General features: G+C 40.6%; 3 protein-coding genes across 6 annotated transcripts; all 3 read right to left on the bottom strand.

Moving 5' to 3' along the window:
- Window positions 1–25,783: 25,783 nt before the first annotated feature.
- On the bottom strand, window positions 25,784–27,988 carry LOC126630691 (uncharacterized). Its single transcript, XM_050300842.1, is given in 7 exon segments — window positions 25,784–26,109; window positions 26,237–26,288; window positions 26,611–26,679; window positions 26,911–27,023; window positions 27,332–27,391; window positions 27,467–27,642; window positions 27,645–27,988. Coding segments are annotated over 7 exon segments (639 nt in total). The 5' UTR covers window positions 27,676–27,988; the 3' UTR covers window positions 25,784–25,971.
- Window positions 27,989–29,027: 1,039 nt separating this feature from the next.
- On the bottom strand, window positions 29,028–33,050 carry LOC126629606 (uncharacterized). Its single transcript, XM_050299683.1, has 2 exons — window positions 32,366–33,050; window positions 29,028–30,621 (listed from the first exon to the last, which is right to left on the bottom strand). The coding sequence occupies exons 1-2, from the start codon at window positions 32,846–32,848 to the stop codon at window positions 29,191–29,193; spliced, it is 1,914 nt and encodes a 637-aa protein (XP_050155640.1). The 5' UTR covers window positions 32,849–33,050; the 3' UTR covers window positions 29,028–29,190.
- A 4,838-nt stretch (window positions 33,051–37,888) lies between these two features.
- Window positions 37,889–51,983, bottom strand: LOC126628834 (protein transport protein SEC16B homolog). 4 transcript variants are annotated; one of them, XM_050298683.1, is made up of 15 exons: window positions 51,819–51,983; window positions 50,732–51,611; window positions 49,131–50,461; window positions 48,677–49,000; window positions 47,727–47,837; window positions 47,512–47,634; window positions 41,912–42,088; window positions 41,554–41,679; window positions 41,322–41,456; window positions 40,803–40,930; window positions 40,574–40,682; window positions 39,963–40,484; window positions 39,378–39,503; window positions 38,977–39,275; window positions 37,889–38,857 (listed from the first exon to the last, which is right to left on the bottom strand). In XM_050298683.1, the coding sequence occupies exons 2-15, from the start codon at window positions 51,447–51,449 to the stop codon at window positions 38,326–38,328; spliced, it is 4,761 nt and encodes a 1,586-aa protein (XP_050154640.1). In that variant the 5' UTR covers window positions 51,450–51,611; window positions 51,819–51,983; the 3' UTR covers window positions 37,889–38,325. The 4 variants fall into 4 exon arrangements, with proteins under 4 accessions (XP_050154640.1, XP_050154637.1, XP_050154639.1 ...); XM_050298680.1 differs by having other exon boundaries at window positions 49,131–51,611; XM_050298682.1 differs by having other exon boundaries at window positions 49,131–51,577; window positions 51,819–51,982.
- Window positions 51,984–72,089: the final 20,106 nt, after the last annotated feature.

The following is a 72,089-nucleotide window of genomic DNA, read 5'->3' as shown; positions in this document are numbered from 1 at the left end:
ATTCACAACGAAGGAAATACCGGGTCTAGTGCATTAAGCCAGGCACAATAAAGCACCAATTGCACTTAGGTATGGAACTATCAACCATAGGAGTACTCGAAGGCTTCGCTTTATCCTCATTAAAACATTGCTTAGAAGGTGTTGCAACGTTCCAAGGCCAGGGCAGTATGCTCGATTGTGCAGGAACGTTAGCGTGCTTATCTCCCCCTAATAACGGGAAGACCGTCTCATCGAAGTGACAATCCACAAAACGTGCAATAAAGAGATCTCTTATCAAAAGCTCTAAGTAACGAATAATTGATGGAAAATCATAGTGGCGGCACCATTAGCACATAGACTGTGCACCCAAACACACGTAAATACAAGACATTAGGCTTATATCCAGTAACCAACTGTAACAGTGATTGAGGTTAGATAGCGATGAGCCTTAGGCGAACCAACATGGCTAAATGCAATATTGCGATATTACAATATCGCATAACAGAAGTCTAAGTTATCAATTGAAGACGCTTTATGAAAGCTTATACTAGGCCGTTTTGGGTATGAACATGGGGTACATGATGTTCAACTTCAATCCTAATAGACATGCAATAATCATCAAAGAATTGTGACGTAAACTCTCAAGCATTATCCAGTTGAATCGACTTAATCGGATAATCAGGGTGGTGAGCCCTAAACTTAATGATTTAAGCTAGGTGTTTTGCAAAGGCAACATTACGTGTGGACAGTAAGCAGACATGTGACCAACATGTCGATGCATCAATAAACACCATAAAATATCTAAATGGTCAGCATGTTGGTTGGATTAATCCAAAAATGTCCCCTTGAATATTCTGAAGAAACTTAGGTGGGTTGTGAATAATCTTTGTAGCTGAGGATTGAGTATTTAACTTCCCCAAGTAGCATGCTTTACAAGATGGTGTTCTAGAAAAGAGGTTAAATGATGTCGGTGTGATACTTTAAGGATACAATGCATTATATCTCGTCCAGGATGTCCTATACAGTCATGCCAAAGCAACAAAGTGCTCTGGAACCCAGGCTCAGGGCCAGCCACGTGGTGGATCTTAATGGCTTGAATGGTTGTGATGTACAACCCACTCGAGAGACATTCCAACTTCTTGTGAATACACTTCTGGCCATATTCATAAGAAGTGATACAAAAAAAATCAAGAACCATTCTCTTTAGTAGTTTCAATATGATATTTATTATCTTGAATACCTCTAAAGCTCAGCAACGTTCTTTTGGTACGAGGTGAATAGCGGGTCTCTTTAATGGTTAATTCGGTACCATTAGACAATATTATACGGGCCTTTCCGTATCCTTCAATCGTATTGGATGAACCTTTGTCGGAGGTGCAGTTTTATGTACGAAGTTAGTAAAATATTGTCACTCACGCCAGATAGTGGGCGCGGTAGCACTATCAGCCAGACAACTAACTTCCCCACTAGTCATACCTAGAAATAAATTAATTGAATTGATCACATGCGTAAATATAATTCCATTCATTCAATTAATCAGTCGAGAAATAATATTCATAAAATAATTATCCATAATTCAAAACAAACCAAACAAAACAATTATTCCAAAGACTTAGAAAAATTGTCTAAAAAATTAAACCATAAACCTAAAAAATAAGATAAAGAGGTTCGGCCACTCCTAGTGGGTTCAACCAATAGGGGTAAAAACCTCTCAAACATATCTAGAAAAATAAACTTATTCATCCATAGGAGTGGATGCCTCATGAAAATCTGAAATCTCCATAGTTATGATAATATCTTCGGGATTTTGCACATGTATGTAGTTAGACTCACGACGGGAATGATACTTGGCAATGGCCTCATGATTAGCTCAGCGTAAGCATGACTAATGTTCCTTTAATTCATAGCAACAACAGATTTTCAATTCAGTGGAATCCAATTGAACGGTAGCTTTTCCTTTGTTATTGAAGTTAGGGGTATGAGCGAATGGGCCTTAGAAGTGAGGGAATTGCACTTCTGGGTCAAATTTCCTCCCTTAGAAAGGACTTTGCTCTGTTGCCCTTGGGCCCGTGGTTGGGATTGCTTCCCATTTCCTTGGCCACAATGGTTCTTCTGTCGTTTGTGGCTACTAGAATTGGTCGCATGCGCTTTAAACGTAGTGTTTGCCAGTGGGTTGACCTTGATGATTTTTCATCAAAAGGTGATTATGTTTTTCAGTGAAAAGTGAAACAGAGATCAAATCCAAAAATTTTGTGAACTTTTGTACCTATATTGTTGTTGCAGGACAATATTAGTAACATTAAAGGTCGAATAGGTCTTCTCTAGGAGATCATGTTAGGTCAAGTCCTCGTTACAGAACTTGAGCACTGATTAGATTCTACAAATTTCAGAGTTGTATTCATTCACAAACTTAAAGTCTTGGAAGCATAAATGCTGCCAATTGTGTATTGCTTCAAGCAAGTAGATGTCTTTTTGGTGATCAAAGCAATCGACTAGTGCAAGGCAGAGGGTGCGTGGATCCTCTTCAATGAGGTACTCGATTTGCAGTGCATCATGAATGTGTTTTTGGATGAAGATCATGGCGATAGCTTTGTTAGCTTCATCAACTAGAATGTCCATAGCCTCTTCGATGGTGGCTTGAAGACTTTTAGCGATGAAATGGAGCTTCGCGTCCTGAACCTACTTCAGGTAGTTTCTTCCAGATACTTCCAAAATGGTGAAGTCAAGATTGTTCAAGTTCAACATGTCCCTTAAACAGAGGGTACAAGAATGTGGTTAGTCATTGTTGACCCTAAAAACTACCAAGCCTACGTGGCGCGCATGCCGAGTAATCTATGAGCTAACTACGTCCTTCGGCTGAATGCGGGGCGTGCCAACTCGTCGGTCGAGCTCGGTCGAGGAGTAAAATTTGTTGATGTTGCGTTAGGTGTGTGGATGACTTCTGCGTCTCGCGATTGCAACTGAGGAAAGAACATGTCTCGGCCTCTTGGGTTCTCGAACCTAAAGACAAGGCTACTATTCTTATGAAGTTCACAAATCATCGTCGTTGGATTCGGTCACAGTGATGGTATTCGTCAGAAACTCACGCCGAATCGACACCAAAGTGTAAGGGCATAAATACTCAAAACGGATATATGTTTTAACAATAAACGTGGTTCGACCGTCAAAATGCTAAACTCTAAATCCCACTTGAGAGTATCCAATCATAAACTAACTCGGTGTGCGATGTGCCGAGCTTAATAAACTGTAACATCTCACTTCGCCAAGAAGGCTAATGAGATGACCTCGACCAATAAGGATTCAGAAATCCTTTTCGACCGAGACTTGGATAGATAACCAGTCACCCTCGACGCAGTGCTATCTATGCTGACTGAAGATGCTGCGAGACCGGTTGGTTCTACGGTGACATTGTTATCTATACCGACTGAAGATATCACCGGTTACCTTTACAGTGCTGTTTATCCAAACTGAAGGTGTGTTGACGAAAAAAGAAAAGGAAAAAGTCTCAAGGTTGTTGAGAGAATTTGCACAGGGCAGTTGTGTGTTGAATTGAATGGGGCTTGAACGATGCACAGCCTCCTCTATTTATAGCACCAGGTACTTTCTAGATCGAGTTAAAACCCTACTCAGATTAGGATTTCTTCTTCTAATCAAACATCATCTCAACCAGTCTTATTTTCACTATGACTTTGAACCCAGTCTTTTATCAAGCCGGATTCACTTCTGGGTTATCAATATCCATATCTTGCCGAGACTCCTTATTACGCCAGGATTCAATTACTTGTCTCGCAACATGACTTGACCGACCCAGGTTAGGAAGCCCATGAACTAAACGATCCATGGTAACCTTTTCGTAAGGTATTCTTGGCCCAAACCAATATTTTGGGCCCAAACATTGCCCCCTCGCTTCTGATGACTTTTTCAGCCTAAAGTATCTAGCCGAGCCCTGACCTTGAAGAAGCGACACCAGGCTCTGTCTCCCGATGAGCATTTATGAAGCACGATTGCACGATCTTGAACTCGTTAGATATCTCGCCAAATGTCCTATTCTCAGCATGACTTGAAGTGTCCTTTCATCATTACCCCCTTGATCCGCGAGATTTTTGAATTCCTCAAGATGTGCGGATATCCAAACGTCCTCAAATCAATATACCTGTCGTCGCATGCCATCATACAATCTCGATTTGTGAATCTTTCGGTACCCTCGAGATCGTGCAGACACTAAAACGTCATTTCTTCATAAAAAGACGCTGTCACGATATCATCATGACCCCTTAATCTACGAGTTTTTTGGTTCTTTCTCCTGGGTCTGTTAATATTCCCCATCACTCTATAATTATTAGCGATCTTCCCGATCACTCTCCCCGTTTGGTCTTCCATTCCACAAGTCTATAAATACCCGGCCTTCTATCATTCATTCTTTACGCTTTCAAATTTTCCAAACTCTATCTTGTTCAAAGATTAAAAGAAACCCTCTGACTTTCTCCCAGAAACCCTTCGAAACCATTTCCAATGGCCTCCTTCATTTCCAAGCTCTCTAAGGAATTCGACAAATGTGGGACAATCATCGATCAGTGCTCAATTAAGACTTTGCGCTTTGAGAGCAATATGAGCAGCCCCCACCAAATCCTTGGTCCACTTTTTAAGGATGCAGTGCCACCAGCCATCACCGAACTCTTCAAGGATCAATGCCTAACACCCCTACTATCAGGGTTTGAATGGTCGAGGTAGGATTTGGCAAAACCCCAAGGCTCCTGGCCCTCGACCATTATGACCTGGGCAGCCTAGGTTGCATGGATGGAAAAGATCTTCAACGAGCAATGGAAAGCTCTTGGCATTTACGATGCCATTCGTCTTTCATTTATGGAACTCATCGTGGACAAGAAGCTTCTCATGGCAGCTTCAAGCCTCTGGTGCTCAGCTACTAACACTATGGTCCTTCCCCTCGGCCTCATGGGCCCTACTATCTTTGATATCACCGTGATCTTAGGGACTTCCCCATTCGGCATCCTAGTTGACGCTACCCTCTCTAGGTACCCATCAACCATCGACCTGAAGGCTCTTTTCAATGATCGAGCCATCAAAACGCTGAGTGGAGAGGGTCAAGAACCCTCAAAAGAGGAAGTTCAGAAACTTTATAAGAACTTCCTCAACTACAACACTCTTTAACTCCACTTTGCTGGCCGATGAGAGGAGAACCTACGGCGGGGGGAACACGAAGCCTTTTTCTTCTACTGGTATAACAAATTTATTTGTTGTACCAAGTCCAACAAATGCTTGGTCAAAAACATGCCGATGGCCAAAACCCTGGCTAGCGGACATACCCTGGTGCTTAGTCCAGCCATTCTTGCCCATTTCCTACACTATTTGGCCGAGATGACCCTTCACAAGATTGACCCACACCAGAGTGGCCCCCTTTGGGTATTCCAACTCTGGCTGCAGGTTTATTTCATCACCCTTCGGCCAGAGCTTGCCAGTTTCTCACCTACTGAAGCGATCGGCCTTCAGGTGGCTTCTCGACCAGTACCTCATCACCAAGCTGAAGACATATTCAGATACTTCTTTAGCCTTGATGCCCTTTCCAACGATGAACTCTTGATCTGTCGTCGTCGAGAATATCCTTTGTCGATCAAACTCCCCACATCAGCATGGAGTGCATATGATGATGCTGATCTCCATTAATCCTGGGGGTCGTTTGTGCTTACCCGCGACCTTCATCTTGGGTGTGATGCGCACCGAGCAAGTTAGGAAGTATATCACCCCCAATTCACTACTCGGCAACTCGGCTATCTTCAGGGTTGCCCGGTGTCTCTTCTTACCTCTCGCTCCCTGCTGAGCCGAGGACGCCTAACTGGCTCTTCAGAAAAAGAGTGCAAGGATGCCAAAAAGGAGTTTCAAGAACGGTGCCAAAAATTCCGCCTTCGACCCACCGTTCCAGAATCCCTTAGCACTGACACTTTCGGTAATTGGTGGGAAGAGTATACCTAAAACGTTTTTGGTACTCCGGTCGAAAACGTCCTGAACAAGATCTTTGGCGGTCGACTTAATAAAGCTTCTGCCCCCCAATCTCAAGGTAACGGTCTATTTCTACCTTCTTCTTTCGACTTTGAACTCTACTGATTTGCTTTTGCTTTCTCAGGTAGTCCGTCACTGAAAAAGGCAGAAGTGGTCGCTGCGGCTATGGCCGGGAAAAAGTCGACCATCTTCAAAAAGGCTAAGACTACCGCGCAGGCCTTGCTGAGTAAACGGCCTCGTCAAGAGGCCGAGACGGCCATCGACCCCCCTCAACCAGTAAAACAGGTCAAGAAGCTAGCGAGGAAAGGAGAACGGGAGATTCATGTTATCTCCAGTCAAACTACGGGAGCGATGACTCCTAGTGTTTCCCTTTTACCCCTGTTGTCTAAGCTTCGACAAAGAAACAGCTAATTTTGGCCAAAGAAACAGCCCATGTACAGCCTGTTTCTCAAGTTGTTGGACCAATTGTTACTCCACTGGTCAAGGCGTTTGCAACTTCGGGGCCAACTGTTGCGCCCATCTTGGAAGGGGAGGTCCCCTTGGTTGAGAAAAATCTTCCCGAAAATCCAAAACACATGGCAGTAGTTCTAGAAGAGAGCTACGTGAGCGATGAGATTCCACTGACGAGTCACCTTCAACCATGCAATCCACATCCCCCTGTGTCCGAGGCGGTTGTCCAAGTCGGCCCCTTCTGCAGCCGATCGTGGCAAACGACCTACCGTAGAGCCAGAAGCGATGATAGAAACACCCGTTCATTCGTAGGACCAGGACCTCAACAATCCACCCCAAGAAGCCACTTCGGCATTCGTAAGTACCCCTACCTCTTTTCTTTGGTTACTTTTCTACCTTAGAACTCTAAACCAGGAAGATACTGAATGTTAGGTGCCTACCCATTCTTTTCATCGAAAATTCTAAGCACCAAATAGCATTATCTATATTTCTTGGCCGCCTCAGTGGCCATCGAACGTAGATAACCTCCATCGGCTACGTGAACTAAGAAGCAGTCTAAGACACTGGGCTCGGCCATTAAGTTCTTTAGGTTCGAGCAACGAACTCGAAGATATGGCTGAAGTCTCATCTCGGTAGGTTTAAAACAAAAACCTTCTTGCTATATTCTTTCGTAATTTCCTTGGGCTTAAAATGATTTTTGTATGCAGCCTTCATGGGAAGTCGAGTTTAATGCTCTTTTGTCAAGCACTTCTGGAGCGGCTGGTCCTTCGACCGCTACGACTACACCTTCTAATTCAGTTGCTCTGGTTCGGCTACAAGAAGCTTGGAGCAGATGGTCAAATGACCTTGGAGCAGATGGTCAAATGAGCGCCGAAGCTGTCGTTGAGGCGTTGTCCTCTTTGGAGCGGGTTCGGGAATCCTTCAATATTTTCGAGAACGCTCTTCAGGCTAATAATGACTTGAAAACTGCACTGGCTGTTCAAGACACTCTTCGTCCGAAGATTGATGCTTTAAAGGCGAAAGGGGAAGCCTTGGCTGACCTCGACCGTCAAATGGCTGAACTGGCAAAACGAAGGTCGGCCATTGCTTCTGAGCTTACGAAGGACTTTGAGTCGGGCGGTAAATCTTGTTTAACCGAATTCGCGGCAAGCGCGAAGCGAGTCGAGCAGCTGAAGTTGGACAAGAAAAACTGGCAGGCTGAGGTCATAATGGGCGAAGTGAGGTGGCTGGAGCTGAAGGCACTTCTTGGAACTCTTCTTCCTTCATCGCCTTAGAATATTTTGTTTGTAAATCATCTTATTAATGAAATGAAACAAGCTTTTACTCTTGCATCTCCCATGTGACTGGGTAGTATTTTTTTAAGAACTTTCCATTAATTGGTAATTTGTGAATAATACCGGTTCGATCTCTAAGATGGTATGCCCCCTTACCGAGAATTTTATGGATAACAAACGGTCCTTCCCAATTCGGTGACCATTTACCGAACATGGGGTCTTTAATTCCCAGGGGTAACACAGTTTGCCAAACTACCTCTCCTTCGTCGAACATTTTTTACGCTCGCTCAGCAATTTTCTTTTGTGCCACTAGAAGATTGTAAGCGTCAAGCCGATCTTCTTCGAAATCTTCTAGCTCTTGTAACATGGCCTGGTTGTATTCGGCGTTGGACAAACTACTCTGCTCGATCACGCGTAAAGAATTTACACTTAGCTCGATTGGTAACATCGCGTCATGTCCATAGGTTAACGCATATGGGGTGGTCCCCGTTGCCAACCGGGGTGAAGTCCGGTATGCCCATAAGGCTTCATTGAATTTTAAATGCCACATGCCAGGTCTTTCTTTTATCATTTTTTCAAGAATACCGATCAAAACCTTATTACTTGCTTCAGCTTGTCCATTCGCTTGTGGATAATATGGTGTGGACTGCTCGAGCCGAATTTTTAAGCTCGCAGTATACTCTTTGAACCTTTCGACCGTGAAGATTGTACCGTTATCAGTTATGATCATTCGTGGTAAGCCGAATCTGGTCATAATATGCTCCTCAACAAAATCACAAACTTCCTTAGATGTTAATTCGACGTATGATTTTGCTTCGACCCATTTAGTGAAATAATCAGTTGCGACGAGTATCCATGCATGTTTTGCTGCTCCAGAAGATGGCATAATTTTTCCGATCACGTCCATTGCCCATCCTTTGAACGGCCAAGGTTTGGTGACCGAATGAAGTAATTCAGTCGGAGCTCTTTGGATGGGTCCATGAATTTGACACTGGACGCACCCTCGTGCATACTCAATGCAATCTTTCAATATGCTTGGCCAAAAGCAACCGTGTCGGCGAAGTAGCCAACGCATCTTGCGTCCTAATTGATGGGCTCCGTAAATTCCTTCGTGTACCTCTGTGATTGCTTGGGCGGCTTCTTACGGGCTGAGGCATAACAGTAATAAACCATCCTCGCCTTTTCGATACAACTTATTCTGGTACGAGACGTAGTTTGTGGCGTGGACATTTATCTTTCGGTCATGTTTACCTCTGGGATTATCAAGGTATTGCATAATTGGCCTTCTCCAATCGTTTGGTAGCCTTTCGATCACGTAAACATCTAAAAGATCCTCCCGTTCCAACAACGAAAGTAAGGACATTACTTATGTACGAATGACTAGGTTGCGCTGAAGGACTTGTTGATTAACCAGAGCCGGATACGATTGTTGTAAGATGGGTATCATTGGTCCGCACTTGCCCCCCCAGAAGTTGTGCTCCGGAGGCTGTCTGAGCGAGTTCATCTGCGACGGTGTTCTAACCATGGGAAATATGATTGAACGTGATACCGTCGAATGACTCGGCTAAGTAACCGGTAACCATGTGATAGGGCACCAAAGTGCAACTCATACACCGACAAGTTCCATTGAGTTAGTTGATCACAAGTTCTGAATCGCCAAAAACGAGGACACGATCAACGTGTAAATCATGAAACACGCTAAGGCCGATAACAAGGGCTTCGTACTCGGCCTGATTGTTGGTACAATCGAAATCCAACTTAAGGGAAAAGAACCAACGGTGTTGGTGTGGAGACTGGAGGACGATCCCCACGCCGGCCGATGTCGACATGCTGGAACCATCGAAATACATCGTCCAATAATTGTCACGTGCTTCCATCATTCCGATTTCAACATCATTACCCCCAAACTCATAAGGAGAATGGTGATGGGCTAAGAAATCAACAAGCGTTTGTCATTTGACGGCTTTTTATGGGACGTACTACAAACTAAACTCCGATAGTGCTAGTGTCAATTTCCCGATTTGGCCTTTGACTATTGGCCAAGTAAGAATATATCGAATGACATCTGTCTGGGCAATGACCTGCGTAACGGATGGGAGCATATAGTGTCAAAGTTTGGAGGCGGCGAAGAACAAAGCCAAGCAAAGCTTCTCGACGAGTGAATAATTGATCTCTGGAGTATTGAGGTTTCGGCTGAGATAAAAAATAGCTTGTTCTCGCCCAGTATCGGTATCTTACGTGAGGAGGCAACCGATGGACTCTTTGGCTGCGAAAATGTAAGGGGTTTATCACGTCGAGGCGGTACGAGGATGGGTGGAGTTGCAAAAACAACCTTGATTTGTGTGAAAGTCACTGGATGTTTGTCACACCACTCAAACTTATCTGAGTCCTTAAGTTTTAATAGTGTAGAAAATGTCGTCATTTTACCAGCAGAATTAGCTATGAATCGGCGAAGAAAATTTATTTTCCCGAGCAAGAACTGGAGTTATTTTTTTATCGTCGGTGGTGAGGCGTCAATAATCACACAAGCTTTGTTCACGTCGACCTTGATGCCACGATGGTGGACAAGAAAACCTAAGAAATTACTAGCCGACACACCAAAGGCGCATTTGCCCGGGTTCATCTTAAGGTTATGTCGTCACATGCGAAGGAAAGCTTGCCGAAGATCATCAATATGCATTCAGTGACTTTTCGATTTGACCACGACGTCATCAATATACACTTTTATGGTAGTGCCGATCAGGTCATGAAAAATGGTATTCATCGCGCATTGGTATGTAACACCAGCGTTTTTTAGACCGAATGGCATGACTACCCACTCGTAGGTTCCAAGTGCCCCCGGGCAGCAGAAAGCAGTTTTATGAACATCGGCCTCAGTAATAAATATTTGGTTATAATCAGCATGTCCATCCATGAATGACAGCATGTCATGATTAGCCGAGGCGTCGATTAACAAATCTGAAATTGGCATGGGATATGCATCCTTGGGTGTTGCCAGATTCAAGTTTCAAAAATCAATGCAAATGTGTAGGGCCCCATTTTTCTTGAGCACGGGTACGATATTTGCCAACCACTCGACGTATCGAGCGGTTCAGATAAACTCGGCATTTAACAGTTGAACAATTTCATCTTTTATCCCAAGCTGTACTTCGATCGAGAATCGACGAGGAGGTTATTGAACAAGCTTGCAACTAGGTTTGATACGTAATTCATGTTCGATAAGGGTCTGGTCGAGACCCGGCATTTTATGATAACTCCAAGCAAAACAATCTTTAAAATTGTGAAGCAATTGATGGAGTTCAACTTTCATGGCATGGGGTAATAACGCACTAATAAAGAGCGGCCGAGGATCATCGGCCGTTCCAACATTTATTTCCTCTAGAAGATCCTTAACTTGGGTTCGGCTGTCGTCGAGCTTGGTCGGTGCAGCCTGAACTTTATCCAACGATAGTATCGGGCCGTTATCCTCTTCGACCAAAAATTCAATTAAGTTGATGCCCGAATGCAGGTGCTTGGAAATAGCATACCAATGGGCCAGCAGGCGTTCCATCGTGGATGAAACCGCAGCCCGACGCCTCTTGCTTTTGATGTCAATCTTCAGTGGTATGGAGTAAATTGGCCAAACCGAGTCTCGCCGAATCCTGGTGGACAGTCTCGGTGCCTACCTTGATGGCTTTCTGGATTGAGATCCTGGTCAGCCGTCCATCTTCATTAAAACCCTATAAGGTAATATAGCCGATGTGATCATCATAATAGCGAGCCTGAATCATGTTGGTTTCAAACGACTGAGTGTCGACCGGGTGGACCACAACTAATTTACCATCCCAAAAAACGAGAACTTGATATAAAGAAGAAGGAATGCAATTCGTTTGATGAATCTAATCCCTACCGAGAAAAGCATTATATTCAGTCTTAGAGTCGACGATAAAAAATACGGTCATCTAATTGCGACCTACGATGTTTACCTCTAGAAGGAGTACTCATTTGGTCTGAGACTTGTCACCGACAAAGCTACTCATGGTTATTCCTGAAGGAATGAGTTCGTCGGTGGATCGTCATAATGCTTTCATGACGGATACAGGCATGATATTGACTATTGCTCCGCAATCGATGAAAATCTTGGAGATTAGGTAGCCTTTAATTTGGGCCATGACATACAATGGTTTTAAATGTTGAAGATTAGTCGAGGAAGAATGGGGGAACAAGATGTCCAAGGCTGTTTTAAGTTTATCATCGCCGTTAGTTGACTCGTCTTCAATAGTAGTGACGAAATCAACTTGTGTTGCCTCCTCGATGACCACATCACCGTCCAAGGAACTTGGTTGGTGCGTAGTCAGCTGAAATTCGGTAGGGAGAACATGGACCATACTGATTTCCATATTTTCAAGGACTGAAGGGCCCATTGGATCCTGATCGTCATCTTCCGAAGTGGTAAGGACTATATCATCGTGTGTCAGAGCATTCGCGGCCGGCTCGTTGTGTGTCTCAACATATTCAGGCGCTTGTGCCATGCAATCCGACACTGTATCCGGTTGAATGTTATCTTCGGGCTTGCATGCATCTAGTGTCAGACTCTGCTCCTGCCGTGTTTTGCGAGCTCGTTCATCATAGGCAATCTGGGCATTCCTAGTGTCCAGGTAAGCATCTAGATGAGCCACCCGCTCTATCTCATCGGTTGTTAAAGCGAACAAGGAGACGGCCGAAAAAACTTCGAAGCGATACCGAATATGTTGAAGGTCTTCAAGAGAAAAAGGAAGTTCGGTTGTGTCAATATCCGTGTATGGGTCGACCTCAAAGCCTAGAACCCTAGCCTCTCGAATATGCTGGAATCTGGCTTTCATTGCTGGATCAGTAGTTTTTTTTATGATCTGCTCAGCATCGAGGCAAGTTAATGCCAGGTCAAGAGCTTCTTGGCAGGCCTTCGGCAACCCATACAAGTCGTTGGCAGAATATTTCTTGTGAAATTCTTTCATATATTCCAATGATTCGCCAAGGAATGGAGGGTGCAGATTCCGCCGTACTTTGATTAGTGGTTCTTTCAAAGGTAACGAGGTCAGTTGGCTTTCGGCCTCTTTCCTAAATTGCTCGAAACGAGCTTTCATTTCCCCGGGCCGAAGAATAAGTTAGATGCGCTTCTCGGCTGCTTCAATGGTAGTTTTAAAGTCCCGATTGGTTTCCTTCTACCTTTGTAATTCAGTCATGATTGTTGGGGTTGGCCGATCATCTCTGCTTCCTGCTGTCTCTTTCGACTGCCAATTAGTGGCCGAAACAGGCTGCGTCGCTTGCCGTCTAGCCAAGCAATCTATATGCTGATGTCGAAGCTTCTAAGATTTAGATAGCGCGGTATACATGCCGATGGGAGAATCGTAGCTGTACCAACGTTGGTCACATGATTCAAGTGGCTTGAAGGTTTTTTGATTTGCTGATGAGCTCGAACTACTGGAATTGCAGGAATAATAATCCTCGTTGTAAAATGGTGCGTCAAAATCAAGGCGTCGTCTGACCGATGTAGGACTATCTGTCTGTTTCCTTGGGCCGAGTCTGTCGAATACTTTCTGGCGCTGGCTTTCGCTAGGTTCCTTTGAAGGTTTTGTTGTAATCGCCGGTGTTGTGATGTTGGCATCTGCATCGGTGGTAATTTCCTATTGGGCTCGGTTAATACAACGTGTGCCTTACAATTGCTACATAGAACTATCGGCCCGCCATTTCCATCTTCGCTGAAGTCTGACATGGACTCGACTATGGCAAGTCCTGAGAGTTCGGTGGGTAGTGCATTAGAAAACAAGTCGATCTTGAGTTGAGGTTGGGAACTTTCTTTTAGGTTCTATGGTACTATTAGCCCATCATTTTCTTCGTCGTTGTAGTTTGACATTGGTTCAACTATGGTCGGTCATGAAAGCTCGGTAGATGGTGCATTGGAAAATAGGTCAATCTTGAGTCGAGGCAGGGAGCTTTGCTTTCAGATGTGTTATACTGGGGTAAATTCGACCTTCTCTTTTCCTTTGCTCTTAGTCAAACGGGCATCTACCATGTCGACTGTCGCTGAAAGGAATGGATCTGTATCAACCGTCATGCGTTTTTCAGGAAACTTTAACTTGCCTTTGTCAATCCAGCTCTGGATTTCAGAGTGAAATATGACACAATTGTTTGTTGCATGCTTTGTTGAGTTATGGTATTTACAATGTCTTTCCTTTAAGTTCTTCGACCTTGGGAATATTATGCCCTGGCCGAAGTTTAATGATCTTCGCTGATAGCAATTGATCAAAAATTACTTCGGCCTTTGTGATATCAAAGGTATAAACTTTTGATGTTTTTGCTGTTTCTTCAGTGGCCAAGCGAGTTTTGACCTCTTTGGAATTAATTTGAGTCAATGCCTTGCACACGTATGGTTTATCTATTACTATCTCGGCTGCGTCCACGCTAACGTACTGAGATTCCTCGTATTCGGTCGATGCGTAATTGACCGTAGGGTTTTTGTAAATCATCCCTCAAGATGGGGGTTTCGACATCTTCTCTTCTCGGAGCAAATAGTCATATTGCTCGACATGCTGGGCTAATTCATACATATCCCAAAAGTTTGCCCCCAAAAATTTCTTTTTGTATTCTACATCGAGTCCGTTCAAAGCAAGTCTAACAAACTCGACTTCAGGGAAAGGTACTCGGCACCAATTCCTGGCCGATTTAAATCTGGTAAGATAATCCATTGGTGACTCATCAGATGCTTGAGCCATCCTTGCCAACGAAGAAACTAACATTTCCATCCCTGGCCGATAAAATTGCTCGTGAAATCTCTCGACCAATTCCTCCTAGCTTTGGATGGAATTAAGTGGAAGGTTGATATACCAGGCAAATGCTGAACCTGTCAATGAAATGTTGAACAGCCGCAGCTTGTGAAAATCACTGTTGACATATCCGCATTGCGCGGTGAAACGAGCCACATGTTCTAACGAGGATAAAGACGATTCTCCAGCAAAAAGACTAAAATCTGGAATTTTGAAACCTTTAGGATATTCGAACCGTTCCACGTAAGCTGGATATGGATGGATGAATTTAGGGAACTTCGGCCTCTTTTTCATGGCCGAATCAATCATCCGCTGGCTCTCGGTTATATCGACGGACGTTACTTCTACTCTCTGGTCAGGTCCATCTGTCCTGCTACTCGATCCTCCTTTTTTTTCTAAGTTAATTGGCTTGAGCCGAGTAGGAATTGGCTCGGCCTGTACTACTGGCAACAGATTATTCCTTGGTGGCAATTGCCGGGAAAGATCGAATGACCTATCGTCGCAAACCTTGCTAACCAGTATTTCAAGCAATTTGTTTTGTACCTCACTGTTACTGCGTATCACGTCGTGCAGTTTATCGATTCCTCGACTAAACGTTTGTTCAACCGCCCTAGACTATTCGTCAAGTCGTCTTCGAAAAAACGATCTTGTTGGTGGATCAAAGCCTTCACCACCATCCTCATCACAGTCCTCCACTATCCCTTCATTGAGAACGCAGGTGTTTTTGTTAGGGATTACTAGACTGCTAAGCTGACCGCCAAGACCAATTTCCTTTTCTCGGCGAGTCGTTCTTGTGGACTCAGGTGTCACGGCACTAAGGGGGTTTTGTGCCTGTGATACACTTTGTCCTATGTTCTGAATTGGTAAATCGGTTGTTAATTTTCCCATAGCTGTTTTCTTTTTAACCAATCGTGTTTCAATTGGCATGAACTTCGTAGTTTAGCAATTGGTCCCACTGGGCGTTCCAAAATGTTGACCCCAAAAACTACCAAGCTTACGTAGCGTGCAGGCTGAGTAATCTATAAGCTAACTACGTCATTTGGTTAAATGCAGGGCTTGCCAACTCGTTGGCCGAGCTCGGTTGAGGAGTAAAATTTGTTGATGTTGCATTGGGTGCGCGGATGACTTATGTGTCTCGCAATTACAACCGAGGAAAGAACACGTCTCGGCCTATTGGGTTCTCGAACCTGAAGACAAGGCTACTATTCTTACGAAGTTCACAAATCGTTGTCGTCGGATTCGGTCACTATGATGGTATTCGTCAGAGTAAACTCACGCCGAATCGACACCAAAGTGTAAGGGCACAAATACTCAAAGCGGATATATGTCTTAACAAGAGTATCCAATCATAAACTAACTCAACGTGCGATGTGCCAAGCCTAATAAACCGTAACACCTCACTTCGCTGAGAAGGCTAATGAGATGACCTCGACCAATAAGGATTCGGAAATCCCTTTCGACCGAGACTTGGATAGATAAAACCAGTCACCCTCGACGCAGTGCTATCTATGCCGACTGAAGATGCTGCGAGACCGGCTGGTTATACGGTGACAGTGTTATCTATGCCAACTGAAGATATCACCAGTTGCCTTCACAGTACTGTTTATCCAAACTGAAGGTGTGTTGACGAAAAAAGAAAAGGAAAAAGTCTCAAGGTTGTTGAGAGAATTTGTGCAAGGCAATTGTGTGTTAAATTGAAGGGGGCTTGAACGATGCACAACCTCCTCTATTTATAGCACCAGGTACTTTCTAGATCGAGTTAAAACCCTACTCGGATTAGGATTTCTTCTTCTAATCAAACACCAGCTCGACCAGTCCTATTTTCACTATGACTTTGAACCCAGCCATTTATCAAGCCGGATTCACTTCTGAGTTATCAATATCCAAATCTTGCCGAGACTCCTTATTACGTCAGGATTCAATTACTCGTCTCGCAGCATGACTTGACCGACCTAGGTTAGGAAGCCCATGAACTAAACGATCCATGGTAACCTTTTCGTAAAGCCTTCCAGGCCGAGAATACATCTCGGCCCAAACCAATATTTTGGGCCCAAACAGTCATATATATCAAAAGCCATAAACATACAGTTTAGAACATTCGAGTTGTATAGACATTATAGGTTTAATTTAAACATGAAAGATTTGGGTTTCATGGTGTAATTTTTGAATAAAAAATTCAGATTTTAAATGCACTAAATTCAAAACTACATGTTCGATTTAGTTATGAACTTCCGGCTCATAAAAAGAGGTATCTGCTGGAACACATACAACAATATACAACTAAGTGTAGTGAATTTGTGGTTTACTTCAGGAACCCAAGTATGAGTGCTTCGGGACTATGAAAGAAAGTTAACGGTTCAAAGAAAATAAATAATTTATTGAATGGTTAATTAGCCAAAAGTGGACTTCACACTAATAATTTTGGATGTCTTGTCAGATTAGTAGGACTACTAGCTAGTCACTTTAATTAATTCAACATACATAACCATTTAGGTTTGGTTGTGAATGTAAAATAATGACTTTCGAACTACATTAGCTTCGATTGGCTTTGGGCCAAGCAACAATGAAATTATAGCATAGTACGACTTTAACCAAATATGTCCAAAAATACTTAGGTATGGTAAAGAAGCGAGGGATGACAAAATATGGCATTGGGTCGAAAAAAATGCAGCCCAGCTCAATTGGGATGGCTGCAGTGCGGACAAGGCTCTATAGCGGCTTCTTGGGCCACAAGAAAGTTGCAAAAGCAGTCCGGATATGGCTGCAGGCCATGAGCCGTGGTTTAGGACGAAGCCCAGCAATGCATGGCTGATGGTTGTGGGTCTGAGGCACGGGAAACCCAGCCTAAGGCTGTCTTCAGATGTGTGCTGATGCGCGGTGAAGCCCGGCTTGTGCTGGCTTCATCGTGGACTAAAACGAGGCAAGCCCAGCAGCACATGAGCTGCTGCAAGCAAGCCGAGGTGCGGGGACGAGCCCAGCAAGCAACGGGCTTGCTGGAAATGGGCTACAGTGTAGGGGACAAGGCCAGTAAGGCTGCAAGCCTGCTGGATGTATGTTAGGCCTATGTGAAACCCAACCCAGGCGTAGGGCCTGGTTGTATGTGCACGCAGCTAGTCTAAAGGCTTGCTGCCGTGATGATTCAGTCATGAAAACAACGTCGTAAAGGCGGTGGCTCGGCATAGCTGCAGGTTAGCCAACGCGGCTCGAGGCCAACGGCAATGCAGTGTCAAACTACGACTCAGCCGCAAAAAAATCCTAAAATTTAATTTTTTTTTTCTGAATATTTATATTGAAAATATATGAACATATACAATATATATCGGAAGGAAATTGTAAATATAGTGGGTTCATGAATCATGTGAAATGTTTTCATACTTCATGGTCGTTTCAAATATCATAATTTATTTTAAAAGAACCTGATTGGTAAAAAGCAAATGAGTCTTTGAAGTGCAAAAGAACATTCTTCACGAACCTTTAGTTCCTTAGCTTCTAGCAAGAGTGTGCTGATACCATATTGTAAGCCTAATTTACTGAACAATATAAAAGATAGAGAGAGATGGGGTGCAGCGGCAACAAGAGATATGGTATAATCCAATAAGGGTATCCTATATATGATATGATTTACACGATCACATTTATAATCTAATAAGACTGCAACAAATTAAGATATTTGATCATAAATGCACTTATTCTCTTTAGCATCAATATTTTTTAGTACAAATGATATTCTACATTAATCTACCCTATGAAAAGGGAGAAGGGTTTGAATTGGTAAGCAATAAGTTGAAGATGATGGCCATAACCACCAGGATAGTCCACCACTTGCCTCTTAATTTATCATCATTTAAAGATAACTTTAAAAAAAAATATTTAATTTGGAGACCGATCTACTTCAACATGCTTCGTATGATCATGATGAACTAGATTAGCCACAATCTCACATGCAGCTTTGCTGTCACGATACAACTTCATGGCCTTTGTTCAGAACATATTCCATATCCCATATCCCTTAATATATATCCTAACCAAAGCATTTCAATAGTTCCCAAAACAACTCATCTATACTCTGTTTCGACACTTGAGTGAGCAACAACATTTATTTCTTACTTCTCCATGTAACCATATTATCTGTCACAAATGCGAAGTAACATGATATTGATTGTCTGTTAGCAATCGATCCTTCCTAATCGGCATATGTATATTCTTTAACCTCCAAATGAGCATTCTTTGAGAACAAAACCCCTTGACCTGGAGCTGATTTCATATATTTTAAAATTCGCATCAAAGCATCCATATCTTACTTCCTAAGAGCATGTATAAACTAACTTACCACACTTAAAGCATAACCAAGTCTAACCGCATAAGAGCTAGACACATCAATCTTCCTACCAATTGTTGATATCTCTTCTTATCACACAATGGTTGATCCGAATCAAACCATAACTTTAAACCTTCTTCCAATGGCATATGAACCATTTGACAAGTCGACATTCCAGTCTCATGTAATAAATCAAAGGCATATTTCCTAAAAAAGATACCATCTTTGAATTTGCCACTGCAATACCCAAAAAATATTTAGTGGATCAAGGTCTTTCATCTCAAATTTGTATGCCAAATAACTTTGCAATGTTTGCCGCTCCTCAAGGTCATCACTAGTCACCACCATATCACCCACATAGACAATGAGTATAGTAATCTAAACTTTCTTCTTCTTCTTCAAGAACTAAGTATTATCATAATTACTTTGTTTGTAATTGAAGATTGTCATTGACTTTATGAATCGCCTAAACCATGCCCTCTGCGATTGTTTGAGACCATGTAATGATTTTTTTTAATCGACATACTTTATTTGAGGTTTGGTCAGCATGTTTAAACCAAGTGGGAGTTCCATATACACTTCTTCAGTTAGTTTTCCATACAGAAACACATTCTTCACATTAAGTTGGTGCAGGGGCCAATCAAGGTTTGCTTCCAGTGACAAGAGAACTATAACAGTGTTGAGTTCTGCTACTAGAGAAAATGTCTAGTCATAATCAATTACATATGTTTGAGTGTATCCATTTACCACAAGCCTTACTTTGTATCTTTCAATCGATCCATCAGGGTTTACTTCACTATATAAACCCATCGACACCCTACATAGTTTTTACCTTGTGATAATTCAATAATCTCTCATGTGTCATTCTTCTTCAAGGACTTCATCTCTTCCTCCATTGCTGCTTTCCACCTTGGATCGAGAAAAACTTCCTACACATTGTTAGGAATATATACAAAATATAAATGATGCACAAGTATTAAATATGACTGCGATAACCTATGGGTTGACACATAATTACTCATGGAATATTTGACTTTGCTAGTAAAGTTTGGTTCATATGTAGCTCTCAGGATACCTATTGTGCTACGAGGTGGAATGTTCTCTTCGTTGTATAGCATACAACAATTGGTTTAGGAGTTTTATAGACTACTGTGTACTAGGCAAATGAACGATAGAATCTAGTGTAGACATGGTAGGATTGAGTGACAATTCGTGGGTCGTCAGGCGATCAATCGCAGGAATAGTCTGCTTTCGAGTTAGTTCTTCACAAGATTGGACAACCGGTCATAGATCATTGGCGACTTGGTTGCGAGAATACTCTACTTTATGTTCACTTGTCTCGAGTGACAGGTTGATGAACTCTGACATGTCGATGTTGTCTTGGTAACTAGTTCATCCACTTCACTCAATTGACATTCATCATTTCAGTCCAAATTTTCACCACTAGTTCTCTAATCAATAATTGACTTTTGTGAAACCTTGTTTGAGCAAATCCATAATCAAGCGTTTGTACTTCATATCTATTCTCCCCTTGAATTGCAGACTCGCCAACAAAATACATAGTGGATTCATGAAAGACCACATTCATGGCCACATACATCTTTTGTGTGGGGATGATAACACGGGTAATCTTTATGATATGTGGCTTCGTAATTTTTCATCCGCACTCAAGTACTCACCTCCATTATCACTGCGAATCACTTGTCTTTGAGTCTTGTACTGACACTGAATGAACTTATGAAACTGTTAGAACAACTCATTCACTTCAAATGTGGATTTCATAAGATATCCACGTAATTTGGGTACAATCATTGATAAATGTAGCAAACCAGCGAGCACCTCCCAAAGTAGGGTACTTGGAAAAACCACATACAAGCAACATATAACTGTTGGAAATGTGTCCTAAACCAAAATATGAGATGATACTTATGGACATTTCATATATTAAACTAATCTAGTTTAATCTAAGGGCAAAAGTTATACGCTTAAACGATAAGTCAATTGAATATGTAATGTCATCTAAAGACATTAGATTTATGAAGCTTTTCCTTTTTACATACATATCTTATATTCTCCTTCCACTATGGAAGATTAGAGATATCTTGTTATACATTCACATGCCCACATGATTTTGTAACTTAACCACACCAATGTCATGGACATTGTCAATGGAATGCCTTTAACATAGTAAAAAATCAAGAACCTAACTACTAGACAACTGTGATGTCTCAGGTCAAACGACTACTTTGCATTATTGCAACTTATGGGTTAGAACTCTCTTTTAACGTTTTAGGAATGAACATAACAGAAAGTTCTTGTTGATCTAACTTACTTGGATCACTTTTCTCTTAGGTTGAATACATTAATTGGATTCTATTATTGATTAAACACATGATACAATATAGAGTGATTGACAATAAGCTTTTCCCTTCCATTAAACAAATAAGAATTTAACATGATAATTATTCCAAAAGCTATACATCAAATGAGTGGCTTTAAGGGCTATACTTCCAACACTTACCATTATTACTTGTTGTTACTGCTAAAACAGAGGCGTGATATACATTATTCAGAGGTTGTTGGCAGTTTCAAGTGACTGACGACCTAAATGTTTTTTAGGACCCTGCTATAATCCCACCATTCCGGATAGCCCACAATCTCATAGCAATGAAATTTGCAGTGGCAAGGTTTGCCCCAATGAGCACATGTTCGGTGAGGACGGCTTTGAGCTACCTTTGCAACAACATTAGGTTTCGTTTCGACGAATTTCTTCTCATTGCTTAGATCTACGGTAGAGAGTTTTCTCGTGACTTCTAAACTACGCTCGTGATGCCAACTTAGAATTCATGAATTCTTCAACTTTATTCTTCTCACTAGGAGGAAATATATAAGGTAATTTAGCCAAAAGTCAATAAAAACTTTACTATTAAGCCCTATATCGATGACATATTTTTGTTTTGGACTTAATCAATGATATATTTTCATTAATTAGGCATGGGTCAATGATGAATGCCACATTGGCTTTAAGTCATTATAAATAGTTAGAATTTGAGTTTTCTATCTTGCTCTCGCTTTCTCTCTTTATAAATGTCTTATGGCCTTTAAGCTATTATAAATAGGGATTTAGATTCTCCGAATTAATTTTGTGGGGATCCTCTGGACCAACGGATGTCATCTATTAATTCAAATCCAACAGCCAAAATCTCTTCCCTTTCCTCTCTTGCCCTCAACTCCTATCTTTCTCCCTCATTTCAAAGCTCTCAACCTCATACCACCAGCCCCTCAAATTCCAGATTAAATTCAACCCCAACTCAAAATTAGCCCTAACACAACCACAACCCACCTAACCCACAACCCTTAATTGCAAGTCCCTAACTTACCCTCCCCAAAATCAACCCCAGAAACACCACATCCCTCTATTGCAGGTCCCTCAACCCTAAAATCTCATTTGATCTTAACAAAACAACAAAGAGAAGGGTCGTGCAAGCCAATGTCTTTTGGTTGCAAAGATATTTTTCATAACTATGGAAGAATTATATAGAGAAATAAAGTTACAGTAGAGATAAATCTCAAAGATGAAGAAGAAAAAAGAGCAGAAGGGGAAGAGGTTTTGGCCGTTGGATTTCTATTCCCATGGAACTGATCCAGAGAGGATCTGAATCCTATATATAGTTAGAACATGTATATTCTCTCACTCACTCTCTCTCTCTCTCTCTCTCTCTCTCTCTCTCTCTCTCTCTCTCTCTCTCTCTCTCTCTCTCTCTCTCTCTCTCGCCCTTCGTTTAAATAGAGGAGTTTACTCAATTAAAAAAACAGAACTAGGAAATGGACACTACATTGCAGTGTCTAAATCCAAAGTAAAAAACAGAACTAGGAAACAAACACTAGATTACAGTGTCTGAATCCAAATGTAAGAAACAAAGTAGAAAATGGACACTGGTTTACAATGTCTAGATCCAAATGTAAAAAAGTAGACTAAATTTGCAAATTAAATGATGTGCCACAAACAGAAATGAGCACGTTTATCAACGCTTAAATAATAATTCAATCATTAGCTTCCATATTATTTAGTTTACAAAATTTTTCTATGTACAAATTTAGTTTCCCTATCATTATCCATAAACCAATTATCGGCTTTCATGTCCTTTAGTTTCTAAAATTTTGTCTCTAAATTTAGTCTCCCTAGCATTACCATGAAAGAAAACTTGTTTTTGTCTTCTCAATCACAGCATGGAGAAATTTTTAGTAGTGACGGGAACACAGATGATACATCACGTGTTTTTATGTAAGTGGTGGAAAATTTTAATTTTTAAGTTATTAATCTTTTAACACGCATATCCCACCATTTATATAGGAACACGTGTTGTATCACCTCGTGTGATGATCATATTGAAAAATCTCTCCACGGCATGAGGTAGATATATGAATCTAATAATAAGATGGTTTACTTTGATTCAAACATAAAGAACGGGTTTTGGTATTCTGGCATTTCTAACCACTTGGAAATTTCCTCAACGTTGGAGATGATTTTAAATATGTTTGCAATGCCTTGGTAATATTGAACGACTGGATACTCTCCACAAAACCAGACTTTGATTTTAGGTCAATCTAATCTCACAAAGAACAGCCTTACCAATGTCGTCCAAGCCGGAAGACGGTTCTTGTGGTATTGATGATTATGATGCTGACTATGATGGTGCTGAACTACTGTTACGTATTTCAATCTTAGGGTTCAGCCGACTATCCCCTAGTGACCAACGAGAGAAGACGAAAGAAATGCGTAATGAAGTAGTTGAAGATGTTGCTGTGCTTGAGAAGCGAGGAGGGTTTCGGACTCAGAACATTTGCGGAGCTATTTAACAAACTTCCCTTGGCTCAGCAGCATCATTTCGTGGCTGAAGTTATAAAACAGTTGAATCAAGAAATCAAAGACCACATTAACGATCAAAGTTCCGAGTCTTCTGATTGTTTTGCTCAACTTTTCTTGGATTTCTCATTGATTTGGTTCAAGGGACAAGCGGCCCCTGGACAGAGGCATCTGGTTAGAGAACTCTATATGATGAATGGATTTAAAAGGGTTAAAATTGATCATCGGAAAATCCCAGAAGAAAGTGAGAAGGATTTGAACCTCCGAAAATTCAGAGAGCGATTTAAGCAACTAGAGTTTCGTGACCACGTACGTTTTATTTATGATGTGGAAGAGGAACTGCTAGATCAACGAACATCTATTCCGCGCTGGATGTGCCTCCTTGGGCCGCAGCAGGACTCTGCCGGTGCTGCTGAATTACTCTCACGTCTCTCAAATCTTGCATTTGGCTTGCTATCGGCCAACGATCGAAGTGAGACCGTTGGGAAGATGTCCCGTAAATTCCCTGAAGGTACTCTTGTGATAGAAAGACATGCGGAGGAGAGCGAGGAAAATTTCAGAATGCGAACATTCATGGATCTATTTAATAAGGTGCCCGTCTTTAAAAGGTTGCCGTTGTTCCAAGAATGTTTTGACAAGAAATTCTCCGGTGAAAGAAGCTTGTGCGAGTTGCTCTTCTTTTCAGGCAACTCAACTCCAATGATCAACGAGAGGTGATCGATAATATGTTTGATCAGCTCAAGAAGTATTGCCCAAGCGATGATGTCGGGGATTTCATGAACGACAGGAGGTCGGGGGAAAGTGAGGAGGATTTCAGACACAGAACATTTATAAAGCTGTGTAGGCATCGTCTTTCATGTCGGAATGTCTTCAGCCAGCATGAAGCTGAGAGTTATGTTCGAAGACGTCGTGTGAATAAATCTATTGAACATCCCGAATTCAGCAGCATTAAAATTCCAGATGTAGGGGGAGGAGGAGCAACTCAAACAACCAGTCGAGGAGGAGAAGGAGCTCAAGGATCAACAACACAACGAGGACAAGGGACAGGGCACGGCACAAGTCACTCGCTAGTAGGATCGACGTTTGCAACTGTCCCGCTAAGAGATTTTCATAAAATTAATAAAAAATATTTGTACCACGTTTGATTATGGTGTGTCACTATTTGCATGCATATGTCTTTAACTGTTTGATTACTATCATCTTCATTTCAGTTTTATCAAGCAAATTATGTTGCCTTTGCAAAGTTTATATGACAACAATTCTCGATTTGGTTGATAATTACTGCAGGCTAAAACGCGATGTGTGATAGGATAAATTTTTCAATGTGACCGGCACACGAGGTGATACACCATGTGTCACTATACTAACAGTAGGATATGTGTGTTAAAAAGTTAATAACTTCAAAAATATAATTTCCTACCACTTATATAAAAACACGTGATCTACTACTTGTGTTTCCGTCACAATAAAAAATTTCTCATGTAATAGATTTTGAGATACTACCACCTAGGCCATCCCCATTTCATTATATCCCTCTCCGTATTATGATCAAGGTTCTAAAAGACGTTAGGTGCTAGTTGGGCGGTGAACTAGGCCCTAGCGTCTACATGGGATCGGCAGACCAAACGGATTTAAGTATTATATATTGTGTGAATAAGTGTCTATTTATACTTAAAAAGACATATAATTGTATTGTGATATATCAATTGCAAAATATAATGACATACAAATTATAAAGTATTAAAACACATTACAAACATGATAACAAGCATATAGTGAACAAGTATTTAACAATTATGTTACATTTTATTGACAAAATAAAATGCAAAACGGAAGTAATCGATATCCTGTTTAAATAAGAGTTGTGACCTAGGCAGGTGCTTAGGTGGACATCTAAGTGGGCTAGGTGGATACCTAAGCAGGTCTAGGCGCACTTTCTTTTATTTTCAAACGAGGAGGGACTAATCGGGACAGTGATTAGCCGCTTAGCCTACGCGGAGCGTAGGCGGCGCCAGGTAGGAATTTTTAGAACAGTGATTATGATGCAATACAAAGAAAGTAACTGGTAGTAATGCATATCCAAGCTAGAAGAAGAAAATTTGGCTATATGCTAAGAGCATTTGTACTGATTTCTTGCAACCGGAGCATGTACGAGTCACATTTTTCTGTTTTCCCCTTCCGTTCTGTTATCCCATCCCATTGTAATACTGCAATTACAACTTTGAACAATATTCACGTACATACTTTTGGGCATACGTACTGAGTTTCACGGTTAACATTGAATCGTCAATCCTCGTAATCTTCATCGAAAAAATCGGTATCTTTAGGCAGCCCTCTTCGAAGTTTGTCTTGAAGATCCAGATTCCTGGGCAGTACGAGCTCCGCGCCCTCACCTGACATGGAAAAATATCTCTCCAGCACCATCTGCATCCAGAAAATGAAAAAAACATACCTCCAATCATATTCTACAGTGCTCACTTCTTGAATACATGCGCCAAAGATGAGCAAATTCATCAAGCTTATAGCACTTAACTAAGAATGTATTGCATACCATGGCAGCGTAGGCATCGATTTGGCTTTGTCGATCAGACTTGTCGAGTCCCCTGAAAACAGATATGTGAGAAATGACAAAACACCCTACAGTCTCCTAGTGATAAGATGAAGCATACGACTCCTGACATTACTTCTTCAGTTTTGCGTACTGCAGCTTTTTGGACCTAAAGATTAATCTATAACTCAAGTCCCATAAAGAACTATAGAAGTACAATTCCCACTATAACGTGCCATTTAGCGTTCAAAACCAAAAATTATAAGATGCTCGAGAAAGAAAGCACACATTATGATAGTCGATAGCCATCTTAAAACAATGCAAAGAAGTATTCAATCATTGGAAAAAGGTGATTTGGTAGAAGTAGAAAGGATTACACGTTAATCATCCGATCCATGGCTTCCATGGACGTCCCATTTTCATCTTGAAGGTACACTCTCCAACCCCTGAAATTTGAAGTTTCAGTTAACACTTCCCCACTACAAGATATAATCACGATGCTCGTTGTATAGAACAAAGCAAAATTAACGAAACAAAGAATTTGTATGACCAAACACAACGAATCACAAATAGCAAAAACCAGCATCGACCCAACAAATCTTTGATTGTATAAATCCTTGGTGCCAAAAATTGATTAACAAGTAAACAAATGAGTAACATTAGTATTGAGTTAACACCTCTGAGCAGCACTAACAGCAAGCCTTCCAACAACGCTACGAACTTTGTTAGACTGAGGCGTCTCTTTCCCATCACTCGATTTCGGAAGGCCAACTATGAACTCATCTGCCTCCTACATTTTGTTCTTTTTCTTATTAATTAATTAATTAATCCATTTATAAAAACAAAACGAAAAATTGGAGAATTGGTCCGATACTCGTCATAATGTGGATTTTCGGATAACCCCGTTAGAACTTTCAACCTTTATCTGCCCCATACAACACTTCATTTCGGACCTAAGTTCTAACGGTATTAACCAAAAATAGCCATTACTCTATTTTATGATAATTTATCTTTTACAATACTAAATTTACAATTAGGCGAAAATACAAGGAAAAATAATATTGAAAAATAGTTTAAAATATATGATTAATTTTATACCTGCTTCTTTGCGATCTCAAGCAGCTGATCCTCAAGCTTCTGCCCTCTCAAATTCAATACCTGCACAATTAAGAACGAATTAAATTAAATTAAATTAAAGAAATCAAATCAATTTTGTTGTTGGGGGATAATTACGGTGAGAGGACGGACGGTGAAGCCTTTGCTGACGGCAAGGCCGGTGCGTGACAGTCCCAAATCTACCCCTACGCTAAACCCGCCTCTCCATTGCGGGTCTCGCTTCCGGCGGAGGGCATTTGGTGGAATTTCATCTATGGAGACCGCCCTTATACGAGGACCCTTTTTACGGTTTTGGGTGAGAGAGAGTTGAAGGGACGCGGGGACATTTTGGACTTCAGGAACGGTACGTCTCCGGAGCGGAAGGAGTTCGGTTTGTGACGGCGGAGCTCCTACTCGATGACAAAACATTTTTGAGACGGAGGGAGGGAGATTATGAATTAAGTGAGGATTCTGATTCAACGAGTTTGATTTCTGTTGTGGACTCCGGTGGGCATGGCGGTGGAGAGAGAGGAGGGGAGGAGGGGAGGAAGGGAGCGGGGTGGCGGCGCTGTGCTTGGCGCTTTACGGCGGGTGGGTTTCTTTCGGATAACAAAATCAAGGGGTGGGTTTACAGGAGGGTAAGATGCAAGATTTTTGGAATTCTTTTTTTAATATCTTTTTACAATGGTTTGTAGCACTGGAAATTATTTTTCTTAGATTTAAAATTGTAGAAAATAGCTATTTAGTATTACATTTTAGTGTTATTCTTCTTTACTTGTAAGTTAAGATGTCTTAGGTTCAATTCTTACCAAAGGCAAAGTTGAACCACATTATTCTAGCTAGCTCAATGTGAGGCTTAACCCACTTCCCCATTCCTTTAGGCCATCTCCGATGGAGAGTGCTAAACGTCCGAAAATCAAAAAATGACCTGATTTGCACAAAAACTCATCTCTAACTATTGGTTTGGCTATTATTTGGCCAAGGGGAAATTAGGCTAGCCCATTTCATGAGACCCAACTTCTCAATTGCAATAATTGATTCAAATTCAACGGTTAGATTTGAAAACATGCAACGATAATTTAACTAAATTAACCAATAAATTTAAAGTATAAACCTCAAACTAATAAAGTATTGAGAGAAAGATGTTTAGCTCATTCGGTCCGAGAAAGTATATAAGTATAACTTGACACTGTTTATTGAGATGACCTTGGTGTAATACTATCATTTATTAAAAAAAAAATTGTAAAAAGTAAAAGTTATTTAAAATCAAATTTAATGAGTAAAATATTCGTAATACTTGGTGCACTAGAAGATTTAACGGAATGTGACAAAGTGAGACAAGGTTTGGTGAAACCAGTGACAATTTGAGTTCATGATGTGGGACACAAATGCGTTTCAAAAGGTATAGCGAAAATAAAACTAGGGACACTGATAAACAATAAGTATTGTTTTACATAACAATGGTTTGCAGCTTATCATTTCAGTATCCTTATTTTTATTTTAAATACAACTTTCCATTGCCAGTTAGTACTCTGGTCTTAGATTCGATTCTTGCAAAAAGTGAATTTGACCTTATTATTATTAGTCCATTGTGAAACTCAGGCCATCCTGCTCAGCCACTCCCTCATTCTTAGTGTAAATAATATTGTTTGTTAATATATATATATATATATATATATATATTTCCAGAAAACATGGGTAATCCTCAACATCCCACATCAAAAAGTAAATAACCACTGAGTTCAATGTCACATAAAACGTTACTAGGGCTTAAATTAGTGTATCTTATTCGGTCATAAACATATCAAACTGTATCTATTCCGTAGGCTTGGCTCTTACTTTTCGTTGTCGAACTTTGGCTCCTACATTTGGCCTTCGGGTTGTGGCTGAACAAATGAATCTGAGGAGGCGGCAACTTCGCATTCCTTGCTCGATGGTGTTCCAGAAACTTGCTCGCTTGTGCCTGGATTTGTTGGTGCCGCAGCTGTAGTGTTTATAAGACCACTTGCCTTCTTCGCTTCAAACTCTGAAGTTTCATTCCCAGTGTTCACGACTGCAGTCCCGGCCGCTGGGGTTGCAGAGTATGCCTGGACAGATTGCAGCAGACTCTTGATTTGCTCTATAACCACGTTTTGGCTTCCATCTTGACACATCGCTTGTGCTCCTTGAATCAGTGAATCCAGTTGATTCTGGGTTCCCGTGCTTGTTCCTTGAGCTGGTGCTGCTCCTGGAGCTGGTGCTATCCCTTGTGCTTGGGTTTGAGAGAGCACATAATTCATCAACAGTTGTGCCAGGAGGGCCTGAGGATCATTGACAACTTGATGGACAGGGGGGGCAGCTGAAGTTGATGCAGCATTTACATTGGGTGGGTTAAGTGGTTGAAGCCCCGCATCTCCGTACAAAGCACGGTGACCATGAAACCGCTTGAGGGTGGCTATATGCTTTTTACCGTTCACATGACTATCATAAACCACCTGTGACTCACACTTGACATTGCACAATTCACATATAAAAGGAACTTGTTTTGGTTTGGGAGGCTCAACTGGTCTTCTGGATCCGTCATTAGTCCTCACATACTTACCCCCTCGACCCCCTCGACCCCCTCGCATCCTATGCTTAGAACCTCGTCCTCGGCCTGCAAACTGATCGCTGGAGTTGTTCCCAGGTTCTGTGGAAGCTTCAGCATTTGTGCCGGCATCTTTCTGATCTGTTTCATTTCTACGATCATCAGTAACTACTCCAGATGTTATATTTTCTTGTAAGGGTTGTTTTTCCTCAAATCCCTCAACTCTCACAGGGACTTCTGTTTTTAATTCAGTGTTAGGCATTTGAGCATTCTGTTGTCCAGTATTGACTTTGTTGCGTTTCTGCAACTCCTCATGTACCAGCATATTTTTTTTGTGTCGCTTTCCATTTTTATGCTGCTCAAGGATTTCAGGAGTGTTGCAGTCAACCCTACAAAGTTCACACCAAACCATACGAGGAGGTCGCCAGAATGAAGCAGAAGACACTTGTGTTGGTACAGGTAATGGTGCCTGCCCAGGAACCAACGCTGAAGGCGGCTGCGTTAAAGCAGCTACACCTTCAGCAGGAACAGGTATTGAATTTGGATTGGTTGATGCAGCACCATACTGTTGAAAGTGCCTACCACCACCCTGGCCACGTCCCCTACCACGGAATGGGGGTGCTGAGCCATCTGGTCTAGAACCACGGTAAACAAAATGGCCCCGACCACCCCCCCGGAAGGGCCTATTGCCCCTCCTACCTCCACCTCTATATATAGTTTGCCCAATCTGCAGAATAGCATTTAAGGATAAAGCAATGCATGTAATGTTTATTACTAATGCTTCCATGAACAGAAAAAGCAAAAGAAACAATGACAACTTTGAAATAAAATGCACAAAACAAGCACAAATATAGATAAAAATCAACAATGACAATAAGAATTCTTATACTGATACATTCAAAAACACATATATGAAAGAAATGCTAAAATCAATCCGACAGAAAATGTTCTTAAGTAATTTCTGATAAGGGCTATGCCTAGGTTGAAGTAGGCAGAACATGAATAAGGATTCAATTAAAAAACGCAAACCACGTTAACCAATGGAACCTGAATAGAATCTACAAACCAGATGTCTCAGATTCATTAAAGAATTTAGATTGTTGCATCAGTTACTAAATTAAAAACAAAGTCGGATATACTGAATTAGAATCAGAACAGGTAAGGGCCGCTACATACTTTTCCCAAATTGGAAAAAGAATGACAACAAGTCTTCATCAGGCCAAATAATAACACCAGTCATCTTCAAAAAAATTATTCACATGTGCACACCGGGTACAAGTTACATCCATTGTAATGTAACATGTGCTAACATGCTGTAAACAGTACGATAGATTAGCAAAGGGAATCCCACATCAAATGATGATCATCTAAGATTATACCAATTTCAGGTAAATGTATCCAAGATTGAACTTAATATTCCCCAATAACGATAAAACCGTTGTGTGAAGATCCGACAATCTAAAATCAGTTGTAATTATGGAGATATACAATTGCAGATCCTTTTTTTAAAAGCAAAATTTTGAAGACCAAAGTACCACCAAGGCTACTGGTTTTCTGAAAAGCAACCTGAGATGCAATTTGAGAGCAGAAAAGAAAACACTAACATACTCAAAAAGAGATCCTGATACATGCCAATACAGCCTCTTATAGACTTGTTTATTGCCTTGGCATGGAGGACACGCGCACCCACCATGCCAAAAAACAAAAAGAAAAATACAATAATCTTGATGATGAAAACATTAATGTCTTTGAGGAAATGGCATGCTATCAATTGATGTAGAATGCATTTTTTTCAATCAGTTTCTGCGACTCAAGTTCCATCGATATGACCCCAATTCTCTAACCCCTTAATCAACCTGCAAGTCACAAAGGATAGAGAGGGAGAGGGAAGAAAGAGAGAGAGAGAGCAGAGCTCTTGAATTGTTTTTTGGTTTTGTATTTCTGTTTGTAAATTCTCCTCCCCCACAATACTGAGAGCTAGTGCTCTTATACAAGTTACAACTTACCATGCCAGCTGGACAATTATAACAAACTACACTAAAACAGGAATAAGCCTAATAATCCCAAGAATTAAACCCTTAATAGTGATTAAGCTAATCACTACTTACAGATCATATCACTCCTTTTGCTTATCTAGTTACAGTCAAAACTAAATAGCACGAATTTTGTCAAGATATAACCTTCATATCGAAAGCCAAAAGTTCCATAAATTCACCCCCACCCGAATTTCACCATATGAAAGAAGACATTCGAGAAAATATATAACATGTTTTAAAACAAAGTTCACACTCTACAAATCAAATTAAATGCGAAAACATGCCCCGAACTACAAGTAGGTTATACACATCAAATTCATAAGACTGGCCAGATAAAGAGAAAAGGCATCACATTATTATAAGAACAAGAATTCCCAATGCCTAATAACAAAAAATGCTAAATTCAAACCAGAATTAAGAAAACCAACCACTTACCGGGGGTTGAGCAGCCCGCTGGGCCGCCTCGATGTTCCCAGTAAGCTGCGAGAGCTGCGAAAGCGCTGCCACGGCCGCTGGATTCAACCCACCATAGCCCGAGCTCGAATCCACCTGCTGCTTCTGATCCTCCGCAACCCCATGAGGGTAATACGCATTCTGCAAGTGGGTCGGGTCAGGATCCGCCGTTTGTGGCTGTTGGGGCGGAATTGGGACCCCGGGAGGATGAATCGAAATGGGTTCTTGATGGTATTGGTGGTGGTGGGCGGTGGCGTCGTGGGAGGTGGCGTAATCCTGGGTGGTGGTGGTGGGATTGTAGTATTGTTGGTATTGTTGTTGGTGGTCGGATTGTTGGGGGTGATTGTAGGGATAATAGGCCTGGTAGGATTGGTCGTAGGATTGGATTCTTGGGGGATCGAATGATTGCTGCTGCTGGTGTTGTTGATGGTCTTCTTGGTGGGTCTGTGTGTAAGAGTAATCCATGGTGATGGAGTTTCTGTATTTTCTTGTGCTAAGAGAGAGATCTCTGTGCTCCCCACAGTCTACATGCAGAGGAGAGCTTCTATTCCATTACCTAGTTTCTCTGTGCAGGGGATTTGTGTTTTATTTTGGGGAAGGCTTATGTCATCTTCCCTTTTATCTTTCTTTTTTCTATTTTACAGGGAATTTGGGATAATTCACAGAATGGGCTACCTACCTCGGCAACCAAACTTATTTATTCAGGCCATTTTCAATCGGATTGGCTAAATACAAGTTCTTCCAGAATTATATTCTTGTAAAAAAATATTGTTAAATGAATTGCGTCAAATCATTTATATATTATTTCCAACCAAAGAAATTAAGACATAGCCCTTCAATAGTTTATTATTTTTAATTTTGTTATTTAACTTTATTGGTCAATTAAATTAAACTACCATATTAAAATAAGATTATCCAGACGTATCTTGAAAATGAAATAAATAAAACCAATGCCTAGATACGTCAACTGTCATCGGCTATCCATTGCATGCTGATGTCAGGGAGTTAGAGGATGGCAGATGGGCCCCAAGAAATCGGTGTAACAACCTGTCCCTAATTTTACGGTTTTATTAATTTTAAAAAGTGAATTGACCGAAATGCCCCTTGAGGCGAGATTGTTGACTTTTGTTGACCGTCATTTTGTGACGCGTACGAGCTACTATTTTATTGTATTCGTGTAGTACTCGTTACTACAAACGCGTGGGCACAAGCAGAATCGAAATCGGAGTTACAGTCAAAATTTTACTGAACTACAAACATGAGGGTACTTTAGTAATTTTGCATTTTAGAATTTTGGTCCTTGATTATTTTAATAATTTAAGGTTGATATTTTTAATTTTTTTAATAATTTTCTAGCCCTTCGGGCCCATACCCACACCAAAGTCTCCCTCCTCTCTTGCCATGTGTCCTTCTCCCCCTTCATTCAGGAGTCTCTAGCACTCTCTCTGTATCTCTCACTCTAACTCTCTCATCCCTTCGCAACCACTGGTGTCGAGGCTAGCGTCCACCAACTCCCCATTTTCTCCGACGATCTCCACCAAACCAACACTTGGATCCTTTTTTTCTCCTTCTTGTTAGTCCCTCTCTTTCACACTCTCTGCTCATGGTTAGGAAGCCGAGCTTCATCTGAAATCTGAGAGGATTCCAGCAAGACTCTAACGAATCTGACCAAGGAAAGGGTCTGAACCACTTGTTTTGCTTTCCCCGTATCATTTTAACGATCGTTGGCTTCTTATACGCGTGTTTTAGCGACAATTTGGTGTAGAAATTAACTTGGGAAGTCTCCCCAGTTTTTCCAGCTCTGACGCCGCAAGTTGCTGGCCTTTTTCGGACCAATCTCGACCACAACTCAACTTGATTTTGGTATAAAATAATTCTCCTCTCTTTGAGCTTCAAATCCACGAATAATTTGTGGTTGTATTTTGAGCTTGAATCGAGCTCTGGGATTGTTGTCTAGATTTCGGTCGACCCACAACCTGAAAACGGGTCAACCCAACCCATGAACCAAAACTGGATCCATGAGCCGACCTAAACCCGTGACCCGTTAACCCTAATCTAGATCCGACCCGGATCTATTTTAGAATTTGAAAGGAGTTAACTTCCGGTTAATTTTAACAGAATATTTCGTCTGAGGTTGGAATATTTCGTTAAAGTTAACTGTTGATCGTTACTTGACTTTTTTGAAATTTTCTCGGAAACCCTCATAAGCTAATTTTGATGCCCTAAGTACGTTTTTGGTATCTATTTAGTGCAATTTTAAAATTTTAATGTAGTTGATCGGCTCGGCGGCTCAGTTGGTTGACTGCTCACTTTTTACAAAATTTTCTTGGGACTCTTCTTAGCGTATTTCAATACCCCAATTTCAAATCCGCACTCCATTTTCCCAAATTTAATCATTTTAATTGATTTTTACTAATGGATCCCAATATTATGCTTAGGTGCGATTACTATCAGAGACTCCGGCTTCCCTAGTCTGAACGGTTGCGACCTCACAAGTATTTGTGAGTGAGTCTTTTCTTATAATATATATATATATATATATATATATATATATATATTCAGTTTCTATAAATATTAATAATCCATTTTCTATGGGATGCCATAATTACATTAACATTTATAAGAAATGTCGTATTGTTAGGAAATTATGAAATAATCTTACGGGATGCACATGTAAGCGTACAATAATGGAGAATTAGACTTACGGCTATAATAGTATTATGTTGACTAGAATTAGCAAATTAATATGGCATGACCGTATTCACGTTATCTATTCATCGTGTGCTATACTGGTGTTTGTACTCATCGAGGCCAGGGCCAGTCTTCATGTGTATGTTCATATCGCACCATACGTTCACTTTGGATCCATTGTAGGTGTCAGTCCTGTCCTAGATTGCTATAGGCAATCATGACTCGTTTGTGATGTGCATAACGTCAGTCTTCACGTGATTGTAGTACTAGAGCGTAAATTATTTCTTTACACCCAGTCTTGTTCATGTCATAATACCTCTACATGAACTCGTGTGTTAGCATATGTCGATGAGTACTTGATATGACATTCGTTTATGCGAGATATTGTGGTTGCTGAATGTTATGGTTTATTTACGAAATATGGTGAAGTATTTCATTTTCGAGATATTACTGTTTACAGTACATATTTTCATACTATACGTAGTATGCTATGTTTGAAAACTATACTTGTTTTATGGCGAGGGGTTATTACGTTTTCAAAACGGTTTTTACAAAGCTTTATTTTTAGGCCCACTCACCCTTATTTTTCGCCCCTCCAAGTTTTAGTGGCATAGCTTTTGTGTCGACGAGGATTCTTGGCAAATGTTGCTTTAGGAGATTACCTTCGATGGTATATTTCTTATTCTACCTTTGCTGTACTTTACTTATGCTCTGACATTACGTGTGAATGGGGTTCAATCCTGCTCACACGCGCACTCTTGCATTTAGTCACTTTTAGGTTTAAATTTGTTCATATTTTTTTCACATCACTACACTTTATGGCTTCGTCACCTTACGGGTATCAGCCATCATAACTTGATTCGGAGTCCAGATAGACATTCTGGGTTGGGGTGTGACAATCGGGCTTGGAGGGTGGCTAGAAGTAGCCAGCCCGTTAGCATTTTGGCGAACTTTTGGCCTAGCAGGTTCCACGCATATTTAGACCAGCCCTCCATTGGAGATGGGTTTGTTTACCAAAACGGGCTATTGTTTTTGCATATAGCCTTTTAGCCGTCTCCATTAGAGATGGCCTTATATAGCCAAATATAAGACATCTCACCTATAAGCAAAGAAGAATAATAATATTGAAGAAGGGAAGTCAGGCTCCACAAAATGAAATCTTGTAAGTAGATACCAAATTCGTTGTTTAGAATCGAATTTGTGACATTCTATCCACAAGTAGAGGTGGCATATCAACCCATTAGGTTGTTAATGGATACTCATTAAGATCAATTTAGTTTGATTTTACCTTACACCATCATCACTAACAATCTCACTTCCATATTATGGTGATATCAAATTAATGAATATTAACGAGTACTCATTAACAACCTAATAGGTTGATTTGCCACCTTTACCCACAAACAAAGAGGAATACTTAAGTACCATTTATATTGTTGTAATAATGGTTTTTTTTTCTTTGAGCTAACTATGTTTTACACCATTAGGTTTTGAGTGATTTTTAAAATATGTCCCCATGTGTCAATTTCTCATACCACACCTTTGAAGTTTTGAAATTGTATAAATTTATTATGTTTTCTTCTAGTTTGGCTATTTGGTCCTTCATTCAATTGATGATTTGAAAAACGTAGGACTCATTTCTGAGTTGACGTGAAAGTAACACTTTCCCCAAATGGACCAAAATTAGTCATCATGGAGATTCAACTTCCCTCAATGATTCATTTCTAGTCCAAAATAATAACTAATCACAACGTTTGGTCCTAATGGTGCAGCTTCTATTCAACCTAGAAACAATCTCAGATTTGCCAAAATCAACAATATATTAAAATAGGCTTTTTAGCCAAAATGGTTCATGAAATTTCCGTAACTTCTCACTTTGGTCATTGAGATTTGAAATCAATACAAGTGGTCTCTGAGATTGTCTACCATCAATCATTTTTGTCCTTTCGTGAATAGTTATGTTAAATAAATATTAAAATGACAAAACCACCTCAATTTAATAAACAATAGGCCAAAATGATTTGATAAAAATTAAGGGTATTTTTGTCATTTTATCCTTATTTAATGGAGATTTTTCACGGAATGACCAAAATGATTGATGGTGGACAAACTTTGGAACCAATTCTATCGATTTCAAATCTCATGGATCAAAATGAGGATTTATGCATTTTTTAGGGACCATTTTGGATACAAAGCCAGTAAGTATCATACGACCAAATAGATGGCAGCATAAATGATATAATTTCTAAAACTTGTGGTGCATTATGAGAAAATTGAAACTCCATGACCCATTTTAAAAATTACCCAAAATGTGGAGGGTATAAAATGTAGTTCACACCTTTTCCTTCTCGTTTTGATAAAATAGAAGCATATTATGCCACTTTATATTGCGCATGGTGGTAAATCTCTCCACTTATGAGTATGAGGTCTTGGGTTCTAATCCCATAGATTACGAGTTTGAGACTAATTTATTCTTTCACCTAAAATCAGGCAGGAAATTTATAGCTAGCTTAGTTAAAAACATTTACTCTTGCACCTAAAGTCTAATGTTCGTTTTCTACCTCTCCTGCTATCATTTGTTTAAAAATTAATTATAAAAAACAATACAAAGGGGTTAAAAATGTGAACAAAATTTAGCTATTTTTCAAAATTTCCCTTTCTATAATGTGTTATGCAAATCGTAATATGTGAACTTTACTTGGCTTCTTACAATTTTTCTTTACATTTCATTATTTTATTGTTCAACCGGTATTATCGAAACAATGTATTCCCCTTTCCGTCATAATGTTTCATTGTTATCATTATAATTGATGGTTCATCATGAAAATATTAATTGTTATCATAATCTTTAATTGTTTTAACACGTATGGATGGCTAATACAACTTTTTTTTTGAACGAAAAAAAAAAAATTTAACAACGTAGGTTCTCACCTGCAAGGATTATTGATTTGGCAAAATTCTTAATAAAATCCATCAAAGGGAGTAATGGTATATCTAATATACGCAATTACGTTACGCTACGAGACATTCCCTTCGAAAAATTGGTACAACGGCTGCTTACTTTGTGTTTTCCTCAACGCAAACTGATTGCTGGTTTCAGGTATATGTGTAACTTCCTCTAATGGGGGCAAAGGGACTTCACCAAAAACCTGAACTCCCATCTGCGCCATCACCATACGTGCACAAGGATCCGGTGGCAACGCCCCCCCTATAACGCAACGCTCTATAGATTTACAACTATTCCCTACACCTCAGAGTTCAACTTCTTGAAGGCCGTCTCCAAAACTGCCACCACTACTTGGAAACTGCATCGGTGGTTGCGCACCGCTGTGTATGCGTGATGGTGGAGAAATACCGAGCGATTGTCCTAGAGGCTTTATTTCATTCCTCATGGAAGGGTTGCTAGCATGATTAAGGCTTCCACTCCACGATGCTACGCGGCGGGATTCATGGGGCTCATAGCTATTACCATTTCCCATATCTCCGGCTCTCTTTTGTACAATGTTATCCATGCTGGGAAACCGCTGCATAGTCATTGAAGACAATGTTGACGTTTGCGAAGTGGAAAATGCACTCTCAAATGATTTTGGGGGATTGTTGTTGGTCACCGTAGGTTCATGTGTGCTTTCTCCCGGTGTTTGAACTGTCTCTTCATAGGAAGTTACTGGAGCAGGGACGAAAATATTGGGCTTGGGACCACCCCCAGGTTTAGCATATGGAAGAGATGGTGACTGAAATAGGTTTGCTGGCGTCCCGCCGCCCTTGTTGAATGTATCAACATACCTAAGGAAATTTGAACACAACTTAGATTAAGTGACTGTTTGCTCTTTTTAAAAAACTTCTTAAAAATAAATACATAGAAGAGCAATGGGGAAAGACAGAAAGAGAATCCAGGAGTCTACCTTGAGCGAACGCCCGTACGTCCACGTGCAGAGAACTGGTTGGAACTGGGTGGAATGGGTGCTATTCCAGAACTCGGTTCAGGGGACACCAGGCTTGGGATTTGTGGCCCATTAACTGCTGGGAAACTTTTGGTTACCAGTGCATCATTTACATTGTAATCTTGCATTCTATTCGGAAAGGCTGCAGTCGGTGGTGGAGGTGGCAAAACTGCTTCCTTGGCTGGAGGTTCAACACCTTCTTCAACCCATTGCTTAAGTTTCTCATCATAGTAAAATTTATTCTTTTCACCCAATTTAGCCTTCAGAACAACAAAAAACAGGACAACTTGTGAGGTTAAACTGAGAATATATCTCCAAGAAAATCCCATCATTCAAACATAGTAAAAGGAATGTTTAAGTACCTGTCGAGATCTTTTCACAAACCCCAGAGTCTTCTGAAATATGCCAAAACCAAAACGAGATGACCTGGTAGATGTTGATGCATTTTCTTGCGGTTTAGAAGATTCCACTTTCTTGGATGAATCAACCTGATTGAACACAAAATAATGGCTGTAAAATTTATTTCCACCGGTACAACACAGTTCAACTATGGAAATCAAGTCTTTGTTGTTAGTATTGAGGTGAAATGTTACCAAATTGGGAAAATTGGAACTTGCTACACATGAACTATAACGAATATGAACAACTTGCACGATCTATTTGCACGATCTACAAGTTATTGCTTTGATGTGAATTTTACAGTGAACATTTTCAAAATATGGAATACATTATAACAGTGGTTTACTTTATTCCCATCCTTTATCACTTCTCCAATACTGTAACACACACACTGTACACTGAAGTTCAGTGGATTATTCATTTTCCTTTTTGCTTGCACATCCAAACCTCCCATTTACTTGTGAATTCTTGACAAACTCAAGGGATTTATATAATTCGAAACAAGGTCTAATAAAATAAGAGTAGTGCCGGAAAAAATAAACATGTACCTTACTTGGGCTTCTCCCAAAGTCTGGTTCTGATATGCTTCTATTGGGCACATCCAGTTGATTGTTCTCGGCAGTCCATTCGCTTATTGGCTCCATTGATGCTGAAGGCATTAAGGGAGACATAGCCATTGTTGATTGACTATTGGGTACACTTGGTTCTGGTATAAATGAAGACACGGCCATTGTTGATTGACTATTAAGTACACTTGGCCCTGGTACGGCCATTGTTGATTGACTGTTGGGCACACTAGGTCCTGGCGTAAACGAAGACACAACCATTGTTGATTGACTATTGGGTAGACTTGGGCCTGGCATAAACGAAGGCATAGCCATTGTTGATTGATTATTGGATAGACTTGGGCCTCCTGGTTGTTGAGCATGCTCATTACGTTGGGCAATGACTTGTGATGTTGAGGGTGCAGGTGGAGGCAGGCCTCCAACAACACGATGAGCAGTATTATCAAATAATGTAAGCAATTTACCCATCAGTTTGGTCGGAGTTGAATTTGTACTGTAACCACCCTGTACAAAATGTTTTATGTAAGAAAAAAAAAAAAAAAAAAAAAAAAAAGAAAAAAAAAGAGGAAAAAAACTGGATTTTGGAGAAAAACCTGCTGATGGGCTCTTATCCGCTCCTCTAGCAATGACACTAACTGTCTCCATGTGTCCAGTTCGGGTGCTCGACCATATTTCAAAGACTTTAAAATTGCTTGACAGTATCTGACCAAACATATTGTATAATAAGCTAGAGGCAAATAATTTTTTTTTTTTAAAAGCGACCACTTTCAAATTTCTCTCTTAAGAATAAAAGGGGTCTCGATGAACAACAGTTATACTTACTTCAAAGCATCTGCAACTTTTCCAACTTCTGCCAACATGTGGGCATAAACAAGCTTATACGGCTGAAAAGGTAGTAGGAGAAACTGAGAATTTCCGAGAACCCTTGAGTATTCGTATAATTCTGTCCTCTGTCAATATAAAGTTTGGCTTAGTTAAAATCGGCTAAAGTAGTAAAACAAAAATTAATAATAATAAAAATAATAAAAGCAACAATAAAAATAACAGCAGCAACGACAAAAACAATAATAATAATAACAACAATGACGAAATACAGTTAAAACACTTTCTTCTTTCAACGGTGATACATGCTCCATATACAATTTAAAGGGCAAAAATTTTAGGGAGTCCAGAAATCAGTAGAATATAAACTCATTACATGTCAATCATAAGTGCAAGAAATTCCTGCATATGACAATTGGTTTCTGCGTCATTTAGTCTAAAAAGCTCCTAATTTAATTCAAAGTTCAATACAAAAACATATAACAAAAAAATAAAATAAATAAATATAATGCGGATCACCTGGATAGCCTCAGGACTGGCGTATGTTCGTGGATATTTCAAGTGATCTGCACCAATAAGACACAGTCTAGCACTGTCTGAATATGCCTCAAAATTGGCTTCTGCAACCAAATAACATATGTGTGCAGGAGTGTTCTGCAGAATGCTTTCAGTCAGGACAAAACCAAATAATATAACAAGTTTTGTACGTATAAAAATAAGAAGGAACTCAATCCAAGAAACACACAACTACCTGTCCCCTTTCTTTCCATAGGCAATCTCCAAGATGGATGATAACAAGCTCATCATCTTTTGTTCTGTTAGCAGTTAAGATGGCTAAATTCTCTTCCCATTCATCCAACATGGAATTGGCTCCAATCTGTGGTAAGGAATAGTCAAAATTTAGGCAAAAGCACACAAGGAACTTCAATGCATGACTATTCGACACAAAGGCAAGGCTTTCACTTCAGTTTCCTATTCAGTTGCATAACAAAAAAAAAAAAGAATTTAAACGAAGATAGAAAACACACAGGTCAGAGTTTACAACAAAAACCCAGGTCTATGCCTACATGAATAACCCATTTTGTCTGCACCAAATAACCGTAAATCACCTGTGTGTGCTGTTGTGAATCTTGTGATACATTCATAGAATTATGTAGGCTGCTATCTGTAGTGGCATTGGAAAACACGTCTGCAGGCTGCCTAGCAATTAATAAGCACAAAGTCCGCAATGGTGATCCTGCTGCTAACTGGTTTAGCGCCATAAGCTTCACAGTATCGCCATAAAACTGCATGCAACATTGAAACAAAAACAGTTAACATTACCATACAACAACAACAACAACAACAAAGCCTTTTCCCACTAAGTGGGGTCGGCTATATGAATCCTAGAACGCCATTGCGCTCATTTGTGTCATGTCCTCCGTTAGATCCAAGTACTCAAGTCTTTTCTTAGGGTCTCTTCCAAAGTTTTCCTAGGTCTTCCTCTACTCCTTCGGCCCCGAACCTCTGTCCCGTAGTCACATTTTCGAACCGGAGCGTCAGTAGGCCTTCTTTGCACATGTCCAAACCACCGGAACCGATTTTCTCTCATATTTCCTTCAATTTTGGCTACTCCTACTTTACCTCGGATATCCTAATTCCCAATCTTATCCTTTCTCGTGTGCCCATACATCCCACGAAGCATCCTCATCTCCGCTACACCCATTTTGTGTACGTTGATGCTTCACCGCCCAACATTCTGTGCCATACAACATCGCTGGCCTTATTGCCGTCCTATAAAATTTTCCCTTGAGCTTCAGTGGCCTACGACGGTCACACAACACGCCGGATGCACTCTTACACTTTATCCATCCAGCTTGTATTCTATGGTTGAGATCTCCATCTAATTCTCCGTTCTCTTGCAAGATAGATCCTAGGTAGCAAAAACGGTCACTTTTTGTGATCTTCGCTAGATTGCTCGGTCATTAGTGTGGATAAGTATATAAATGGATAGAGATAGGAAAGCAAACACAAGATGTACGTGGTTCACCCAGATTGGCTATGTCCACGGAATAGAGGAGTTCTCATTAATTGTGAAGGGTTTACACAAGTACATAGGTTCAAGCTCTCCTTTAGTGAGTACAAGTGAATGATTTAGTACAAATGACATTAGGAAATATTGTGGGAGAATGATCTCGTAGCCACGAAACTTCAAAGTACCGGAGTGTGGTATCGTCTTGACTTGCCTTATCTGTCTCATAGGTAGATGTGGCATCTTCTCTGGAAGTACTCTTCCTCCATCCAGGGGTGGTATCTGTAACTGGTGGAGATGCACAAGGTAATGTATCAATTTCACTTGAAGCTTACTTGTAGTTTCATGCTTGGTCAAGCGAGATACAAACCATGTAGTAGGAGTCCCCCAAGTCGCCGAGCTGGGGGATCTGCTGGAAGAGGTGACAGACAAGGTAAGCAATCAGAGCTCCGGCTGATTGTTCACATTCTCCCTATCTTGCAGGCAGCATGAAGGATAAAGAGAAGAAAAATGAGGAGAGATGATATGGGATACTTTTGCTTTTGAAGAAGTAACTTTCCACAGGCTTATTCTTGAACTGGGCTGGAGGGTTTTCTGGTTTCCTCCAGAGTATAAGGCCGACCGAAGAATTTGAGGGTCAAAACAAGTCCATCAAATCTAGAGTACGTTCGACCCTGCTGATATGGGATACTTTTGCTTTCGATAGAGTAGTGGATGTATCGGCACGTGTGCTGTTACGCTTGTCTCCACATGCTTCCTTGTATCCTTCTCACTTGCCCTATCTGTTCCTCAGGCAGATGCGGTATCTTCCCTGGAAGCATAAGATGTTGAAGATGAGTACTCAAGAGCAATGCCAGGTAAGTAATCAGGTAAGGGGTTCCAGGCAGTCAGTCCCTGGCTGGAAGCTTGATTCCAAGTGCTGACTGATTGCTCTCTTTCTCCTTGTCTTGCAGGTAAGAACAAGGCCAAAGGAAAAGACAGGGAAAAAGCATGATATGGGATACTCTTGCTTTTAACCCTGATGATATGAGATATTCTTGCTCTAGTATAGCTTGTTTACAGAGGTATTATCGGGGGGAAAGAAAGCTGAATATTTCGAAAGGCTTTGTTGGGAGTGCCCTCTCAAATAAGAGAAAGGGTTGAGCATTTTTGCAGGTCTGCCTGTCCGTTAGGGATGGAAGTCGACATATATAGGAGTCTCCCTAACATCAAGTAATAATGCTATTCCTTTACCCTGCTTGGTTATAGCACGGTAGTGGGAGCTGCCAGCTTCACATGTTTTAACTCTGTCAGAGCACTTTGAAAAAGTGGTTTGTGGTATCTGGAAAGCTGATGTTGCGTGTGAAGATTACAGACCTGTCGGGGGTCTGGCTCTCGAGATTCAGAGAACGATGCCTCTTCGATTTTTGAGAAAGCAATCATGCTGGGGGTCTGGCTCTCGAGATTCGGAGAGCGGTGTCTCTTCGATTTTTGAGAAAGTAATCATGTTGGGAGTCTGGCTCTCGAGATTCGGAGGGCCGTGCCTCTTCGATTTTGGAGCAAGCAATCTTGTTGGGAGTGTTTTCTCGAATGTGAGTAAAGGTTGGGCATGTTTGCTAGTCTACCTTGCCACGAAGCACAGAGGTTGACACACAGGGACTTTCCAATTATCCACCAGTGGTACTGTTCCTTTACCCTCTCTTCGATTTTGAGAAAGTAATCATGTTGGGAGTTTGGCTCTCGAGATTCGGAGGGCGGTGCCTCTTCGATTTTGGAGCAAGCAATCTTGTTAGGAGTGTTTTCTCGAATGTGAGTAAAGGTTGGGCATGTTTGCTAGTCTACCTTGCCACGAAGCACAAAGGTTGACACACAGGGACTTTCCAATTATCCAGCAGTGGTACTGTTCCTTTACCCTCTCATCGATTTTTGAGAAAGTAATCATGTTGGGAGTCTGGCTCTCGAGATTCGGAGGGCGGTGCCTCTTCGATTTTGGAGCAAGCAATCTTGTTAGGAGTGTTTTCTCGAATGTGAGTAAAGGTTGGGCATGTTTGCTAGTCTACCTTGCCACGAAGCACAGAGGTTGACACACCGGGACTTTCCAATTATCCAGCAGTGGTACTGTTCCTTTACCCTTGTGGGTAATAATATGGTAGCTAGACCTTCAAAATTTATGTGTCTAAACTTTGTTAGTGTTGTTTCTTTGCAATTCTTTTACCCTTCTTGGTCAGAGCGATGTAGTGGGAGCTGCAAGCTTCACGTGTCTCAACTTTGTCAGAGAACTTTGGCAAAGTTATCTGTGGTACCCATGAGCTACTGTTGCGTGTGGGAAGTGGGTGATTGAACAGTACGATTCATGTGCTTTCTACTTCGCCAGAAATCTTCGACAGAATGCCCATAATTTCCGCAAAGCTGAGTGTGCGTGTGACAGGTGCTGACAAGGCTGGAAAAGTAGGTGCCTCTTCGATTTCTGAAATCGGCCCTCGTGATCTCTGAGCAGCCCAGCTTTTGAGAAAGCAAGCCTCTTCGATTTCTGAGATCGGCCTTTGTGGTCTTTGAGCAGCCCAGCTTTTGAGAAAGCAAACACCTCTTCGATTTCTGAGATCGACCCTCGTGGTCTCTGAGCAGCCCAGCTTTTGAGAAAGCAAACGCCTCTTCGATTTCTGAGCAGGCGCCTCTTCGATTTCTGAAGCTTCGTCGAGTGCAGAATTTTATAGGGGCTGACATTAAGTTCCAAAGCACACTTGAATATCCACCAGTAGAAGCTCCATTCTTGCACTTCTAAGATCTTGATTTGTCCGACCTCTTCTCTCTTCAACACCTTTGAAAATGTCTGGCCCCTCCGACCGTCGTTTTGACTTGAACCTTGTTGAAGAGGCAGCCCCGTCTTCTCCAGACAACATATGGCGCCCATCCTTCGTCTCCCCTACTGGTCCTCTTACCGTTGGGGATTCCGTGATGAAGAATGATATGACCGCTGCGGTAGTGGCCAGGAACCTTCTCACTCCCAAAGATAACAGACTACTTTCCAAACGGTCTGATGAGTTGTCTGTTAAGGATTCTCTGGCTCTCAGTGTTCAGTGTGCAGGTTCTGTGTCTAATATGGCCCAACGCCTATTTGCTCGAACCCGCCAAGTTGAATCATTGGCGGTTGAAGTGATGAGTCTCAAACAGGAGATTAGAGGGCTCAAGCATGAGAATAAACAGTTGCACCGGCTCGCACATGACTATGCTACAAACATGAAGAGGAAGCTTGACCAGATGAAGGAATCTGATGGTCAGGTTTTACTTGATCATCAGAGATTTGTGGGTTTGTTCCAAAGGCATTTATTGCCTTCGTCTTCTGGGGCTGTACCGCGTAATGAAGCTCCAAATGATCAATCTCTGATGCCTCCTCCTTCTAGGGTTTTGTCCAGTACTGAGGCTCCGAATGATCCCCCTCCGGTGCCTTCTCTTTCTGGGGCTCTACCGACTGCTGAGACTTCTCCTAAGCAACCTTTGTGAAGGCTCCCTCTTGTTTGTTTATTTTGACTCAAGTATATGTACATATTTGTAACTTATCGGGGATATCAATAAATAAGCTTTCCTTCATTTCAACGTATTGTGTTAAATACACCAAATCCTTCTTCGCTAAGTTCTTTGAATTTTCTTTTGTTGAAGCTTGTATGTTAAAGCTTTGTGAGTGGAGCATATAGGTTGAGGTAGTGTTCCCTTAATTTCCCGAGTGAGGAAAACTTCTCGGTTGGAGACTTGGAAAATCCAAGTCACTGAGTGGGATCGGCTATATGAATCTTAGAACGCCATTGTGTTCTGTCCTGTGTCATGTCCTCCGTTAGATCCAAGTACTCTAAGTCTTTTCTTAGGGTCTCTTCCAAAGTTTTCCTAGGTCTTCCTCTGCCCCTTCGGCCCTGAACCTCTGTCCCATAGTCGCATCTTCTAATCGGAGCGTCAGTAGGCCTTCTTTGCACATGTCCAAACCACCGTAACCGATTTTCTCTCATCTTTCCTTCAATTTCGGCTACTCCTACTTTACCCCGGATATCCTCATTCCTAATCTTATCCTTTCTCGTGTGCCCACACATCCAACGAAGCATCCTCATCTCCGCTACACCCATTTTGTGTACGTGTTGATGCTTCACCGCCCAACATTCTGTGCCATACAGCATCGTCAGCCTTATTGCCGTCCTATAAAATTTTCCCTTGAGCTTCAGTGGCATACGGCGGTCACACAACACGCCGGATGCACTCTTCCACTTCATCCATCCAGCTTGTATTCTATGGTTGAGATCTCCATCTAATTCTCCGTTCTTTTGCAAGATAGATCCTAGGTAACGAAAACGGTCGCTCTTTGGTATTTCTTGATCTCCGATCCTCACCCCTAACTCGTTTTGGCCTCCATTTGCACTGAACTTGCACTCCATATATTCTGTCTTTGATCGGCTTAGGCGAAGACCTTTAGATTCCAACACTTCTCTCCAAAGGTTAAGCTTTGCATTTACCCCTTCCTGAGTTTCATCTATCAACACTATATCGTCTGCGAAAAGCATACACCAAGGAATATCACCTTGAATATGTCCTGTTAACTCATCCATTACCAACGCAAAAAGGTAAGGACTTAAGGATGAGCCAATTAGATAGGACAAGCTTTCTTAGTATGTTTTTATTATAAAAAAAGGATCGCCCAATATAAATAAAACAGAGAGATGATTTGATTGCAAGAACCTGTTCACCAAGCTGCGATGCAATGACAAGTGCTGGACCCCACAATTGACCATTCTGTGCACATTGTAAAGCCTCTTTCTTCCTACCAGAGACAAGAAGATTTTGTACCTCAAGAGCAGTCGCCTAAAGAAAAAACATATATTCATTATGGAAGGCACTGAAAATTTATGTGTCAGAGAGAGAGAGAGAGAGAGAGAGTTAAGAGAATGGCATACTTGACTTTGTGCTTCAGAAGGCAAGTTCTGTAACATAAGAGCACCATACTCATTGCTTCTCTTAGCAGAGGCAAAAAGCTTGGCAACGGCTGACTCCGGACAATCAGATTCCTAATTATATTGTTACAGAAGTGGTTAATAATCATATCACACGAGAACTGTTGAACCCTCTTGAACAAATAAAAAAAGTTCTTCATTTTCAATCTTCAAAAGAATCATTGAATTGCAGAGGATTTAGGGTTGAAATAGATACAGTTTGTTCTACAGAAAACTCACACCCCAAAAGAAAAAGCAAAATAAATCGTAAATCACCAATTTCACTAATGTTAGGATGGAGAGGGTAACACAGCAAGATAACAACCTAATATACAAGCAAGCCGTCAGTATACACACAAGCCATCTCTTTGGTTTTTCTTTTCCAACGGTAGAGAGCTTTTTGGTTTTATCAACAGTCACAATACTCCAACAAAATGAAGAATGATTTTCTTATAATTTAGTCCCTACATTTAGGGATTATACTATAAGGACCTCTCATTGCAGACAATATTCCTTTACGACCCAAATATTCCATTAAAATCCCTAAATGAGTCCTCAAAGTTGGTGGTGGAGTCCCTAAACAGGGACTCCCATTGGAGATGCTCTTGTACTCTCCTATGATTATTTAACTGTAATTGGCATACTATTAATGTTGTCGCATGAAACTTAAGTGACAATTATCACTAAATACAACACTTCTAATGAGAAAATCCATCAATTGAGCATGCCCCATCAAGAAAGATGTATAACCAGCATAATTAATATCGTAGAATAAAAACTAGAAATTCACAAATTTGCCAAATTTCAAGTATTTATGACTCAAATTGAGAATGATAATCACGCAATTAAAATGTGATGAATCATCCAAACAGGTCATAAATTAACAGTCATTTACGAACCACAAATTAAAGTACCTTCAATGCTACATCAGTGCCAAAGGGAGATCGAAGTTTTCCATAATATTGGCATCCTATTTTTAGTAAAGAGAAAAGCAACCTCGAATGGTCCCTTTTTCTGATATCCATATAAGGAGTTACACAGTTTGCAATCTTGTCGTCTATCCATTTATTTACTTCGCTACTTCCAACACTCCCCCCAACCAAAGGGCCAGGGTACGACTGTTGGCACAATGCATGGAAATAAGCACAACCATCATTTCCAAAGCTTGCAACATCAGTTTTGTCCACGACAACAACTTCCATCAGATTGAGAACATTAATCGAACTTCCTACAGAGTCCTTCAAATAACAAATAGAAAACAAAACGAAATTAAAGCCTATGCCAACACCAGACATTTGAGTAGAAACATGTATGTATATAAAGCAGGTATGTGTCACAGGAATTTGAAATCAGAAGGTAAGGCTTCACCTGGCTTCCATATATGTTGCTATTATCTTTCATGGTTATAAGTTTCCCACCAAATCCAAATGTAACTAGAGCATGTGGAGGACGTCCTGCAGATGACCATCCCACACTTGCCTCATGAGAAAACTGAGCTCCCCTTTCAATTGGTTGCTGTAAAAATTGTACTGGCTTGTAACTATCAAAGTTGGCAGGTGAGAAGCGTGTCACTTGGTTTGGCTCCTTAGCTTGATGATGATGATGGTTTCCAGCAGGATTAAAGCTTTCAAACCCTCGAACCCCACTACTTAAATCGTAGCCATGACTTGCCGGTTGATTAAGAGCAACGGATCCAGAAGGATTGAACCCTATTTGTTGATTCACAGAATTGGTTACATGCCCGGTTGAGAAATACTGGGTTGCGTACTGCTGTGTCTCAGTAACACTAATAGTGTCACTTGCGGAAACTTTCTGATTATCCCACATGCTCACATTTTGCTGATCGTAGGTTCTCATAGAGCCATCCAAGTTTGAAACATCTGAACCATGATTCTCCACGTTTAAATTGTGATATTGCTGATTATACTCCACACTTGTTGACTGGTCAAAAGCCAGAGTGGAAGACTCCAACTGCTTCCATTGTTGGATTATTGTGTCATAGTACCACCCAGGGTATTGTGGATCAAAAACCATATGTGCAGGGTAGACTGTGCTCCCGTTAGAATGTTGGTTCCAGCCAGAAACAGCGCTAGTTTCAGATCCCAGAGCCACATTTTGAGAAACAGACTGCGCTTGTTGCTGTAAATAATAAACATCTGCTTTCTGGTCTGAAAAAAGATTGTCTGCAGTTTGAGAATTCACATTTACACTTTCCTGAACATTTGCATTAATGTTCAAATCTGCACTTGTATTTGCATTCACATCATAACCCTCCAATTGATACCATTGCCCAGTATTTGGATCATACCTCCATCCCGGATAAAGGTTATCCCAATTCTGGCTACTATTTAACTCCTCCTGCCCATCTGTACTTTGTTCCTCAACAGCCCCGTAGTGTTGACCTCCTTGTTGCTGCCCATAACTAGAAACACTAGCAACTGAGCTCTCCAAGGCACCATCAGTGACATTAGACGTGGCCCAGGATTGGTCTGTATTACCCAAATTTGCAAATGGGTCTCCGGAGAAATCTTGAAAGTCACCAGAAGGATCGAAATCTGAGTTAAACGAAGTCCATTGAACTTCTTTCACACCTGATCCCACTGATGCCAAGCTCGTATTCAAGTCCTGCCCATCTAAATTTTGTCCCTCAACAACCCCATAGCGCTGACCTTCTTGGTGCTGCCCATAACTAGAAACACCTAAATCAGGAACTGAGTTCTCCAAAGCACTATCAGTGACATTAGACTCGGCCCACGATTTGTCTGTATCACCCAAATTTGCAAATGGGTCCCCTGAGATATCTCCAAATTCACCAGAAGGATTCAAATCCGAGTTAAACAAACTCCATTGAGCTACTTGCACTCCTGATCCCACTGATGCCAAACTTGTATTCAAGTGCTGCCCACCTAAATTTTGTCCCTCAACAACCCCATAGCGCTGACCTTGGTGCTGCCCATAACTAGAAACACCTAAATCAGGAACTGAGTTCTCCCAAGCACTATCAGTGACATTAGACTCGGCCCACGATTTGTCTATATCACCCAAATTTGCAAATGGGTCCCCTGAGACATCTCCAAATTCACCAGAAGGATTCAAATCCGAGTTAAACGAACTCCATTGAGCTACTTTCATTCCTGATCCCACTGATGCCAAACTTGTATTCACCGTCCCATTCACTGAACCTTCCTTCCCTTTATCTTCCAATGCCTTAGCCTCATTTGTATTACTCGCTTTATCCTCCAATGCACTAGCCTCATTTATATTATCAGCCATATCATCCCATGCACCAGCCGCATTTCTAATATCGACTCTATCATCCAATAGACTAACCCCATTTCTATTATCGGCTATATCATCCGATGTACTGGCCTCATTTCTAGAATCAGGTTTCATCGACTCACCTCCTTTAACAACTGCAGGGACCTGACTGACACCTAACTGTTCCACCACAGCCCCATCTTCATGACCCAATTCACCGTTAACCCCAAGACTAGCATTGCCGCCCGTGTCTACTACTCCCACGGGACCTACTTCTGAAATACTCAATTTCGAAAAAGCTTTGTCATCAACAAACTCTTTCTTCTCTACCGGTTTATGCACAGATTCAGTAAAGTCAATGTCATCATTAACCAATCTGTCAAAGAAATCCTCGTCTGTATCCTCCACCTCAAATGGAGAACTCGCCATCTAAACCACACCCTAAAACCCTCCAAATCAACCTCACTCTATCCAATCAAAAACCCACTTCCCCAAATTTTCTTCAGCCGACAAAATTCAGTAAAATTGAAGAACCACAGCATTCAGCCACTGAAAAACTTCAAAATTCTGAAATTTACTACCATTTACCATCTGAAACAAAATTAATAACGACCAATAAAATCAACAAAAACAAAATCAGAGTTCTAGCAATCCAATTGAAATCTGAAATTGACTTTTCTCTGGTGTGTAGGATTGAATAGTTGGAAATTAACAAAAAAAATAAAAAAGCGATTCAGAGAGGACTGAATTAATATTTAATAACACTAAAATTCTGGGTTTAAAGAGTAATTAACTTACAGGTTAAACCCTAATGATTTCTAGGGAGGGAGAGGATCGGGGTCTCCATTGAGACAAATCATGGATCTTGCAGCAGACTCAAAGCATGAAGGCAGCGCACCCACCAAAGATGTTCGAATGTTTTTACGAGTGTGTCAAAGTTTGGCCTGGTATATAAAATCTTGACCACAAGAGAAACAATTGCCATATATATATATATATATGGCCAGGTGCCAATCGTCACAAGAGTTCTTTTAGATACACTGCTCTGTGAACTACGAGTTTAACACCTATTTAGAACGCAATGTGTCACTTAACTTGTTTTAACAAGGTAAAATGTCATTGTATATGAAATACGCTGTATTTTGTTTGTGTGGGATAAGTTGTTTATTTATTTTGAAGTCGTGCCAGCTTTTGACCGCAAACTAGATAAAATATCATCAAATCTAATCATGGGGAATTAATTAGCTGATTTCAAATAGTTCAAAAAGTTAATTTTCAAAAAAATTATTCAACAAGTCGATTTAAAATATAATAACAATTTACGAAGTCGATTGGTAATTTACCCTTTAAAAAAATTGGGAAGTACCCAATAGGATTTGATTTGACTTTTACGTATTCCTTCTATTGGTTTTTTTGGTTGGAGTGTGATATCCACACACTTCATTTTACTTCTCATACATCATTTTAATTTTCGACCGTCGGATCAGATGAATTAAAGAAGATCAAAGGACAAAAATTAACAAGGGGTGTGTGAGAAGTAATTTGGGGTGTGTGGATAACACACCCCTTTTTGGTTTCTCAAAAGGTGAAAGGTGTGAAAATGGTCTTTTTCTTCCTTTTTGTGGTCAGTGTCTGAATTAGGATATCTATACCCGATTTTTAGACAATGGAAATAAGAAATAATTTGTGCTTTTTTTTTTATCAAACAATAAATTTGTTGGATTAGATATTAGATTAGCCACTAACGAGATTTTAATTCATGTTGTCATGCAATGACTCAATACCTTTCTACCACTGTGATAAATGGTCACTTTTGTGTCATTTAAATCTATGAGGAAATGATGAATCTCTTCTTTTTTTTGGTGAAATGATGAATCCCTTCTTTTGGTACATGTATTATACCATTTTATCAATTTGGTACGTGAATCTTTTTTTGTTAGTTACTTAATACGTTTCGTTGAATTGGTGTTGAAGGAAGCAAACGTGACTTGACTTTTTTCCCTGCATTTGTTGTAACCTTAGTTGGATTTGTTTACCCTTTTAATCACTATTTTTACCGTGTACAACTATTTTAATTTTTAACCACCACGGGGTGGCCGGTGGTTGGGACACAATGGTGGTCAGAAAAAGATTGAAATACTTATGTGAGTCTTCTCTAACTCCCCTAAAGGGTGGACTGCCGTGACAAATCACCAGTTGATCCCCTTTTAATAAAAAAAAATATTTTATTTTTGTTTTAACCTTCGTGTGTGTTTTTTAACGTAACTTGACGGAATGTCATGCATTGATCTTCAAAGGAAAAACTCAACACCAAAAAAGCTAGATTAGAAATGAATGAGTTAATTAGCAGATGAGAATTCTTTTCGGATTCTCACATTATATCCATTCATCGTATATCGTGCTGTCAGCTTTCATTAGATACTGTTTGTGTTCAATTTTTAATAAAAAAATTCAAAATAATTTATGGTTACATGATATACGATGAATGGATAGAATATAAGAATCATTAGGATCTTCACAAAGAGGATCTGGAGATGATACTAATCCCTAAGACCATCTCCAATGGTTGGGCTAAAAGCCAAATTTTTTAGCCTGAAAAATTTAGCTTTTAGCCCAGAAACAGTTTTTCTGCTCCAACCTTTCTGGCCTAAAATTTTAGCCCGGAATTATTAAAGAATAAACTTAGGCTATTTTTTTCTTAAATTAATTAAAAAAAAAATAAATATGTAGACTATTGTAAATTAATTTTATGAACATTTTAATCTAAAAATATTTAAATTCCGATAAATATTGAAATATCACTAAATTTTTCACAAATTAATAAACCACATAAACTTAATACAACCGATAATTCATAAACTGCATAATTAATGAACTACATAAACTTAATACAAATGACAATTAATAAACTTAATTAAGAAAACACATAATTCATATACTACTTACATAAACTTAATAATCATATCTATCATCTTCACTTGGTGATGGACTTCGTACAGGACTTGGGATATAAGGTTCAGAAGATTCATCATCTTGAAACATACTCCTTGAGGCAGACTTTCGTAAAATTTCCTTTTGCTTACCACGTAAGAACTTCTTCCTCTCTAGAGTGTATTTGCTGAGGTCTTCCATCATCAAATTAATTTCAAACCTATCTTGCTCCCTATATGAGATTTCCTTAATTTGCAAACGCATTCGGGCCGTTTCTTCTTGGCGAGCGCTATGGGTTTAGTTCAATTTTGCAATTCCGGTAGCAAAGTGTTCACTCATCGGATCTTGGGGCTTTCCTTTTCTCTTTGCTTTCTTTTGCTTATCTCTTCCTGGGGGCCTTGTAAAAAAAGGAGATGGGGTCATTTCATCGACACCTTCATCTCTGGCATTTGTCTGTGCGGCTTCACGTTGAAATAATCTTCTCCATTGTTGGTGCGCATCAGTTCCCCACCTCGAACAATTCTTGAGGACATCCCAAGCACGTTGAAACTTAAAAACTTGATTTTTTTTGGTGTTACTCTTGTCTTGCAAATTTCCATTGCTTTTGTCACCCTATGCAAAAAATACATAAAAATAATTAGTTGCAAAATAATATTATGTACATGACAAATAAAATATCAAGAACAAAACTCACAATTTCTGTGGCGCTCCTTCTACTAGCTATGCCAACCACGGCTCTCTTCAAGTTTCCCTTCCATAAAGTGCATGCTTTGTTGATAGTCTTCCATTGATCATAAACACCACCACCGTCCCGCCCGCCGCCATTGCAGTTTTCTTGAAACATTGCAATGATTTTACCCACAAAACTTTCTTATTTTGATTTATGCCAACTACACCATCTTCACTAATAGAAACTCATGCCAAGCATAAAGCAACATCTTCCTCATAGGTCCAATTACAACCTCTAATATGCTCTCTTGCCATGTTGAACAATTTGGAAATGGAAAGTAATGGTAGAAAGATAAATTGGAAGAATTGTAGGAGGAAATTGAGTTTTGTGTGGATGTTTGAACAAATACATAGGTATTTATAGAGTTTTTAAGTAAATTTTGAGTTAAATATTTTTTTTTAATTATTTTAGTCGTTAGATTTAAATTTGGGCTGTTAGATCTTTTTTTTACCGTTAGATTTGATTATATTCGATTTCAGCCGTTGGATTCAATGTATTTTAAAATAACATATTTTTTAAAAATGAAATTTGAATCTGGACCGTTGGATCAAACAACGGTCTTTAAATGATGGTCATCTGATGAGGAAAAGAGCCATTGGGCTTAGGGAAGTGACTGACATGGCCCTGACAGTGGGCCCCCACGCTGTCGGGACGTGATTGCAAGCAGCCTTCGTGGGGCGTGTCAGCGAGTGAGCTGGCCGAGACTAGCCCAATTTGTTGCGAGTCCACGCGTGTTTGTGGGGAATTTAGGGGCGGGGAATTTTGGGGGGAAATTTGGCAAATAACCCATTGTTGGAGTTGGTCTAATTAGCTATATGATGAGATTTCAAAAGGCAGTTGTTTTATTATCCCAATTAAAGTACAAATGTATACTGATGGAATGATGGGATGCAATGATAATAAGTTAGGTAGAGGACAAGCACTACATCGAATGGGGACACATTAGGACTTGCAGTTGAACTTAAACCCAAATGTGATATGAAATTGGATTCGCTTTTCACCTTAAAGTGATAGGTCAGGAAAATCAATTAATGGAGATCATTGAATTCAATTTGTGCGGCTCAGATTAGTTGATCCTTAAACTCCAAACACTAAGGTTTGGAGCAGATCCAATTCCATGTGATATGCTTTTTTATCTTATTCTTCTTGTTTTTTTTTTGGTCGAAATTCTTCTTGTTTATTAACTTTATTTGGTGAATAGATTTCCGTATACTTCTTTATCTCCTCTTGCATTGATCACATACCTCATGTTCTAAACATTGCAATGTCATACCTCAACTTATGAATTCGTTGCAGTGTTAGATCTTCGTTAAATTTTCAACCTTACTTTTAAGTGATGACGCGGCAGGTGCGGAGTCCACTCTTCATCCAACTGAATTTAAAAATTAATTAAATATTATAAATTAAGATTTTATAATCCCAAAATACTAAAATTTATTAAAAACCATCCTTGCTCTCCTCACTTCACTCTCCCTCTTCTCTCGCTCATCTCTCCCTCGTCTACTCCATTGGTTTTGGTCTGAAAAAATAAAAAATTAAGGATTTATTTTTTTGGTCAGAAAAATTTAAAATAATTGGAAAAAAACTCTCCTTGATTTTGCAGCAACGTTCCTAAATTCACAATGATTTGCAAGTTCAATTTGGAGGAACATGTATACATTAGATCTTGTGTGTCCTGAGTTTAACCTCCCCCCGTTTTAGCCATCACCAATCTGTTTTATTTCTCCATTGGTTTCGCCACCGCCCAATTGGGTGTCTCTAGTTTTTGATTTCCCGCTAGCTTGTACATGTGCAACTCGAGAATCTTGTGTTCGAGCCTGACGACTGTTGAGCAAAAATTGTACATAATATGTAAACAAATAATTCACTCAACATAATTTCACCCTCGTTCATTCTTCCTAAGAGGATTTTATTAATTTAAATTTGACCCATTCTAGACTATGCATCTATTAATTACAATCCTTCATTAAAAGGAAAAACCCTTTGATTCCAATATGAATAAATTGTAACTTGGGGATTTGGGTGTTTGATTTTTGTGACTGCACCTAGGTCGAGCCCTAGATTACCTACGTATCCTCTTTGAGGGATCAAGTCACTCGTAGTTCTTTATGTATTTGTTAGGGTTTGATGCCTTATGCAATTTCAGCTCATGCAGGTGAATAGTGTTTGATGTCTTGTGCAGCTTTAGCTCGTGTGGGCAAGGACTTTGAGTCATTGAAGCAAAATGTGGCTTCGTGCGATTTGAGACTTGTTACGGCTTTGTGCCACTTGATATTTAATATAGCTTCATTTCATTGGGATTTGTTGCGACTTCGTGCCATTTGTAGTTGCTTTGTGCCATTTGACATTTGATGTGGCTTTATGCCATTTGGAGCGGCTTCGTGCCATTTGAAATTTGACGCGGCTTCATGCTATTGATTTTTTATACGACTTCATGCCTTTTGAATCTTGACGTGGTTTCGTGCCGTTAAATAAAATTTGGTGGATATTTTTGATAAATAACTAATCAAACTTGAAGAGTGAGTTTGGATCAGTGCATTGAGCGTTTCTTTTTATAGAGCCGTTTTCCATGGTTGGATTTAATTCACCATACTTTTTTGTCTACACCTTCTTTCCTTTAGTACACTTGTGATTGGGCACAAGTGAGTGATCATGCCTGTTGATTTAGTGACGAGCATGTTTCAAGCGTTTTTCATGTGGTGAGACTCATCCCACATTGTTTGGGAAATGTTGATCAAGATAACTTCTTCTGATGCATTTTCTTTAAGGGTCCCACGCGAGCGACATCCCAATTAATTTGAGAACTCTATTTACATCAAACTTCTTATTTCTTTCCCTTGTAGACTTGAATTTTCCAAGTCCAAATAGGACTTCACATGGTGTTGAAGTCCTAGCACAAAAGGCTTTTGGTGGAACTCTAAGAAGCAGTTCCTATGTTAATTTTATCCATTAGAATATTAGGTTAACGCTTGCTGGTTTTCTGCTACAAGTGAGATTGATATAGAAGCCATAGTCTTGCTGTTACTTGTTACTTGTGCCTGTGATAGAGACAATCCTTGACAGAGGCCGGAGCCAGCAAGAGCCTCGAGTGTTTCTTAGATAGCTTTCTATGGGATTTAGAATCCCACATGATGAGCACTGTGGAGCCTAAAATAATCTCAAAAATCCTAGAGGCAACACGTGGACTTTTTCTCAAGAAAGACAAGATTGCCTTCAATAAATGGGCAGGCTTCTCAAATGCTCCCATGCCCAGCTCACACCCCTAAAGGTCCCAGCAGCTGAATATGATTGCCCACGGCTCACCTGCCCTTGGCAAGGAAAAGTCAAAGCATTAAAGATAAGGATTAATTACTCAAGTCCTATCTTTAATACATTCCCAATTTAAATAAATTAGGGATAATTAAACCATTATATCAAGATATTATTTCCTATTTCATATCTTGAGAATATTTTGAGAATATTTATACATAAACACCTTGGCCAATAGGATGCCGCCATGTGTAAGGTAAAACCCCAACACTATGGTTGACCCTATCCCTATAAATACTCCATATTCTACCAAATTTTCAGAACTTTTGCTACCCCCTAAAAAGCCATAAACATTCTACAATCTCAGAGAAACTGACTTAGGCATCGGAGATCCATTGGCCTAACCCCCCTACCTCGTGGGCGTGTGAGGCTTAGGTCTTTGATCAAAGGTGTTGATTATTTTGCAATTGCATTTTTGTCAAGACTAAAGACGATGAAAATTTACATCAACAAATTGGTGCTTTCATTTAGAGCTGATTTAAATACTTGAAGAAGCCTTTTTCATTTGTTTCTTGAATTTTCTGTTACGTTGAATTTCTCACACGTCGTATAAATTAATTTTTCTTAGAAAAGTTTCTTGATCAATCCTTGGAGAAAGGATACAATGGTAGGAAATTCAGAAACTACGACGAATAGAACCCCGTACGTACAAGGATTTGGACCGGAGAGTGGAGATGAGGAAGTAACCCCACAACGACGATCCTCAAGGCTCAACGCGACGACAGGTGGAGCTCGACTACCGCGAAGTCGCACCACCACCATTGTTGTGACCCAGTAGCCGTGGCAAGGCTACTAAGCCATGACACCACTTCCATCGCCGTTGCCCTTGCAGTGCCGCACCCAACCAAACCTTGGGCAGGAGGCCTAAAACTTGGCAGTTTCCACAACATGCCTAGGGTAGGAAGCCCAGCCCACTGCAGCAACAGGCCTTACTGCACAGCAGGCCCAAACCCAAGCCTAGAACACGGCAGTTGCTGCCAGCCAGGCAGCTAAACGGGCCCAAGCCCAAGCTGTTCAGCCAGCAGGCCACGATGTGGCAGCCCAATGGCCAAGAGGGCCCACGACCATACAGGCCTAAGGCGAGCAAGTGTAGGTTCAACACACCCTCGGACCCGCTTCGGCAATTTGGCTTGTGACCCAATCCAATCAAAGGCCACCTCTGATGATCCATATTCCGACCATTGATCCCACGATTGATGCAGGGATATTTTTACCCTATTTTTCTGTAGGAATGCCCGTTTTGGGCTCAAGTTTTGTACCTATAGTCCACTATACTTCCACCATACATGGAGATGCCCATTTCCCAGACTCTTCCAATCTAAATGGCGAGCGCATGATCGACAACGCTCAATCTTCCTATAATGGGATATTGGGCCGACCTTGGCTAGTGAAGATTGGAGTTGTGACCTCTATCGAGTATTAAAAAATTCGATTTTGCATCCCAAGAGAAGCAGTCGAAGAGATCAAAGGCAACCAGGCCATGTCTCGGAGATGCACTGTGCAAGTTCTTAAGGAGTTGAAGAGGAAGTCTTTCGCCCCAGCAGTAACAGCTGAAGTGTAGAAGGACAACTCTACCTCCACTAAATAGCAATTACAGTAGGCGGGTCAAGAAGATGGCGTCAAGGTTAACAATGCCCTAGAAGATGAATCAGGATGGAAACCCGATAAGGATGCTAAAGACATCATTCTTGACCTTCACCAGTCAGAAAAGACAGCTAAAATTGGCTCACGTTTAAGCTGATAGAGAAGTAAGAACTCACAGCTTTCCTTAGGGAAAATTATGACATTTTCGCATGGTATTCCTCTGACATGCCTGACATTGATCTAGAGATATCTTCCCATAAGTTGCACGTCGACCCCAATGCCAAACCTGTGGTCCAGAAAAGGCGACTTTCGTACCCGAGTGAGTAGCGATTATTGAAGTGGGATCAACAAGTTACTAGAGGCCGGATTCATTGAAGAATGATATGAGCATATTTATGCAACTTAGTTAGCTTGTTTTCTTGCATTTTCATAGTTAGTTTCTGTTTATTATAGTGATTTAAGCTATTTTTGTGTGTTTGTAGGTCCACATGACATAGTTGGCAAGAAAGTGCAATTTGGAGCATTTTGGAGTAGTTTTAGGCCATGAATGGATAACATATGCATGGAGCAAGGTGGATGGACGTTTTTAAAGTTCAAGAGGCTAGGAATGTGCTGAAAAGATGAAGAAAATAAATTCAAGACAAAAAAGATAAGGAATCAGTTAAAAGGAAGGAACATTTTCCAAAACATTATCAAACCTTATCTTATCCAAACTAACCTTATCTTATCTTATCCTAACCTTATCCAAATCTACTTTATTTCCAGTTGCAAGGGGTAATTATTTTCAGTTTAAGACACCTAAATGCAGATTTCTAGAAGCCTTAACATAATCCTACAAGGGTGCCACACCCCTTCTTCTAGAACCTTACAAATCTGCCGCATTCTCCCTTGTTCTCTCCTTTTAGAAACATGCCACATGACCTACTTCTAATCCTCCGTGGACTCTGCTTTAGAGTTTTCATTTTCCTTGGTGGTTTGGAGTGCCAATCCTTCTCCAAAGCTACCTAGGCCGTGCCTTTTTCTCCCTATAAATACAAGTGCCGCAACATTTATTCAGAACCACCACCCCCCATATAATTCGACATCACCATCTACCATACAATTCATGCCAAAACACAGAAATTCATCAAGTGACGCAGCAAGGAAGGAAAGGAGAAAGTTGGAAGCCGTGACTTGCCATTCAATCTTTGGAGTGCTGGAGCGTTTTTGGGTTCTTTCTATCTTTAGTTTTAGTTCAATGTTTGTTTTAATTTGGTTTTTATGTTTTCAAAGACATGAGGAACTAATTTCTTTATAGTTGGAGGTGAATTCGAAGCCATGATTATATGTTTTATATGAATTGATTATATCCAGTTATTGTTTCTTGAGTCTTGAATGTGATTTGCTTATCTGAGTTATCAAAACTTGTTTATGTATGTTTATTGAGGGTCGACACTTAATTTATAAGCATGAATTTGATGCTAGAGTATAAGGGAGTTTCACCTAATCGTTATGAACTTATATTCACAAGTAGTGGAAGTCACTAGTCATGATTGTGTTAAGTAAATCCTTGGCAGGAGTATCATGCTTTTCATAGTTACGAATGCTTCGTCAATGCTTATGGTTTTCAAAGAACTTAATGACCTTTGATATGTATCTCTATCATGCTTTTCATAGTTAGGGAACTTGAGAAGGATAATTTGGTTGCAATACATATTCCATCCAATTAATGAATTAAGGAAAATTCGATGGTTAATTTGTGCTATCACGGTTAACTTGGGGTGTTGTCATTCATAGTCTAAAGGAATAATAATTGGAAATTGGTTTGTATGCATATGTCATGTGTGGAGAAGGACCTTCTAACTAGCCTTTCACCTTTTTCAATTCACCAAATTCGTGTTTATAAAGTGTTTTATGTAAAGTTTCTGTTTTAAGTTTTAAGTTCGTCAAAAACAATCCCCCATTCATTAAATCTTGTTAGTTGAGTCATAATCTGTTTTCTTTTAATCTTTTGAGTCAAGTTAAGTTTATTTTCATCAAAATCACTTATTAGGTCTAGAATTGATTCTTTTTTATTGTTTGTTGCTGTTTCGAGTCATTTAAGTCAGTTTTAAGTTTATAAAGTCTAGTTTAGTGTTTTTTAGTCATATTAGTGTTGATTAGCATCCCTAGTTAATCCCCGGTTTAGAACGATCCCTACTTACATCTTTACTACAATTGTCAACAATAGGGTTTAATTTATGTGTCAAGTTAATTTTCACATCAAAAAAGTGGCGCACTCAGCATGGCTAGCCAATATCGTGCTAGTGATGAAAAAAAAGAAGGGCAAATGGAGAGTATGCGTGGATTACACCGATATCAACAAGGCATACCCTAAAGACAACTACCCAGTTCCTCGAATCGATCTGCTCGTTGACTCAACATTTGGGAACCAGCTGCTCAGCTTCTTAAATGCGTACTCAAGCTACAATCAGATTACCATGCACAAGCCTGACAAGTAGAAAACTGCATTCGTGATCAAGCGAGGCACATACTGCTACAAGATCATGCTTTTTGGCCTCAACAACGCAGGAGCAACCTACCAACGACTCGTAAACACGATGTTCAAGAAGCAGATTAGAGTCACCATGGAAGTCTACGTCGACGACATTATGGTGAAAGGCAAGCAGTGGTCAGACCATATTCGCAACTTGCCAGAGACTTTTGACATACTTCGAGAGTACAAAATGAAGCTCAACCTAGCCAAGTGCACTTTTGGCATTTCCTCAAACCGATTCTTAAGGTACCTTGTAACCTAACGAGGAATTGAGGCTTATCCAAGGTAGATTAGAGCGATCCTATACATGAAGTCGCCCACAACTCTGAAGGAGATCCAAAGTCTAACCGGATGAGCACTCGCACTCAATCGTTTCCTCTTGTGATCTGCCAACCAATGCAAGCCCTTCTTCAAGGCAATAAAAAAGACGTAGAAGAAAAAATGAGACGATGAGTGTGAGAAAGCATTTCAGGACCTAAAGCAATACCTGACATCACCTTCATTACTATCCAAGTAGGAAGCAGCGGAGAACCTATACATCTATTTGGCGGTATCAGAAGTAGCAGTAAGCTTTGCCCTCATACGAGAAGAGCTGGGGGCCCAACTGCCTATATTTTATACATCCAAAACTCTCTTTGATGTATAAACCAGATGCCCAAAGATTGAAAAGCTAATTTTGGCACTAGTTGTTGCAGCTCAGAAGCTTAGACCCTACTTTCAAGGACATCCGATCATCGTCATGACCTAGTACCTACTGCAATCAGTTTTGCATAGTCCAAATGCTTCTCAACGAGTGATGAAGTGGCATTGGAACTCGGCCAATACAACCAAACATACAAACCCTGAATGACAATAAAGGCTCAAACATTAGTGGACTTCGTAGCGAAATTCACCCCAAGCCTGAAGAATGTAGCAACTTAACCCGAAGGTGCCCCAGACGCAGTCAAGCAAGTCGTAGCCGCACCAGCCCCACATGCAAGGGATTTCTAGCATTTGCACGTCGATTGATCATCCAACTACTAAGGTTTGGGGGTAGGCCTAGTTCTTACTACCCCAAACGGTTCGATGCTCGAGTAGGCGATCACTCTAAGCTTCAAGGCGTCAAACAATGAAGCAGAGTATGAAACCCTACTGGCAGGTCTCTGATTGGCAAAAGACCTAGCGGTGAAGAAGCTCGTAATCTATTTTAATTCCCAACTGATCACTAACCAAACGTCGGGAGACTATGCAGCGAAGCATCCAAGGATGGCCCGATACCTTGAGAAGGTATGAGAGCAGCTAGCGACGTTTTAGGCGTACACACTCACTCAGGTTCCATGAGCAAAAAATGTCCATGCAGACACATTAGCAAGCCTAGGCTCCGCACTAGACCATCAACTCAGGCTTTCCATCCCAGTCGAGTATTTGGAAAAGACAAGTATAGATGAGGAACCAGCAGTCGAGGTGGCGTATATCAGCATAACCTTGAGTTGGCAAGATCCCATCATCGACTACATAGTTAATGAAACGCTCTCTATAGATAGACTAGAGTCCAGGAAGCTCCAAATGAAGGCAGCACGATACTACATGTGGAACGGCATGCTCATTCGAAGATCCTTTTTAGGACCAAATCTCCACTACCTATCACCTCCCGATGACCTGAAGATTCTTAGTTCAATCCACGAAGGCATATGTGGAAACCACTTAGGAGGCCGCTTACTGACGCAAAAAGCTTTTAATGCTGGCTATTACTGGCTAACCATGCATCAAGACGCCAATGAGTATGTATAAATGTGTGATAGCTGCCAGTGCTTCAAGCCTGTGCCCCACTATCTGCTAGCGAACTCCACCAGCAGACGAGCTCTTAGCCATTCATGCAGTGGGCAATTGACCTGGTAGGACCAATGCTGCCTATTACTATGGGGCAGAGGCATGATGATGGTGGCAATCAATTACTTCACAAAATAGGTCGAAGCCGAACCCATGACTACAACTACCAAGATGGACATTGAGCGCTTCATATGGAAGAACATCATATGCCGCTTCGGCATCCCACACTCCATTGTCGTCGACAATGGTCTGTAGTTCGTAGGCAAAAAACTTGGCGAAGTTCTTAAAAAAATATGGCATCAAGCAACACATGTCCACACCCTGGTACCTGTAGGGTAACGGGTAGGCGATGCATCCAACAAGTGGCCAGACGACCACTAAAAGACGAGCAACTAGCGAAACTCCATTCTCCATGGCGTATGGTTCTAAGACAATCATTTCTCCCAATGTTATGGTGACAAGCATTAGCACTGTACTGCCGAATTTCAAGCAGAACTCAAAGAAGATGGCTATAATCTTAGACTTGGCAGAGGAAGAGCGTGAGACGGTTATCACCCGCATTGAGGCCTATCATCAGCAGCTTCTCTCCAGTTATAACAAGAGGGTGAAAATCAGCAGTAGTTCCAACCAGGAGACTTAGTCCTCAGAAAGGCTTTCATCACCGCCCGGCGAGAAGGCTTAAAAAAGATGGCTCCCATCTAGGAAGGTCAATACAAAATCAGCCAAGTAGGCGGAAGGGGTAGCTACACCCTTACCACCATAAGCAACAAAGAAATCGACAAGCAGTGGAATGCCTACAACCTGAGGAAGTATTACGTGTGACCTCTCACCATTCCTTGGACCCCATTCAAGATGAAAAAAGTTTGAAGACTCAAGCAGCTTGACGAACAAAACCTCGCATGCCGAGGATTATCAGTTGTTATGCCATTATTGCCTACGAGCAAAGTTAATAAAAACCTCTATTCTCAATAAAGATTGAATGAATTATTCACAAGCCTGGGCCAAATGGATAAACAAACTGACCAACCTTATGACAAGCAGAAGATGCCCTTTGCCCTGTAGACATAGCGTGAGCTCTCCAGCACAAGAAGGTAAACTAATTCCCCCGACACCCATCTGGGTAAGCTTTACAGCGCAAGAGGGTAAACTAATTCCTTGACCACCCATGTGACAAGCAGAAAACGCCCTCTGCCCTGCAGACATGACATGTGTTTTCCAATAAGGAGAGGGTAAACTAAGCCGGAATTTCCAGATGTGGATGGTTAGTACGACTGCTCAGTTTCCCCTAAATGCAGCGACTACCTGAGCCGGACGATTCCTAAAATTGGCCAAGATAGTCCTTCCTTTAGAATGAACTTAGCCGACTGAAAGATTAAATTCTACAAGATCTCGGGTCTTTAACCGGAAGAGACGCTAAGTGCAGGACACCTGTCCATGGAAGAGTTTGCGTGACAAGATGGTTTGTCTTAGACTTGCAAGTCTTTATGAAAGTGGCTTGGTTTTAAAGTGTTGCAATACTAGTTAAGCGACTTGTGGAATCAAGTTACAACTCGAAATGATGTGACCTCTGAGGCACGATTCCACCTACACCTTAGGCCTAAAACACCTCTGAAAGCCAGGGATGATGCTTAAAGTGGTTACGCGGGTCGTCTGCTTCTGTAAGTAAAATGCTCGGCCGACGACCTGATGGCTGGCAGCCTAAGGCAATTCTCAAGCTAAGACTTACATCTACTTTAATTACGCGGACTCGTCTGCTTACTTAAAAGCAGCGATTTTGGCTGATGGTCTATGGTTTAAGTTTTGCTAGGATAAAGCCAAAATACGACCATAGTGGCTATGCGGACTCCTCTGCTTTCTATGAGAAGCACTTGTTCGGCCACCGGCCCTATAGGTTAAAAATTTCGCAATACGCCTCAGGAAGGCTAAAGCTCGTGAAGCCATCCAAAGCCAAGATTCATAACTATAGTAGCTACGTGAACTCGTCTACTTCCTACGGAGGCAACGAGTTCGGCAGCCGGCTCTATAAGTTAGAAATCTCACACTTTTCCCTATTGCAGGTAAAGCTTTAAAAGCCCCGAAGACAAAGCTAAAACCTAAGTGACGATGTGGGATTGGCTGCTTCATTGAGGTAACTCACCCGGTCGACCGTCCTAGGATAAAGTTTTGTAAAAAAAAAAAAATGGCGAAACAGAAGGATAAGGCAAAATAAGGAAAGTTGTTTATTAAACTTCTAGCAAATTGGTAAATCAGCCTGAAGGCCAACAAAGTTCAAATAAAGTATAACATAAAGGAAAATAAAAAGATTCCTAAGTCTAAGCAAAAAGGCTACTCCTTGGTAGCCTACGCAACCGCTGGTTCTTCTACTGTCACACCTTCAACAGCCGCACTGCTTCTAGTAGCCAAAGCTTCCATCAGCTCATCCTCAACTGCCCCTGCCTGGACTTCTTGACCCTTAGCTGCTCCACCAAAGGCATCCTCAACGAGAAATTAAGTAGATCAATTGGGGAGATGGAGAAAGTCTCGATCTCGAAGTTCTTCTCGAAAAACTCATAATCCGACGGCGTGCCCTAAACATGGTCTACATAGCCAAGCTTGTAGAAATCGGCCTGACAAGAACTAAACGCCACTTCGTGACCAACTTTCTCATTCTTCAGCTGTATATTCTCCTTAACAAGCCCAGTGTGAGCACTCTGTAGCTCATCTAGTTCTTTTTTCAAGTTCTCGCTAGTAGATAACATACCTTGTAGATCCACTTCCTTGGACTCAAGCTTACTAGCAACCTTTTTGAGACGAGGCACTTTAGCATGCATGAAGATAAGCTCCTCATCCTTAGCAAAATAAGCAGATCATAACTCCAAATTGGCACGCTCAAGGTCTTCGACCACTGGAAAAACATGACTGACTTCATTTTCTGCAGCTTCCAACATCGCTTATGTTGCACTAAGCCTAGTATTCAAATCGATGACCTCTTGATGAGCAATCTCCAGCTACACAGAAGTAGAGGCAAAGACATCAGACCCCTTCAAAACAACAGGTTCAAATTCGAGCTTTTCGATATTTTCAGCAGCCGAGCAAAGCTGAGCCATTAACACCACTTTGACATCCTTAGCACATTTGATAGCATCCTGATCAACGCGTATAGTGTCAACTACCAGGATCAAGGTCTTATGCATTGTAGCAATTAGGGAGGACTTCCTCAAGTAGGCAGGATGTTTCATAAAGGAGTTTGAGTGGATGACAACTTTCCCGACACTGTCAACGAACTTGGCATATGCATCAACATCCACAAGTAGGTCATCCTTCAACAGTGCACAAGCCTTGGGAAACTCACCAGCTCCAGACTCGGTGGATCTCTAATAACTGCTAGTGTGAGCATATTTCACCTTCTTAGCAGATGAGTCAGTCATGGCAGAAGGAAGAACAGGCTTAGGTGCCACCTTAGTAGCAGAATCCACATTTTTGCTCTTCATAGCGGTGAGCCTTTCAGAAGTCAAACTAGACTTAGCTCCCGATTGATGCTTTGATATAAACTTGGACATCAGGGGCACCACCGAACCATTCAGCTAGGCAAACCTCTTAGCAATGGATGTGGTCACCTTCGGAGTAGCATGTTTTATAGGCTCAGGTTCAACGGTCTTCTTCATCCCTTGGGGGAAGTTAAATTAATGACAAGTTTCTTAGCAACAGATGAGCTCCCATGAGCAGCAGAAGAAGTCCTTGGCTTCTTCTCGGCCAAAGGCTTGCAAATAGGTAAGGAAGATCTCTTATTTCTACCATCATTGGCAGCTGACTTTATAGTAGCGATCGGATGAGCCAACGTTTCTTCCTTTATCCACTTTATCTCTTCTTTTAGAGGCAGGCCACATTTCTCTCGACGAAGAGGGCTGAGTAGCCAGCACCACTCACAGTACTCAGCAGGAATGCCCAAGGTAATGTGCACTTTCTTCATATTTTCCGAAGTCCTTGGGGTTGAGCCAAACTCTAAATCTACACAAAGTGAGAAGGACGATCAATAAATTGAAGTTATAGAGCAGCTCGAAAAAAATTCATGCAGGGCAAGAATGAAGCAGTTCACTTACCATTAATAAAGGTAGTTGAGACATATAGCTCATGAGAAAAGTTAGACTCCCACTCCCCACTTACCTCCAAGGTGTCTCTTGCTCACTCATGATCACTTTTGCAAGAAGCATCAAGCAGCTTATGGTGAGACCTCAACTGCCCCACACCTTCTTTGTGGCCAATCTCGAATAAGTGCCAGAACTCATTTATGGTTAAGCCAAGATCAAAGAACCTGCTCAAGTTCGAGAATCCTACCATCGCACGAACTGCATTTGGGGAACACTAAGCAGATGTGCATTTCATGGAGCAGATCGCCTCCTGGAAAAGACACGGCATGAGAAAAGTAAATCCCAACATGAAGTAATACATATGGAATTTGATGGCCATTTTCCTAGCAATAACACTCTTACCGCAGGGTTCATGGCCACTATCATCTTTCCCTTGTTTGATATGAACCCCCAATGGAATTGCATGCTTGTATGCCTCAAGAAAATCTTGAAACAGGTCATCGAAATTTATTTTGACATGCGCAGCCTTGAAATAGCCTACCTTGCTGGAAGAACCACCTTGACTGACACACCTTAATCCCGATATTCCTTGAATACCATGATAGGCATATGCTGGCTGATACCCCGAGGGTGACGAAAGCGATTTATTGAATTCAAATGCTGAGAATAGGAAATAGATAAGACCTAGAAATATAAAAGAATAATGAATATGCATTTAAGGAACTTGTTTAGAGCATACAACTAACCAGAATACTAAAAGAAATAATATAAAATTGAATGAACAAAGGTGTAGGTCCTACACTAAGAGGACTAAAAAATACCACTGCGGAAGGGCCTTGACGCCGGGATTGTATGCCTCGATTCTAAGTTCTGAATGAGGGCGCAAAACAAAGGTGAGTGGACCAAGTTCATATATATATATATATATATATATATATATATATATAATAAAACAGTTATCAACTAATAAGTGATAGGTTTACTAAAAATCCTAGCATGCCGAAAACATCTCTAAAGATATATCGTGGAATAACATCGCGGAAATCAAAATATCAAACGTCTCACATATCGTCTCGTTAGCGAGGTGTGCTGCCAGTAAGATCACTGAATAAATATAACTCCGGCCCTATGCCAGCACCATGGTCTCTGCGCCCGTAGCTAGATATTACCAACTCCCGGCCCAATGTCTGCTTCATGTCCCTCAGCCCGTAGCTAGGGATTATTTCTCCCGGCCTATCTGCCAACACCAGATCCTAACCCCAGGTGGCATAGTGTCCACTAGGTACGCACAAATAGTTACGCCTCTCATAAATAACCACTTCATAGTATAAAGTCATCCATCGTCTATACTATAAAGATGGGTTTTTAAAACATGTTCTAGCATCTTATCGTCATCCATCATATAGTCTACCATGTTGGAAATGTGCCCTAAAACCAATCATATGATGATACTTTACGGACATTTCACATGTTAAACTAATCTAGTTTAATATCAAGGGCAAAGATTATTGTTTAAGCCGTTTCATATAAATGTTATATGCTTAAACGATAAGTCCAAGGAATATGTAATTAGGAGAATGTGATTTAAACAAGTTAGATTACTGAGACCATTCTTTTTCGTATACATATCCTAAACGTTCCTGATCATAGGATTGCCAATTGGGCATTGACAGTCCGTTAAGATCAGTACATGCTATGTCTTCTCTTAGTGAGAGTGACTAGTCTTGAGTCATTGGTGTGATTGACAGCAAGACAAGCATGTAGGTGCTCAATAACGAATGAGTCCACTGAACATGATCAACGAGGAGTTATACTCATGTCACATGAGAACTCATGGTTGGGATAATGCAAAGTAGTCCTTTGACCTGAGGCATCATAGTTGTCTTGTGGTTAAGTCCTTGATCTTTGATTATGTCAAAGTCACTCCATCAGGAGGGTGTCCACGGCATAGTTGGGGTTAAGCCACTTAGCCATGGAGGCAAGTGAATGCGCAACAAGGGATCTCTAACCTTCAAACTGTTTGAGGGAGAATACTCTATGATATGATTAAGAATCTCTGGCCAGAGTATGAATGAGATTTAGGAAGTCATTCCAAATCACATTCAAGGTAATCATATAAGTAATTGAATCACATTGGATAGTAGACATGATTAAACTATCAAACCAAACAATGTGGTCAAGAGTATTGTATTAGAGAAAGACCGTATTGCATTGTAATCCTAAACTGAATAGGTTCTCCACCTCTTCTGATTAGCTTGGGTAACCATGACATACTGCTAGGTGTCACTCATGGTTTGTGGAAGCCCTAAACATGTATAATCACTAAAGGGAGAATTGAAAGTAAGTTTCAATTCACAATCGATTTGAAAGTGTTCTAATCACCCACTGCCTCGCTAAAGGGAACCTAATGGATCGTACACTGTGTAAGGCAGAGATTGAAGAAACAATGGAGATGAGTAAGAATAATTAAATGGTTTAATTATTTATGGCAAGGATTAATTAATATTTTAATTAATCAAACGAATCAAGTTCGTTAAAAGACCACAGGTTAGTTTTGGGCTTCAAGGCCCAATGGGCTTCGAACGTCAAGCCCATTGACTTAAGTTGTATGACAACTTAATGACAAATAATTCACAAAGGCCTTAAAAGCCCAATGAAACCCTATGGCCGGCCATTTAGTTAAAGGAATGGGTTTTGGACTTAATTACAAGTTTGCCACTCAAATGAATGTAGGTATAAATATGACTTTATAGCCAAAATTCATTTAGGGTTTCTTTTGAGAAAATTGGAGAGAACACAAAGCTCTCCTTTCTCTCTAAAGAGGCCGGCCACCCTTGGAGGGATTAGCTAGTAATCTTTCTCCTCCAAGGTCACTCATCTCTTCTTCACATCTTACCTTGGTGTGGAGACTTAGAGGTTCTCTATCTTGAGAACTTGGAGAAACATATTCTTCCATCCAAATCCATGGATCTAAGAAGCAAGGAATGAAGGCCCTCTCCTTGGGTGATTAGCCTTTGCTTATGCAAAGAGGAATCTACAAAGGTATAAATTTCTCAACTCAGTTTGATTTGAGTTGAGTCTTGGTTCACCAATCTACTAGGCTTTGAATTTCATGGTTAATGTTTTGTTTTTAAGTGCATACAAGCATGATTCCGCCTTTAATTTGTTAATTGCATGCTATAAATGTTGCTTAAATGAACATGTTTTTCTCAAAATTTTCTTCAAGTGGTATCAGAGCCTAGGTCTAGTAGTTGGTGAATCCTTTTGGGTTTTGTAGTTCATAATCTTTGATTTGAATGTTGTAAATGTTACAAGCTTTATTCTTGCTTCTTTGAATGTAAATTTTGTTAGAAAATTTGCCATCTCAAATGTTGTAGATGTAGTTCATATGAGCATGAATTTTGGAGCTAAAATTTGGTGCCAAGTTTTTGGGGATTTTCGGCCAAATCCAAAGGGTGATTTTTTGGGTTCATGTTTGTCTTGTTAAAAGTGTTTTAAGGTGGCTTTTGGAACCTCTAAGTACCCTAGGATGTTAACCCCATTTTGAGTAGTGAAAATTTGAGTTTTATTGCTTGAAAATGTTCATGGAACTCTTATGGGTTTTCATGGATGTTCTTCATTGTTCTTGAAGTTCTTACCAAGAACAAAAAGGTTTGGTGTTTTGATTCAAAGTTTTGGATGATTTCATAAAGTCTTTGTTTTGTGTTGGTGGGTGTGACTTATCTATCAACAAAACATTTATTGAAATTTTGAAAGGTGATAGAAATGGTGATGGGTGTGTAAGAAGTACTTCTCTTACACACACACCACTCACACCAACCTATTTCCACTTGCATGACTTTATGACTTTGTTGAAAATTTTTCAAAATTTTGTGGCTTCAATCTCTCCAAAACCGGCCACCCTACAAGTGGGGTGCTTTTGGGGTTTTTATGCAATTACATAAAGTTTTGGTACTTTTGTGTAATTTGTAGTTTGACCCAAAAGTTTACGTATTTACTTAAAGGCCCAAAATCATTAAAGTACAAATTGTTTTGTTCCTTTAATGAAGTTTTTCAATTTGTTGAAAGTTTTGGGTTCTAGTTGTGATTACATGAAGTAGTGGACTTTTGTGTTTTTACAAAAT

The sequence above is a fragment of the Malus sylvestris genome, chromosome 7 (genome assembly GCF_916048215.2).
Source record: "Malus sylvestris chromosome 7, drMalSylv7.2, whole genome shotgun sequence".
NCBI lineage: Eukaryota > Viridiplantae > Streptophyta > Magnoliopsida > Rosales > Rosaceae > Malus > Malus sylvestris.
The sequence above is the reverse complement of the archived record's forward strand: the minus strand, read 5'-3'. Positions and strand labels throughout refer to the sequence as shown.

Coding starts and splice junctions, on each gene's coding strand:
- LOC126629606 (XM_050299683.1), bottom strand. CDS start 32,848: ATGGATTACTCTTACACACAGACCCACCAAGAAGACCATCAACAACAC. Junction 30,622..32,365: donor AGCGGGCTGCTCAACCCCCG/GTAAGTGGTTGG, acceptor GCTATTCTGCAG/ATTGGGCAAACTATATATAG.
- LOC126628834 (XM_050298680.1), bottom strand. CDS start 51,449: ATGGCGAGTTCTCCATTTGAGGTGGAGGATACAGACGAGGATTTCTTT. Junction 47,838..48,676: donor GCACTGATGTAGCATTGAAG/GTACTTTAATTT, acceptor CAATATAATTAG/GAATCTGATTGTCCGGAGTC. Junction 47,635..47,726: donor CTTCTGAAGCACAAAGTCAA/GTATGCCATTCT, acceptor TTTTTTCTTTAG/GCGACTGCTCTTGAGGTACA.